Raw genomic sequence first — 71,769 nt, forward strand, 5'->3', positions numbered from 1 at the left:
TAATTATAATACTCTCGCCTCTGAGTCAGAAGGCAGTGGGTTCAACCCCCAAATCAGGACTCTGAGCTCACAATCCAGGGTGATGCTCCAGTGGAGCCCTGGCATTGTCAGAGTTGCCGCCCTCCAGATGAGCTGTTAAACCTAGTACACGTGAAGTACACGTAAATGACCCCCTAGCTCAACTCGAAAAGGGATGGGAGTTTCTCTCTCCCAGTGTCCTGGCCAACAATTCCCCAAATAAATTGGTCATTCTCCTCATGGCTGTTTGTGGGACATTGCTGTAAGCAAATTGGTTGCTGGGTTTGCCTACACAATAACTACACATTACAAAAAAAACTCTGAAGCACTTTGAGACATTTCAACATGATAGGTCGTTATATCAAATTCAATTATCCCAACACTATTTGATTCAAACTGACTCAAAATGCCAACAACTACTTTGTACTTCAATCTGTTCAGTTTAATCATGAACCGAAGCATCTGAGAGAAGTGGCAGGTCGGTTAGGAAACTGTTTTGACTGGTGAGGAACTATGAGGTCCAAAATTAAAAACCCAGTCCAGAAGCACCTAATCCTTTTCAGATTTTCCAAATGATACTCTCATGCTGGCACACATCATCACAGAGCAAGAAATCACAGCAATCTTTCTATTGGTTTGAAGGGTATATATAATGACAGGAATTGTGTGCACAGGACCAGACTGTTATAGTGATAATGCACAACTACACAGTATAACAGTGAGGGAGATTTCAAAGTTCTACAGTTTGGGGCAGTTTGTTACTGATTGTTGAAACGCAGGGACAGAAACTTAACATTTAACGACTAAAGGTAAGAATTCAAACCTGTTCCAAAATTGTCTGACCAGGAGCCGCTTTTCTGAATGTCTAGGAAATGAAATACCAGAAGCAAAGGTTTGGTGTTGTAATAATCCTTGCATTTGATATAGCGTCTTATCACGTTGTTGACACGTCTCAAAGCGCTTCACAGAATATATTATTAAGTGAATTGACTGTATATTCTGTGGGTGAAACACAACAGCCTGTTGCGCACAGCAGTATCCCACAAACAGTTGTGGATTGAGTGACCAATTTGTTTTTTGAGGGATTACCCCCGGAAACCAATCCACTAATCGACTAACAACCGGGTTCCTACTTACTGCAAGGTAAACAGATGCGTATGGAGTAAGAAAACTTGTCTAAGGTTTCTCCTGCTCGGGAATCAAACCCGGGTACTCTCGCTTGTGAGGCGAGTGCTCTAACCACTGTACCACGGGACTCCACTAGCTGAAATGGTTTTGAAGTAGATCTGAGATTGAGGTTAGATGTTCGACCTGAAAGCGTACACCCCGTCTATTAATACACATTCTTTTGGCAACACAAAATCTACTGATTGTTCCAAATATAGGAATAGGTCAAATACATCATGTTTACTCAATGAAGTTCCTCTGGCTTCAGGCAGGGAGGGTTATTCAAAGCTCTGACCTACATTAGAGTTACAGCTAAGAGCTGACTTTGTCTTGCTTGTAGGTTCATAACACACAATGTGGCAAAAAAAACCCACCCCTTTGAAGTCACTTTTCTCTGTTACGTTAGTGTTGTAGTGAAGACCTGATCATTTCTAGAAGCATCTCTTTATTTCGATTCAGTTTTACCCAAATAAGAGCATTCGGAGACTGTTTGCGGTTATTGAAAAGGTAAGATATGACTGTGGAGGTCTGAGACCCTGTTTGGCATGAAGGGTGCTATATAAATGCAAGTTGTTGTTGTTGCGTACATAGGAACAGGAGTAGGCCATTCAGCCACTCAAGCTCATAAGATCATTGCTAATCTGTACCTCAACTCCATTTACCCTCCTTTGCTCCATATCCCTTACCCGCACAATATTTATTGACATCAATCTTGAAAATTTCAATGGATTCAGCATCCACAGCCTTATGGGGAGAGAGTTCCAGATTTCCACTACCCGGTAGAGTGATTGGCTGTGAAGAGATTCACTGAGCTTTGCTGAGGGTTTTTGCTGAATCCACGTTTGAACAACAAGGATGAAGATGGAGATGTAGAGTGGTAGCATCTTACCAAAGATCTTGATTTACATCATCTCACCAGAGATAAACCAAGGCCCACTCTCCCAGTGTCAGCTATAAGTCGCCAAGCTGTGGTTCGCCAAGCCAGCCTGCTCCACATCCCCCACCCACCCCACCATCGACCAAGCTTTGAGCCACCCTCCTACTGCTACGTCCCTGCCCTCCATGCTCCTGAGCCCAACCCCCAGCTCGGGTCCAAATCCCTGACTGTCCAGTGACTTGGGACGTGCTTCTGATGTGAAAGGCGCTGTACAAATGTAATTTGTTTTTGTTGCTGATGATTTCCATCCACTGTTTCTAAGGGAAGATCAGTTGTGTTCTTGCATTCAAATCATTGGGAAACTCAGCACAATGAAAAAGCTGGCATTTACCCAATGCTTAATGCACCAGCATTAACACTTAAGGAATTATTGATGACTTGCAGTCACGTTATTTCTGAATGGAGAGCACTGGTCTCTTACTGGAAATGTCCTACTTCCTGTCTTCATCCTCTCCTCTGCCATTGCATAAGCTGTCCATCAAGAAAGTACTCGCAGGAACCGAAAGATCTAGAAATCTAAATTTAGCAGCAGAAACCAATTCGGCAGCAGCTCACTGAGAAACGCTTTATCCGGCAGTGTGTACGGTGGTGACTGAGGTATTGTGGCTGTCAGGATTTTTGCAGATCAAAAAGCATAGCAAAAAAAAATTCAGTCACAGATCAGCGGGTGCAGAATTGGCAGCAGGTAAGCATGGATCTTGAAAGCCTTAAAACAGGAGTTTTGGAAACCTATTTGCAAATGCTCTCATGTTGTCATTGCATTGATATTGCTGCTGTGCATCGGAGTGGGTATTTTAATACGTGTTATGGGAAGGCTAAGGGTGCTATTCCATTCTTTTTCCCTTCTTCACACAGCTAATTCGGCAGCCTTGTTCCTTTCAATCACTTGTGTTGCTTTCCTTGTAGATTTGGGCCCTTATTAGTTCAGCAGTTTGCTCATGAATAGGTCCCTGCAAATTACTGAGTCACCACACCAAGCGATGCTAATGTGAACAATGTTTATTAACGCCTCAGCCGGTGACTCTCCTCCTTGGGGGGAGGTAAGCGGAGCTGAACTGGCTCCAAGGTGATATGCTTGGCAACGGTATGTCAGAATCGAGCCAGCCCTCTGTGACGGTCTCTCGTCCGCTTCCCAAGCCAGGTGGGTCCGCAGTTTTCCAGGGCACTGCTGATGACAGCACAGCCCAGCCTGGCTCATCGGCAGGACTTGGAAGGCAAACCAGTCAGCCTGGGGGTAGGGAGTCATCCCACTCAGCTCCTGTTAACCCTGCAGCCAAAGCACTAACGGGTAAGGTGGTCCTAGCTGGACAAACAGCTGGAAAGCTTGCAAGACAGTGCTCTCAATGGCAAGTTATGAGGTTTCAGCTGGTTAGACTCCAGCAGTTACCCACTCCCCCCATCCCATAACCTGGTGCAATTCAGTCTTAACTTTGAGTTTCTTCAAAAAGCCAAAATAGGCTTGAAAATGTAAACTATTTAAGAATTTTCCCAAGTCTGGACCCTCCAAAATGCTGCCTAAATAGAGTGAATCTAGACTAAATTTTCCGGGGTTGGAGATTTCTTTGCTAAGGTTTAACATCAAAGTCGCTCACATTTATTTAATTACCCGGAAAATCCCTTTGAAAAATTAATACGATCAAAGAGAAAACATGGCTACTTGAGAGATCCTTCTGCCTCATTTCCAGCACATGGTCCCTGTAATTTGCGGTGAGATTCATCCGTGCGTGAAAGTGATTAATGAAAATTAATGCCGTAGTTAAAATTCACTGGGGACGATATCCATTTTATCTGGCCCAACATTCTGGGAATGTTTTATATAGAGAGAGAATAAAACCTACAACTAAATCTTTATTTGAAGACTGATTCCTGTTTCATTTTCATTCTTGCAGTTATTAATGCGTCATCATTTAAGATGGAGAGTTAGGCTGTTATATTTCTCTTGAGCCGAATATTCATTAAAATGTATGTACCGTAATAACATTAAATCATAACAAGATGCTTATAGAAATATTAAAGTCTACACTTGCAAACAATAACGTGCAAGAGTGAAGCTCGTTGGCACACATAACAACTGTTAAATCTTAATTTGTATGTCCTGAGAATTATCTATGCAAATATAATAATAATAATCCTTGCATTTGGTATAGTGCCTTTCACATCAGGAGGTAAATTTTAGCAATAATAAGTGTGTTTTGTTTCATGGTGATATGCTATGTTTTTCTCTCTCCCGCCCCCCCCCCCCCCTCACCCCAGCCATGAGGCCTGGATCAAAACTGATCTCCGTCGCCCAACTCCCAACGATTACAGAGGCCTACGAGGAGATGCTGCAAGATATCAGCAGCGCCTCACAGTGGCCAGGGAAATATTACATCCACTCGGAGGCTGCCTCGGCCGACGATTACCTGAGGTCCATCTGCCAGTTGGCAAATCCGGCGCTGGCCGCTGCCAGCAGCTCGTGTGACATTCAGCATATCAACAAGCTCAACCTCCTTGGCCAGGAACACGGCCTGGGACACGGCAAGGAACACGGCCAGGGACATGGCCTGGCCAAACTGCCCCGAGTCAACGGCCTCCCCTATAAAATACATTTAGAAAATAGCAGCCCCGACCGATTGAACATCTGCAGAGATGTCATACCCTTGGGCAGCATCACCTCCGTGTTTCACAAAACCAATGAGACCTCTTTACCTGCCAAGGCCAACCCATTGGAAGAACTTTATGGACAAGAAAATGGAGAGGGTCACCTGCATGTTTCTGTGAACAATTGCACGTACTCCCTTCACGCCAAAGCTATCGAGCAACTTGTGGTAGGTCGAGGGGCGACCACTGCGTCCGCAAAGCATGAGATGTTGATGAAGGAGGAGCATTATGTGGCCAGGGCCTGCCGCTTCCCGTGCCTCTCTCCCCCCAGATCATGGCGAGGGGAGAACGTTTGCTCCGAATCATCCTCACGCAAGTCAGATCCCAGTCAGGAGGGCGGCGACGTCCGTGCAAAAATACAACGGATCTCAAACGCCGGGGGTAACGATCGGAGGAATCTGGTGCCACTAAATGTATCGTGGTCTCAGCTCCCCATGGAAAAGGCGCCTAACGGCAATGCGCAGAGGTTCCTACAGAAAATTCAGACGAGGCCGCCAGCGGTGGTGGGAGATGTTAGAGGAGGGCAGTTGCCTGCTATGAGCCGCTTTGCTGACAGCCTGAGGAGCCTGGCCTATTCCCAGACCCGTAGAGCGAGTGGTGCTGCGGATAAGCAGGTCTCCATCAGCAGCTGGGTGTCCAAGTGCCGGAGTGCTTGGAAGGACACACAAAAGAGGGCCTGCCTGCTCCCCACCATCGCTGAGGCCTAACAACAAACGTCAACTCTCTACACTTCAACACAAATGTTCAAAATACAATAACAGACACCACCACCCCCACCCTCAACCCCCCTCACACCCCACCCCTGTGCTCCCCAGGCACTGCCCCCCCACTTCCAATCTGTCAGCTGCTTGTTTACCACATTTCAATGGTAATTGTTATCTTCCTGCTGCATGAAATTGTAACTTTTGGCATCAGGCTGCACATTTCAAGGTTTTTTCCCCCAAAATATCACTGAGTGAGAATTTGCATTGATGTTTCATCTTTTTGCTTTGGTGCTGTTCAGTATCGCAAATGTAACCTAAAGTATTGATCTCACAAATATTAATATATATATAACATAAATCGTTGCATTTGATATAGCGCCTTGGCACATCATTGAGACGTCTCAAAGCGCTTCACAGAAAATACTGTAAAGTGAATTGGCTGTATATTTTGTGGGCGAAACGCGGCAGCGAATTGCACACAGCAGCGTCCCACAAACAGTCGTGGATTGAGTGACCAAATTAAGGTCGATCCCTATTCCGTTGAGAAAATCCCCATCTCTTTAATTCTGCCATGGCACTTTATCGTATCAAAGACATAGTTACTGTTGTAATTTTTTAAAGAATAATCAATGTAAGTATTGTAGTGAATTAAGACATCAAAGCAGCACCACATACATTCACTCTCAAGAATATTTATAACCCTCTCATTTCATGTCGTGCCTATCAGATTGAGATGCCTCAAAGCGTTTCACGGGTAATTGCTGTTAAGTTTACTGACTGTGTATTTGTAGGCGAGCGCAGCAGCCAATTTGTGCAGGGCAACATCCTCCAAACAGTCATGTTTTAAACATTTGTCAATTACAGTGGAACTCTGATAATGCGTCACTCCAAGGGAAGTAGGTCAGATGACTACTTATCAGAGCTAACCAGTTATCCACAGTACAGTATCTCGAGAATACAAAGTACTTGAATAGCCAGGATATTGAGTGAGTAGTTATGTGGGATTGACTGCTTATCCCAGGGATGAGTTATTTGAGTTTCACTGTAGTTTTGATTTTCATAGTGCTGTACATTTTGTTCGTTTGTGCTCAGTATGTATTGCAGTAACAGAGGCATGTGTTACTCATGTAATTATGGGGCATTGTTGCTGTACTAGATATCACAGTATTGGTTGAAAAGTGTATGTGTGTGTGTCTAACTGGAGCCTGAATAAAATTGAACTGGAAACCACTTCTTTTTACAGGATCACTTTCTCAGCGTCGAGACCTCCTGTCTGCACAATCATCTTGCATTTCCAGTTTTTCTCAATACCTCTTTCACCATCTCTCTTGCCCACTGAAGTTTGCCCAACTAACACCAGAATTGCTCCATCTCTAACCCCTCCAGTGGATGCACGCAGTATTGCACAATATATAATCAAACAACACTGCAAAACCTGCAGCAAATACTGCACAGTTAGCTGATCCACTGAGAAAGTGGTTATACAAATCTAGAGAAAATCTAGGTTTATTTTTTAATTAATTTATTTCTGGAATGAAAGCTAAAATGATGACAGATTGCTTACACGCATTAAAAACTGGATTCACCTTTGTAAAATGTCTCTTTGCCTACAAAATGCAGTCACTCTACTTTGCACTATATCCTGTGAAGCGCTGTAGCAACGTCCTCTTGAATTGCAAGGTATCAAATGCAAAGAATATTTTATAAAATTTTTGGCCCATTTCATCTCATCCTCCCAAGTCCTCAGTATCCTGGTCAAGTCAAAATGGCTCGAACCAAAAGAAAAATCTAAATGGATTAAATAAAAACCGATTAAGACCGCAAAACCATTGTATTGGTTTACTCCAGAGACTTTTAATCAAGGTCATTGTTTAAAAAAATGGCATTTTTAATTCACCAACAAGGCCCAACATGCTATTTATTTTATCAAACCGAGTAAACTGGAATAATAGCTCACAGGCAATACATCAACACACGTGAAATAATTATAATAATAATCCTTGCATTTGAGATAGTGCCTTACTATGTCATTGAGATGACTCAAAGCACTTCACAGAATATATTGTAAAGTGTATATTTTGTGGATGAAATGCAGCAGCTAATGGCACACACCAGAGTTCCACAAACAGTTATGGATTGAGTGACCAAATCATAATTTTTTAAGGAATTATTGTCCCCGGAAAAGTGACCCGCCAATCGACTAACAACTGGGTTTCTACTTACTGCTAATAAACAGAGGTGTGTGGAGTAAGGAAACTTGCCCAAGGTTTCGCTCTGACTGGGAGTCGAACCCAGGTCTCTCGCTCGTGAGGCAAGTGCTCTAACCACTGAGCTACAGGAATAAATCTTCAGAACAGTTGTGAGAAACTTTAGCTTTTGATATCTTGTGTGTGCTGACATGACCCACGTGTGTGCTGACATGACCTGCGTGTGTGCTGACATGATCCGCATGTACGCTGACATGATCCGCGTGTGTGCTGACATGACCTGCGTGTGCTGACATGACCCGCGTGTGTGCTGACATGACCCGCGTGTGTGCTGACATCACCTGCCTGTGCGCTGACATCACCCGTGTGTGCTGATATCACATGCGAACCAAGACTGGGACAGACTGGGCACAGAACACAAACACAAACACTGAAACCAAACTCAAAAATTGAAGACAAGTTTTATTTTTCTTGAGCACAAATGCGATAGATTACAACACGGCTGAGCAAAGGCGGAGAGATCAGGTCATGCAGAAGGTCATTTCGGCGTTTGCAAACTTCAAGGAGAAATTTTTTTAAAAGACAGAAGAAATTTGAGAGTAAAGTGATAAAGTAATAGTAAGAAATTTGAACACGTGGAGATGGAATTTACAAAAAGGAAACGTTTGTCAGGGAATGAATTGTGAAGTGGATGATCCCACAATACGATTAAAGATATCTCTTTAAAATCATACATCTAAATAAGTGATCTGTTGCCGATTTTCATTTCCGACACATGCCACTTTCTGAGCCAATGCTTATTATCACCAGTTATACACAGCAATCATAAATAGAGATTTGTAGTCCCTTCAACCGTACACTTGTTAATTACAGCAAAATTGGAAAATGGCCACACTTAGGAACACAGGAACAGGAATAGGGTATTCAGCCCCTGGAGCCTGTTCCGCCATTCTATTGGATCATGATTCATGGCTGACCTGTATCTCAATTTTAAAAAATCCTTGCATCCTAAACATTGAAGATAATAATAATGAGATATAAGTGCTCCAAGTCGCTACCGCCATGAAGGACTCTATATAAATGCAAGTTGTTGAAATATTCAGCATTTTCTGCATTAATGTGAACATTTCACCTGCTTTGAGATGTCTCAACAACGAGATAATAATTATTATTATTCTTTGAGCTGGAACCACCCCTCCCCACCCCACTTCCCGCAGAAGTTTTAAAAGATTGTAATCGTTTTTTTGGTGGGTGGCTGGGTGGGTGGGAGGAGGGTATTCTTAATGGGGTGTTTCAGTAACCCTTCAGTTGAGAACCCTGCCTTACTGTCTGCACAATAATGAGAATAATCCTAATCCTTACATTTGTTATAGTGTCATGTCGTTGTGACGTCTTAAATCGCTTCACACAATATACTTTAAAGTGAATTGACTGTATATTTTTGTGGGCGAAACACGGCAGCCAATTGCACACAGCAGTGTCCCAAAACAGTCGTGGATTGAATGATCAAATTATTATTTATTTATTTTTGAAGGGGTTAATACCTCCTGGAAAGCGATTGGTGAAACGACTAATAACCGGGTTCCTACTTACTGCTAGGTAAACAGAGGCCTGTGAAGTAAGGAAACTTGCTTAAGGTTTCGCCCCACCTGGGAATCAAACCTGGGTCCTCTCGTTTAAAAGGCAGGTGCTCTAACCAATACACTACAAGACTCTACAATGCTAGCACTACCCAATTGAAACAATTGCCTTTAAGATTAAAGCTGCCATGTCTCAAAGTGAAATAAGCTCCAACCTGCGTTCCCCGGTTGAGGTGAAGTGACTCAACGGTCGAATTTACAATGAAGCCTCGTCCAGTTAACAGAGACACAAACAGGGAGAGATCATGCAAAAGATGCGTCAATAACAATATACAGCAAATCCAGAATCACAACACACACATTGATCTGTTAAAACAGACACTTCATAAACTATATGAAGTCTATAATCCAGAACTGGGAAACTCTTTCCAGAGCTTTTGCAATACAGAGACACATGCACACACACAAAACATAAAACAATGGGGAATATATTGCACCTCCATTGAATTTCACTGGCTCTTATAGGAAATGTACATTTTTCCACTGTACCATACAGGAGACATTGAGACATTAATTTGAGACATTAAACAATCATCTCACCCACAAATATACAGTCAATTCATTTTACATTATATTCTATGAAGCGCTTTGAGACGTCTCAAAGACGTGATAAGGCGCTATATCAAATGGAAGGATTATTATTATATCAAATACAAGGTTTATTACTATTAATCAAATACAATAAAATCTCAAGGCACTGCTTTTTGTCTGAATCAAATGCATTTCCAGGTTGGCAAATGTTATTTGGACCACAAAACGTTAAGATTTCAAGGCTGGTGGTGTTTGGCACCACACACACGCACACACAAAATAATTGAGATGCTTTCTGTCCATTTCAACTCGAATCCACCAAATTCAACAGGACATTCTGAAAATCGTACTTCTGTAACTGTAATTCTGTAACGTACAAGCACTAGATCTGATTTAGGACTTTGTTTGTTCTTTAAATAAAATCAAGTTTTTATTAAAGCATTAGTTACAAAAAAAATGACAGGGCTTGCACACGCTCCCAAATTCACATTTACCACAGAAGGTTATCAGGGAAGATCTCGACTCCACTGACTGACTGATGAGAGGACAGCCTCAAGCTGACTAGAAATGGCCTGTTAAATAGGCTGTACCAACCATTGAGATTGCCAGGTGGAAATCTAGCTTGGCATAACTGAGCCATATTCCCTGATGGCAGATGGTGCCGCTTATTCTTCATCCTCCCCCCACCCCATCAACTCCTCACCCTGCCTTCTACACACCCCTCTTCCCCTCTGCTCAACCATTGATGCCCATGCTTTCAGTCACAACCCGAATCTCCCTGGCTTAACCCCTCCCCGCCTGCCCCTTTCCCTCTCCTTGCCCATTTTCAGATCACACCTGAAAACTTTCCTTTTCAACTGTGTTACACTCACCTCATTTCCCCTCCCTCCCTGATTCAAGCTCCACCACTGTCAAGCGCTCCGAAGGGAAATATATAAATATACATGTTGTTGCTGCCCTTTCTTTTCGACCGCGCCTTTGGTCACCTTCCTCCCCCTCCCCCTGCCTCGGTCCCGAGATCTGTTACTGTAAAGCGCTCTGAGATGCCGTCCGGCGTGGAGGGCGCTATATAAATCCAAGTTGTTGTTGCTGTTATTTGTAGCACAAAGAATGCATGCATGGTTTAGTTAGCAGTTGGACGCATAGCGGTTAAAAAACCCCACTGACACACAGAATTGGTTCGAACACATTCAAATAGCGTAAGTTTCTCCTGGGACTGACACCCGGGGGCTGAGCCTGTGCCCATTCACCGAGACGGGTTCACAATATAATCTCTCCAGCCCGGGCTGCTGTTACATATGTGACATTTTCACAACATGTTTGGCCCATGCGGCATGAAGGAGTGCAGCACAGAACTTTCCGGAAGAATGGCTTTGCCGTCGTGAGATGTGGTCGCTCAGCCGCAGCGAGACAAAAAAAAAGGGAGCGATCGATGCAATTTCAGATTCAGCTGTGCCAAAGTGAAATTAAAGAATTGCATATTAATCGCACGTCACTGCGAATTTCCCTGGGAATATCTCTCACAGCTTAAAAAAAAACACCCAATTGGAGAGGCAAGGAGCAGCCCAACAATTGGAAAGTATTCAGTGCTTGAACTTTGAAACAAAACTATAAAATCTTGTGCAATTTGCTGAACTCACTTAAGTGCTTTAGGAGATCCTCCCGACATGAAAGGCCCTTCACGATATAAATGTAAATTTTTATTGTACTGTACCATTAATCTCTGCAATATGTTTTTTTTGGCTCTCTGCAATGCACCAGACCCCCTTCTGCTAAACACAGACATCTGTTTCTCCACAATTAAGCCAAGTTCACATTAACATATTTATTATATATAACAACATCTATCGTGATTTGCATTTATAATACATTTAAGACTGATTATTTACATCAGAATGAGTTGTGCTGGCCGGAGGGGATAGATGGCTGGAATGAATGAGAAATAGACAGGCTCGCAGTATGAGACACTGACATCAGAAACTATGACAAAGGAAGTTTGGGTGTTTTTTTTCTAACGATCATTTTGTTTGGTCAGCCAGGTGTCTGACACATTGCCATGCTTCCCTTAAGAGTATCCAAACCAAACTGAGAATTCCATGCATCCCTCCTACACATGGAAATTCCAGAGTTAAGATTGTATTAGGCGCAGGTTGGCAAGAGCCAAGGCTTGAGGACCCCAAGGTGTGTGGTGGAGTAACTGAAGGAGTTTAACCAGCTGAAACTGCATAGCTTGCCATTGAGATCACTGTCTGGCACGCTTTCCCACTGCTTGTCCAGCTAGGACCACCCTACCCGACAACAATAACAACTTGATTTATATAGCGCCCTTCACATAGGGTAGTGTCGTGGAGAGCTTGACAGTGGCGGAGTCTGATGCCGAGCCTGGGGGCTTTGGCTTGCAGGGAACCCTATCCATTCGGGATTTGGCTTGCAGCGCTAACAGGAGCTGAGTGGGAGGATTCCCTGCCTTTAGTGGTTATCTAAATCCCAGAGAAGATTACAGCTGTGAAACCACTGCTGAACTATCCTCTTGTTTTAGACCACAAAGACCTCCCGGCCCCTTGTGAAGGCAAAAACAAACAAACCTGAATCTTTTTCTCATAAACATTTCTACTTCTTTTTGTACCACTTTAAAGGATTTCTGTCCTAAAATCCATGAACTTTAGTGCTTGATTCATCAGAGCTCTTTGCTAGTACTGACCCACCCAAGACTAAGAACCCTTTGAATATGATTAGGTTCCTGAAAGATTTTGAAGATCGAGTTAATATGTTAAAAGAGTAATTAAATTAACAAACACAAGCAAAAAAACCCAAACACACCACCGTTCTTCGTGCGACAAAACAGCAGCTTGTATGGCGAGGCTATGTTGCAATGCAATGCCCAACTCATTGGAATCCCGATAAGAAAGTGGAAGATTTTCATTGTTCGAATGGAATGAGTGGTTCTACAATACAAACCAGTCTGCGTGTGGGTCAAACACATTCCCTACACGTCCACCAGGTTTCTTTCCCTCCCCACTTCTCCCCGGTCCCCAGGATCAATGAATTTGGTTCCACTTTTCATGCTACCTTGTAGTAAACTCGTCCATTCCGGTGGAGTACACTGCGTCTTGCCTACGCCTTGGCTCCTAGGTGGCATTCAGGAGTCCAAGCAGAGCACCCACTGCCCCAAAGTAACCCTGTGGTTAGGAGTGAAAGCAGCGAACACGTTGTAAGTGAGAGGGTGAACCTTTCTGCAAAACACCTAGAGCACTGAAAGTATCAAACTATTTAACAGTGGAATCACACATTGACGCTGCGCATGAACCTCGGGGCTTCGTATCACCCCCATCTTCGCCCAACTCCACTGGCTTCCCATCACACAGAGGATAAACAAGCAGCAAATGGGCTTTGCTCCACTCGGAGGCCCTGCTGTTGTGATTGTCTGTGTGGGAGTCTCTCGCCCTCTCTGTTTGTGAGTGTGTGTGTGTGTGTCTCTGTTTGTGAGTGTCTGTGTGAATGTCTCTCTCTCTCTGAGTTATCCTCACTCTAGTGTTTAAATCCCTTCACCCCCCCATCTCTCCAACCTGCTCTCTCCTCACAGCACTACCCGCTACCTCAGCTCTACTGGCTCTGGCCTCTTCTTTGTCCCTCGTATCCTCCACTCCACCATCAACTGCCGTGCCTTAAACCACTATACCCCAAAGCTATGGGTCGCTCTCCCTCCCTTTGCCTTGCCCTCCATTTCCCCATTTTCAGGTTGCGCCTGAAGTCCTTCCTCTTTGACCGTGCCTATGGTCACCTTCCCCCTCCCCCTGGCTCATCATCGGGCTCCACCAGTGTAAGGCGCTCTGGGTCGCTGCCCGGGGTGGAGAGCACTATATAGATGCAAGTTATTGTTGTGTTTATGAGTGTCTGTGTGAGTCTCTCTCTCTATGTGTTTGAGTGTCTGTGTGAGTGTCTCTCTCCTCTGTATGTATGTTTGTGAGTGTCTATGCCTCTTCTATATGTGTGTGTGTGTATTTATGTGTATCTCTGTGTGAATGTGTATGCATGTCTCTCTCTCCTCTGTCTGTGTGCGTATGTGTGTCTATGAATGTGTGTGTCACTCTCTCTGAGTATGTGCATCTCTCTGTGTCTGTGAGCGTGTGTGTCTCCCTCTGTGTCTGTGAGTGTGTGTCTCTCTTGTGTCTGTGGGTTTGTCTCACCATGCCTGAGTGTGTGTGTTTCTCCGTGTCTGTGAGTGTGTGTGTCTCTCTCTGCATCTGTGTGTCTCTCTCTTCATCTGTGAGTATGTGTGTCTCATTGTGTCTGTGAATCTCTATGTGTCTGTGTTTCCCTCTCCCTCTGGGTCTCTGTCTCTGTCTGCGGTGCTGGCCCAGAGAGGCAGGAGGTGGTGAGCTCCTGTAGCCTGTGCTGGTGTCACCCCCACCATCCCCACCCNAAAAAAATGTCCCATCCAGTTTTTGTTAAAGAAGCAATTCACAACAATCTAATATGTGCTATTTCCTTATGTTTTAGCTTTTATCAATAAAATGAAAAATGTAGGTTAGCAGTAAAATGTACCCAAACACACACCAACACACACACCAACACACACACACATACACCAACACACACACACCAACACACACACACATGCGCCGACACACACACCTGTCGACACACACACACACGCCCTGACACACACACATGCCCCGACAAACACACGCATGCGCTGACACACACATGCCCCGACACACATGCGGCCCGACACACACACACACGCCCCGACACACATGCACTGACACACACACACGCCCCGACACACACGCGCCCTGACACACACGCGCCCTGACACACACACACACGCTCCGACACACACACACACCCCGACACACACGAGCGCCGACACACACACATACCCCAACACACACACACACATGCCCCGACACTCACCGGCACACACATCAATACACACAAACACCGACACACGTACCTCGTGCTCAAGAAACAGTGCCTTCAGCTGGCCTCTCGACCAATAATCCAGTGCATACGCCAGGAGCTTCATTGACAGCGTGTTGACACGCAGGAAGTTGCCGACAAACACAACCCGGTTTATCTTCTACAGAAAGTCACAAAAAATAAACAAGCTGGTTAGCACCACAATCGGTCCCAGGCAGTGGAACAGAATGCTAGACTTCTATGGTTATATAGGCTGAGTGGAGCTGAGCGAGGATGGTGATGATGGGCTCTCAGATCCTGGGGCAGGAGAAAGCAGTATTGGGGTTGTGAAACCCTCTATAGCTAGACCCTCACTGTGAAAGGTTATATATGAAGGACACAGGCTACAAAGGAGAGGAAATTTACCGAAATCAAACAGAACGTTGCAATGGCCTGTTTATGGAGACATTTACTGTGCCTGTCTTAGGGAACAGCCAATAATACAACACTGGTCAGACTGATTTAAGGAGGGAAGCTGTGCATCTCATTGACAATAATGCTTTGAAATCGCCTTTCATCACTGCACACAGTGTAAAGCTGGACCTTCTTCCAATCCCATATGGCACAAAGTTTTAAAACTGTACTGCCAACAACTCCAGTCTCCTTATCTCCAACTCGGATCTGAAGTAAGGAGTCAAGTCAGGGTACAGTTGTTCTGTGGGCACGTCTAAGTACTGCCCCCTTTCAAGCCCACCGTGCGATGTCAAGCCTCTGTGCCTTCATAGCCCTGTACAATGCTGCTTGATCTTCACGTCACAAGGCAGCACTGTAAAGAAGCCGAAGGCACGGAGAACCACTGTGCTTTCTTGCTCGAACGGCAGCAGAAACAGTACAGACGTCATGAAGGCACAGCGATTGGTTTGACTGATTTTTCCTCAGGATAAGTCGCAAATAAAAACAGAACGAAGAATTCCCTGGAACACAAGCCCCCACCCTGCCCGCCCAGCCCCCGCTACTCCCTCTCCACTTTTGTTGTAAGGTAGCAGAGAGAAGAATTAGCCAGCAATGTGACCTACGACCCCCAGTAATAAAATATAATCCTTATCACGTCTTTGTTGAGTCGTCTCAAAGCGCTTCACAGAATATACTGTAAAGTGAATTAACTGTATATTTTTGGGGCAAAAATCGGCAGCCAATTGCATATAGTAGTGTCTCACAAACAGTAAGGCCTCGCTGGGAAGATGATAATAATAATAATAATAATCCTTGCATTTGATATAGTGCTTTTCACGTCGGGAGGACGTCCCAAAGCGCTTCACAGAACACACTGTAAAGTGAATTGACTGTATATTTGTTTGGGCGAACGCGGCAGCCAATTGCGCACAGCAATGTCCCACAAACAATCGTAGATTGAAAATGACCAATTTATTATTGTTTTTGGTTTTTGAGGGATTATTATTAGGCTCTGTGTGGTGTAAGGAAACTTGCCCAAGGGTTCGCCCTGCCTGGAATTGAACTCAGGTCTCTCGCTTGCAAAGCGAGTGCTCTAACCACTGAGCTACAGGACTCCACGATGTGTCACTTCAGTGGACGTAGTAGAAATTACCCAACATTAACCCACGTGGAGCAACCACGAGAGAGAGTGCAGACAAGGTTACAAAACGGAGGCCTCGAAATAAACAGCATAGAACATCTCACACTCAACACTGGGCTGCAGCACCATGAGCCCACACGCTTTGGAGGAAAATAATCGGTGGTTGCTGTACCTCATTGAGGGCACACATCTTTGCAATTGATCCTATATTGTTTGTGATGGTGACTAAGGTGGCTCGAGCCAGGTCCTCTCTGCTGACAGACTCCCGCTTCTCCCTGCAGATCATGTTGCCGAAGCTGCAGAACAGACAGAAGGGAACAGAGGCTGTGAGTATCATGTCAATAAGGCCCCCTAACCTTTAAACATCGCCATTCTCCTTCACAATGTATGCTGTTCCCAGACTTCAAAAAAACATCAAAACCCACCAAACTTTCGAGTTTGTTTTTCGGGTTTTTCCTTGTTTTTCTCTTAGATTAATAGTGAAGCTGATCTTATAGAATTTCTAAGTGGAATCGTTAATGCATCTTATAATGTAGTCTACTGACTGTGCATTTGTAAGCAAACATGGCAGCCAATTTGCACACATCAACAACAACAACTTGCTCTTATATAGCACCCTCCACGAAGGGTAGCGTGTCAGAGCGTTTAACAGTGGCGGAGCCTGACTCTGAGCCGGTGGAAGGGGGGAGGTGTCCATAAGCAAGGTTGAACAGATAAGTCTTCAGGGGGGATTTGAAAGAGGGAGGAGAGGGGGCAAGGCGCCCTATTGAGGGAGGGAGAGTGTTCCAGAGTTTTGGGGCATAGTGGCTGAAAGCACGACCTCCGATGGTGAGGCGGAGGGTGCGAGGGACGAGCAGGAGGCCGGTGCCAGTCGAGCAGAGGCGCCAGGTGGTGGACTGGGGAGTGAGGATGTCGGAGAAGTAGGGCAGGTGCCAGAGAGTGAATGGATTTGAACACGAGAGGAGCTTGAAGTCGAGTCGTTCAGTGATGGGGAGCCATCGGAGCCTGGCAAGAATTGGTAAGATGTAGACATCGATGTCGGATGAACAGCCACAAAGTGAACAACCGATTTTATTTAAAGCAGGGTGGTCCAACTGGTGGCCCGTGGGCTGATTTCTTCTGGCCCATCCCTCTTCCTCCATGTAATCCGGCCCACCCACTCCCTCCATAACCCACAAATGTTATGTTTCTGGAAGGGAAACGCAGAAATATTGGTTATATGGCCCGTGGACGTTTCTCAAATAGGGCATCTGGCCCTCAGCAATCAAAAGGTTGGGCCACCCTGATTTAAAGGATTGTTAGCCAGGACGCCTTGCGTGTGTGTCAATCGAATGTTCCTACCTAGATGCCACTGCCCATCCTGGCAAGCCAAAGCGCTCATAGTCTCCCCCATAGATATCCCGCACCAATTTGTCAGCATTGGTGCTGTCGCCTTTAGACGCCATTTCCAGAGCTTCGTCAAACGTCTCGCAGCCAGTCAGCAAACAGCACAGGCCCAGAAAGGTCCCGCCTCCTAAACTGAAAACACAAACATTACAATAACAACAGCAACAACAACATGTATTCTAATAGCATCGAATAGGAAGGTCTTCAGGCGCGACCTGTAGATGGGGAAGGAGGGGGCAAGGTAGATGGTTAGAACAAGAGTGTTGCAATATGTTGGGGCATAGTGGCTGAAAGCATGGCCACCGATGGCGGAGCAGAGGGCACAAGGGACATGCAGGTGGCCAGAGCAATCGAGTGGAGGCAGCGGGCAGTGGGTTGGGGGATAACCAGGTTGGCGAGGTAGAGAGATGCCAGGGCATGAAGGGAGTTGAAGAATTAGTGCAGAAACTGAGGCTGGATGAGGAAATCCTCGAGGTTAAATTGAAACCAATCAGTATTACCTGGTCCCAGTGACTCTCTTGTAATGGTCCTTGGAGTACACTGCTAATATGCTAACTCCTGAGCCAATGTTCACCACAAGCAGAGGGTATGGGTCGTCAAGATTGAACGGCATCTTCTGGCATTTCTCGGGGTCAGACGCATTCTCAAAGTAGTAGCACTCTGCCTGGCCATTGAAACTCAGAGAGTCGATATGCAAAAGGCCATTGACCAGACAGTCCAGTTCATCCAGTTTGTGTAACTGCAGATTGACGATCTGAAACCAATACAGTGCCATTAGTCTCATCGCAAGTCCCGTGCACGTGGTTAACAGACAAAACTTGGATTTATACAGTGACCCCCCACACAGGGTAGCATCCCAGAGCTTAGCTGACTCCTGAGCCAATATTCACCACAAGCAGAGGGTAAGATCATTAAGATTGAAAGGCATTATCTTGAATTTCTCAGGGTAACAATCCTTGCATTTGATATAGCGCCTTATCACGTCGTCCGGACGTCTCAAAGCGCTTCACAGGATATACCGTAAAGTACAGTGTATTTTGTGGGCGATGCAAGAGAGGTGAATGCGATTACTGCCACAAACAGCAAGTCAACTTTACACTGAAAAGAAACTGGGAGAGAAATCCCACTGCATTAAACATGATCGTGTGTTAATGTGTCAAGTCGTACTACAACAACAACTTGCCAATGCACACAGTCAGGAAGCCAGTCAGCTCCAGCGGCCTGATCTGACCTCTTTTTGTTTTGACCTTGTTACAACACAGGGTCTAATTTTATGCATCTGATTGTGTTATAAAGGGGATGCTGTGTGTGTGTGTGGAGTGGGGGCCTACATTTTGGCATCACGCTTCACTTGAAATAGCTTCAACTTTATTTTTCCAATGGTGAGTGAGGTTAGGCCTGCTCATCCCCATTTACTGAATTAGACCAAATCCATTTCACTTAAGGAACGCGGGTTGTCCCCGCAGACAAGCCCCAAACCCCCGCCCCCCAACTCTCCTAGGCCCTAAATTGTCAAGGACAATGCGGGCCTGAACCATGTCTTCATGACCACTTGAGCAGGTCAGGTGAGTGGATCTCCTCTCCTGAGCCTAGTGACCAGGTAAATAATAATAATCCTTGCATTTGATATAGAGCTTTATTGTTGAGACATCTCAAAGCGCTTCACTGGATATATTGTAAATCGGATTGACTTGTGTATTTTGTGGGCAATACGTGGCAGCCAATTGTGCACAGCAGTGTCCCTCAAACAGTACTGCACTGAGTGACCACTTTTTCTTTCTCAAGTGAGCTCTGCATTCCAGTCTCAGAGAGGAAGTACTGCAATACTGATCCCACCAACAGAGGGACGAAAGAGATTCAACTGAGCCAAGACAAGAGATCATTTCCATCATACACGCTAAGGGGGCTGCACTGCGTTGCCTCGCCAAACAATCTCTAGCCCCCTAGCCCGGTTACAGTGCGCCACATTAGTTTATCACTGCGATCTTACTGTGCGGAATTCCTCTTCAAACTTATAGGCGCCTCCTCCGGTGGCACAGAGCACGGTGTGGAGCGTGGAAAAGTTCTTATCTCTCCCCATCTGAATAAACGTGGGCAGGTCGTGGGTGGGGAAGCGGATAAAGTGCAAGTTCCCTTTGCGTCCAAAAAGGCTGAGGTTCTTCAGCTCAAGATGTACGTCTCGGATTCCTGTGGAGCCATAGGCTACATTGGAGACCAAGTATTTGCGGATGCTTTTCAGGCTCTCCACCTCCTCCTCTTCCTCCTCGGCGCTGATGTCGATTGGCTCGAAGTAAGTCAGCTTAACCAGCGTCCCTCCGATGTCCATCCCGAACCAGGGGAAAGCTGTCAGGAAAGGCAAATGGGTTAAACCACAGAACAGTTACTCTGAGAGTCGCCCACATTTTTTAAGTTAAAAAAACATATTTTTTAAAAAAATGTTAAAGATTGACACACCATCGTGTTTAATGCAGCGGTATTTCTCACTCTGTTTCTTTTCAGTGTTAAATTGAGTGGAAGCGAGAGAATCTGGATTTGATTCCCGGGCGGGCGAAACCTTAGTTAAGTTTCCTTACTCCACACACCTCTGTTGACCCAGCGGTAAGTGGGAACCCAGCTGTCAGTCAATTGGCTGATTGCTTTCCGGGGGATAATAATCCCTCAAAAAAAAATTGGGGTCACTCAATCCATAACTGTTTGTGGGACATTGCTGTGCACAATTGGCTGCCAAATTTCACGCACAAAATACAGTCAATTCACTTTACAATATAGTCTGTGAAGCTCTTTGAGACATCGCAACGTGATATGGTGCTATATCAAATGCAAGGATTTATTATTATTTAAGCTGGCGACATTGCGTGTCACAATACAACAACTTGCATTTATATAGCGCCCTTCACATGGGCAATGTTCCGGAGCGCTTGACAGTGGCGGAGTCTGACACCGAGCCATTGAGAGAGGGAGGTGACTGTAAGCATGATCAAAAAGGAAGATCTTCAGGGAGGATTTGAAGATGAGGAGGAAGGGAGGGGGCAAGGCGGAGGGATTGAGGGAGAGAGTTCTAGAGTTTCGGGACACAGTGACTGAAGCGATGGTGGAGCGGAGAGCACAAGGGACAAACGGGAGGCTGGAGCCAACTGAGCGGAGACAGTGAGTGGTGGAGTGGGTAAACAGATCAGATAGGTGGGAAGGTGCAAGGACATGAAGGGATTTGAAAACGAGTGAGAGGATCTTCAAATTGATCATTTGGGTAACTCTGACCAGTGGAGCCTGGCAAGGACTGGTGCGATTGAGGTACAGAGTTTTGTGTGAGTGAGCATCTGGGTGGCAGAGTTTGAATTAATTGGATTTTGTGTATGGTGGAGCTGGGGAGATCAGTGTGGAGGGCATTGGAATAGTCCAGCCGGGAAGTGACAAAGGGATGGACAAGGGTTTTGTCTGCATTGGTCTCAAGCATTATTACGACACATTCATTCAAAAAATGTTAGCTTTGGACCCTGAAAAATCTCAGAACAGGTTATTTCAGAAATTATCACAATCACTGACCCAATTCTGTCTTACAGTCAATAGTTCGGAAGCATTAAGTTAATCCTCCAGAAGTGTGCGCTGTGCATTTCTGACCAAACACTAAGTTTGGAATTAGGAATTGGTAAATTCAGAGTCTTTAAACAGTGCCTGTACTCATGCTGAGGAAATGGATTAGAGAGAGCAGAAATCTACTTATTAAGGCTTCCGAGTTTGGAATTTTTGTTTGTGGCTTTAATTACTGCTCATTGCAGGGAGTGTACAAAGTGCACATCAACCAGCTAGCACACAGTGATACTGGACAAGTAAGTAATCCAGACTTTGGTAAACAAAGTACAGTACAATACAGTACGTAGCACAGGCAACTCAAACAAAAAAAGGCTTGTGCAATTTGTCACATTGTTCATCGCCTTTATTGAGCATTTCATAGGTCTTAAGAGCAAAGTGCAATGTGAGTACCAAGCAGTGAGGCCCATTAAACCATTAAGTTTGCTGGATTCAACAACCGTGACAATAACAACATTTCTTACATTTGATACAGCGCCTTTCACATCAGGAGGACGTCTCAAAGCGCTTCATGACATACTGTGAAATAGAACGACCATGTGCGTTGTGGACAAACACGGGAGCCAATTGCACACAGCAGTGGACCACAAACAAATTTTTTTTTGTGAGGGATTATTACCCCTGGAAAGCGATCCGTCAATCGACTAACAACCGGTCCCTGCTTACCGCTAAGTAAACAGAAGCATGCAGAGTAAGGAAACTTGTTTAAGGTTTCGCTCTGCTGGGAATCGAACCCAGGTCCTCTTGCTCGCAGGGCGAGCGCTCTAACCCCTGAGCTACAGGACTCCTATTTGCAGGCAGGTTGGGGCAACAACTGCATATGACTGAAAAGTGAACAACTAATGCAAAAGTTTGCAGCAGAGTACAAAGTCTGGGTTACGTTTAACAGCAATTCTACTAATCGTAGGCAATAAGGGCACAGGAATGGGAATAAGTCAGGCAGTGGCTGAACCTGTTCCGTAGGCTTGATAGGCTGAATGGTCTGTTATCATCAGATTTCGGACCCAACCTTACACATTGAATTCACAGTAAACTTGAAGTATTAAATAACCATTATGAAATTGAGTACATACACTGCAATTGCGTAGAGTACAGTATGTGCAATTAAACAAGATTTGGAACAAAACCGAGGCCCATAACGTACTACGATTTGCATGGAATTTTTAGGTGTTAAAATAATTACAATAATTAATAATTCTTACACTTGGTATAGCGCCTTATCATGCCGTTGAGATGTCTTAAAAAGTACTTCACAGAGTATATTGTAAAATAGACTGACTGTGTATTTTGTGATCATAAGGAGTATTAAAAAAGAATGCCGTAACGAAGTACTTTGGACTTGTATACTCTTTGGGCTGGGAACGGAACACACCCATTTAATTACTGTTTGGTTAACAAATTCCACGACCTTTAACAATTATTGACAGTCTGTGCAGGAGGCTAATTACTGTTTTATTTTAAAAGCGTTGTTTCAGGATTGACAGTCAAACTGGACGCTGCCAAAGCCAGTCTTTGTAATACACAGCTAAATACAAATGTTTTGCACCTCAAGATATTCATATAAATCCATTCATCAGATAAGCCTTCTGTGCTGATTAATACTTTCGGAATCAGTAGATTAATATCTTTAGAGATTGCAAAGTTAAGTCCGAGAGCATTTATTTACAAACTGTAAAACCACACAATTGTGCCTTACGGACTACTTCATAGCACAAACTGAAAATTTCCTCCCCAAAATACAATAAACCTTGCATTTGATAGGGCGCCTTTCACGTCAGGAGGATGTCTCAAAGTACTTCACTGGATAAGTGCAGTGACTGTGTATTTTACGGGTGAACTCGGCAGCCAATTTGCGTACAGCAATGTCCCACAAACAGCCATGAAGTAAATTTCAGGGGATTGTCGGTCAGGACATTGGGAGAAACTCGCTTCTATTTTCGAGTAGTGTCACAGGATCTCTTAATGTCCACCTGAACAGGCAGAGACTGGCTCTCTGTTTAACATCTCATGTGAAGGATAGCACCTCTGTCAATGCAACACACCCTCAGCCCTGCAGTGGAACGTCAGACTAGATGATGAGATTCAAGGTACCCATGTGGGGCTTGGACCCACAAACTTTTGACTGAGCTGACAGCTGAGTTCAAGTGCTGTGCTGGTTTTAAGCACCTTTTGAGCCAGACTGAGATGCACATTCATGCCATGAACTCCAGAACACATCAGGCCAAAGACGAAAACAATGACTGGACGGAGGGAGGGAGGGTGGGTGAGGGTAACATTTTGTTGAAATCTAATGTTGCTTTGCTTCAGGGAAAAAATTATAAATTAGGTGTTTAAAACCAGCGCAGCACTTAAACTCATAGTAACAATGCAAACAAACAGCGAGTCAGCAGATTGAGCCAGACAGTAAATCCTACTAATACATATAATGCTTAATCTCATAATCCATTTAAAAGGGGCAACTCTGGATTGTTGAATTTTCTCCCATCACTCTCTGTAAATGCAAATGCGCTTCGTAAAACGGGGTGGGGGTGGGGGGGTTCGGTGTTGGAGGTTAAGCCACTTACATAGCAAATGCAAAAAATGTTGGCTTTGAACAAAACAAATCCTACCTACTTGATGATTTTCGATCTCCCGATTTCTTGAAACATCAGAATCAAGCCTCTCCCTTTTCTTTTGGTCAGCCAAGTGTCTGACTCATACAGAAACCCATCATACTCAAGAGTATCCAAACCAAACCAAACTGAGAATTCCATATGTTCCATCGACACATGGAAAGCCTATAGATAGACTGTTGGAATGGGATGCAGGCTCTTCTAATCTGACCTGCCTTATAATGTGAAAGGTATATCATATTATCCTATATAGAGGGGAATCTACTCCACTCAATTCACTTCTGTGATGTACTGTGAAGTGGAGCGGACATGTGCATTGTGGGCGATTTGTTTCATCATCAGACTTGGTGGGGAGTGTTTGGAGAGAGGGAGGGAAGGGTTAAAGACATTAAAGTTAAATCAATTTACAAGTGTGTTTCACTCCCTCGATATTCGCTTTAGTTTTCTGTCCCAAGGCTTCATTCAAAAATGCAGCCCGAACCGAGCTCCTGATATCTGATATACATTTCTTTTTCAGAGGCTGTCTGACAAGTTGTGGAATGCCACCAGTGCCGTTTGTATTTCAGCCCTCCAGCGCTTTTGTCCTCCCCACCTCTTTTATTTCAACAGAAACATGAATGCAAGTTTTTAAAACTTTCAAGCTCTCTGAGACCCTGCCCTGCGTGAGAGGTGCTTAAGTTGTTATTAAGAATAATCCTTGCATTTGGCGAGGGGAGGCATGGACTTTTCAAAGCGCTTGCAGGATTTATTGTGAAGCGTATTAACTGTGACTATTCCGTAGGCGAATGCAGCAGCCAATCTGCGCACGGCGATGTCCCCCAATTGTGATGCAAGGCATTTTTTAAAAAAAATCACAACCAGAATAATTTTACAAAGAACCTACAACACCAAAACAGGCAATTTTGGGCCCAGGTAATCAATGACAGTTTGTACACTCCTCATGAACCTCCATCCATTCTAATACTCCCACACACATATCTCTCTTATTCCACCTCATCTAATTAATTGCAGAACATGTTTTGTGTAACCTCAACAGCCCCAAGGGTTTATAATATATATTAGAGAGAGAGTGGAAGGAGAGAGAGAAGAGAGTCCTGTAGTATATTGGTTAGGGCACTCTCCTCGCAAGCGAGAGAACCTGGGTTTGATTTCCGGGCAGGACAAAACCTTAGGCAGGATTCCTTATTACACATGCCTCTGCCAGAAGGCATTCGATAAGGTGCCGCATAAAAGATTAGTCCAAAGGATAAGGGCCCATGGAATTGGGGGGAGCATATTAACATGGATTGGGGAATGGTTAACAGGTAGGAAACAAAGAGTAGGGATAAACGGGTCCTTTTCGGATTGGCGGGATGTGACTAGTGGAGTGCCACAAGGATCAGTCCTTGGGCCTCAGCTATTTACCATCGACATCAATGATCTTGATGAGAACATCGAAGCTAATATATCTAAATTCGCAGATGACACAAAACAAGGAGGAAGTGCCGACACAGAGGACGACATTAAAAAAATGTAGCGAGACAGATAGGTTAGGTGATTGGGCAGGTAGGTGGCAGATGAAGTATAATGTAGGGAAGTGCGAAGTCATCCACCTCGGTAGCAAAACCAGTAGAGCGGGTTATTTTTTAGAAGGGGAGAGATTGGAATGTGTTAGTTCCAGAGGGACTTGGGTGTCCTTGTACACCAATCACAGAAAGTTAGTCTGCAGGTGCAGCAGCAATTAGGAAGGTGAACGGTATGTTAGCATTCATTATGAAAGGATTAGAGTATAAGAGTAGGGAAGTCTTGCTGCAACTGTATAGGGCCCTGGTGAGACCACACCTGGAATACTGCGTCCAGTTTTGCTCTCCTTATTTAAGGAAGGATGTACTTCCTTGGAGGGGGTGCAGCGTAGATTTACTAGGTTAGTGCCAGGGATGAAGGGGGTGAGTTACGAGGATAGGCTGACCAATTTGGGCCTATATTCTCTAGAATATAGAAGAATTAGAGGGGATCTTATAGAAACCTGTAAGATCATCAAAGGGCATGATAGAGTAGATAGTGGGAGATTGTTTCCCCGGTTGGAGAAACTAAAACCAGGGGTCACAACCTTAAAATCAGAGGCAGCCCTTTCGCACTGAGTTGAGGAAGAACTTCTTCACTCAAAGGGCAGTGAATGTATGGAACTCACTACCCCAAAGGGCTGTTGACGCTCAGTCCTTGAACATATTCAAGACTGACATAGATAGATTTCTTATTGCAAAAGGTATTAAGGGATATGGGGATAAGGCAGTGTCAGGTTATTAGCTGGAGTTTGATTAGAAGATCAGCCATGATTGAATGGCGGGGCAGGCTCGAAGGGCCGGATGGCCTCCTCCTGCTCCTACATGTTATGTTATATGTTTACCTAGCAGTAATTAGGAACCCGGTCGTTAGTCAAATCGCTTTACCAGGGGTAATAATCCCTTCCCCCAAAAATAAAATATTGTCACTTCAATCCATGACTGTGTGTGGGTCGCTGCTGTGCGCAATTGGCTGCTGTGTGTTGCCCATCAAATATAGTCAATTCACTTTACAGTATATATATTGTGTGAAGTGCTTTGAGACGTCTCGAAGATGTGACCAGGCACTGTATCAAATGCAAGGATTATTATTATGGCAGAGTGGGGGTGTGGTGGGGGGAGAGAGAGCGAGAGAGAGAGAGAAAAGGATGGAATAAAACGCAATTGGGTGTGTGTGTACATCAGTTAGTGAACAGTAACCGCAACTGAACACCGAGCCGGTGAGAGGCAGCAATGGCCAAAAAGAATGACTGTTTCAGTCGCGGCCATAGCACTGTTTCCAACACACACTCACACTCACTCACTCACTCACTCACACTCACTCACTCACTCACTCACACACACACACTCACACTCACTCACTCACTCACACACACACTCACACTCTCTCACTCACACTCTCAGACACACTCACTCACACTCACTCACTCACACTCACACTCTCACACACACACTCTCACACACACACACTCTCACACTCACTCACACACACACACTCACACTCACTCACACACAAGAGGAATCTCGGGGGTCGGATCTGTGCCCAAACCAGTGACCAGATAGTGGACTGTGTCCATTTCACCATCTCCCGCCCTGTGAGCACAGAGAGAGAGAGAGAGAGAGAGACACAGAGGGGACACAGTAATCCGCACCTCCTGAACCCGGTGACCAGGAGACGCGGTGCAGATTAAAGGGTATTTGAGAGCTGAAGGATTGGACCGTTTCGCCATCTCCTGTCCCTCAATGTGGTCAGTAACCCCGAGACCGCGGAGCGCAGCGCTCTGCACTGCGAGTGGACGGAGCGGTGGAGTCGGGAGGAACTTACACGGTTTTTTGGCGTCTTTCATCTTCATCTTCCTGCAGCCCCGGGGCTCCTCTCCTCCTCCTCCTCCCTCTCTCTCTCTCTCTCTCTCTCTCTCTCTTTCCTCCTCTCTCTCTCTCTCTCTCTCACTCTTTCCTCCTCTCTCTCTCTCTCTCACTCTTTCCTCCTCTCTCTCTCTCTCTCACTCTTTCCTCCTCTCTCTCTCTCTCACTCTTTCCTCCTCTCTCTCTCTCTCACTCTTTCCTCCTCTCTCTCTCTCACTCTTTCCTCCTCTCTCTCTCTCTCTCCTCTCTTTCCTTCTCTCTCTCTTTCCTTCTCTCTCTCTTTCCTCTCTCTCTTTCTTTCTCTCTCTCTCTCTTTCACTGTTTCCTTATCTCTCTCTCTCTCTCTCTCACTCTTTCCTTCTCTCTCTCTCTTTTTCGTCCTCTTTCCCTTTCTCTCTCTCTTTCCTCCTCTCTGTGTGTCTCTTTCTTCCCCTCTCTCTCCTCTCTCTCTCTCTCCCTCTCCTCTCTCTCTCTCCCTCTCCCTCCCTCTCTCCCCCTCTCTCCCCCACACAGGAGTGATGTGTTCGGCTTCTTCCTGGACCTCAGTTTGGCCTTTTCTCTCTCTCACACCCAACAAAAATGGTGCAGCGATCAGCTGAGCGGAGGCGGCGCTGCGCCCCGACACCGTGTGTGTGAGGGAAAGGAGGGATTCCCTCCCAGGCCCGGGGGCCAGGGCAGGGGCCCGGGGGCCAGGGCAGGGGCCAGGGGGCCAGTGCCCGGGGGGCAGGGCAGGGGGGCAGTGCCCGGGAACCAGTGCCTGGGGGCCAGGGCGCAGTGCCCGGGGGGCAGGGCAGGGGGGCAGTGCCCGGGGACCAGTGCCAGGGGGGGCAGTGCCCGGGGGCCAGTGCCAGGGGGTAGTGCCCGGGGGGCAGTGCCTGGGGGCCAGGGGGCAGTGCCCGGGGGCAGTGCCCGGGGGCAGTGCCTGGGGGCCAGGGGGCAGTGCCCGGGGGCCAGTGCCTGGGGGCCAGGGGGCCAGTGCCCGGGGGCAGGGCCCGGGGAGTCAGGGCAGCCTGAGCCTGGGTTAGTGCAGACCTGATTTGGATTAAATCGGGGTTGAGGTCAATGTGTATAGAACTGGGGTTACTCTGGAATTAGTCTCTGTTAGTCCAGTTCAGTCTCAATAAGGGTTGGTTTACACTGGGTTTGTGCTGTGGTCGAGATGGGTTAGTCTGAGTTAAACCTGGATTAGGGCGGGTTAGACTGTCTGAGGTACTCTGAAACGCTACACAAGTGCAAGTTGTTGTTAGAGCTATTTAGTCTGGGTTTGGGCTGTGTTAGAACTGGTTTAGTCTGGGGTAGGTGAGAGCTGGGTTAGTCGGGTTTAGGTCAGAGCTGGTTTAGGTCAGAGCTGGTTAGTCTGGGTTAGGTTAGTCTGGGTTGGGTTAGAGCTGGTTAGTCTGGGTTAGGTTAGTCTGGGTTGGGTTAGTCTGGGTTGGGTTAGTCTGGGTTGGGTTAGGTGAGAGCTGGTTAGTCTGGGTTAGGTTAGAGCTGGTTAGTCTGGGTTGGGTTAGAGCTGGTTAGTCTGGGTTAGGTTAGAGCTGGTTAGTCTGGGTTAGGTGAGAGCTGGTTAGTCTGGGTTGGGTTAGTCTGGGTTAGGTTAGTCTGGGTTAGGTGAGAGCTGGTTAGTCTGGGTTAGGTTAGAGCTGGTTAGTCTGGGTTGGGTTAGTCTGGGTTAGGTTAGAGCTGGTTAGTCTGGGTTGGGTTAGTCTGGGTTGGGTTAGTCTGGGTTAGGTTAGAGCTGGTTAGTCTGGGTTAGGTTAGAGCTGGTTAGTCTGGGTTGGGTTAGTCTGGGTTAGGTGAGAGCTGGTTAGTCTGGGTTAGGTGAGAGCTGGTTAGTCTGGGTTAGGTGAGAGCTGGTTAGTCTGGGTTAGGTGAGAGCTGGTTAGTCTGGGTTAGGTGAGAGCTGGTTAGTCTGGGTTGGGTTAGTCTGGGTTTGGGCCTCTGGACACATTGCGCGGCGCGCGCTCATTGTTGCAATGAGCTGGAAGATTGCAGCATTCCACTTGACGTCACCGCCTGCCACTGCAGCCCCCGCACTGCACCCTGGGAGATGTAGTTCCGCCTCCCGCGTGCGGCTGCGCAGTGAGGGAGCCTTGGAACTACAACTGCTCCCAGCATGCGCTGCGTGGGGCATTTGATTGACAGAGGGCGGTGTCGCCACAGGGAAGGGAGTGGAACTGGTAACAAAGGGATGGAGACCAGAGCAGATCAGGAGGACGTCCCAAAGCGCTTCACAGAACACACTGTAAAGTGAATTGACTGTATATTTGTGGGTGAACGCGGCAGTCAATTGCGCACGAGCAATGTCCCAAAACAGTCGTAGATTGAAAATGACCAATTTATTATTGTTTTTGGTTTTGGAGGATTATTATTAGGCTCTGTGTGGAGTAAGGAAACTTGCCCAAGGTTTCGCCCTCTGCCTGGAATTGAACTCAGGTCTCTCACTTGCAAAGCGAGTGCTCTAACCACTGAGCTACAGGACTCCACGAGGAGCTTTCTCTCCCAATCCCAATGGTCTCCCCTTTCTCTCCTGAAGCCATCATCTGATTCATTTTTTTCTTATTGCAACAACAACAAATTGCATTTGTTTTGTTTTTTAATTTTTTAAAAAATATGCAAATACAATTTGTGTAAAAAATGCAAAATACAAAATGCAAATAAGAACATAAGAATTTGCTCCGCGCAAGAAGACCAAGATCCATCTAGTCCATCCATCCAAGGATACAGCGTCCACTTTACTAAGTCAGACCGGAAACTTGGCATCTTATTTGACCCTCAACTATCCTTTCTAGCTGACATCCGTGCCATGACTCACTCTGCCTTCCCCCACCTCCGCAATTTCGCCATTGTCTCACACCGCAGGCTGCCGAAACCCTCATACAGGCATCCTAACATCCAGGCTTGACTATGCAAACTCCCTGCTTGTCGGCCAATCCCAACTCCTCCTTCCGTAGGCTGCAGATCATCCAGAACGTTGCAGCCCGTATCGTCTCCCGCATCAGACTCCCCGACCCTTATCACCCCCACTATCGCCCAACTCCACTGGCTTCCCATTACACAGAATACAATTTTAGATGCTGCTCACCTTCAAAGCCCTCCATGGCCTCACTACCTCCTACCTCTGTGACCTGCTAACCCCCTACCATCCTGCCCACTCCCTCTGCTCAGCGGGCTCCGGCCTGCTTCACCTCCCCCACTTCGCCCGCCCCACCATTGGCAAGTGGGCCTTATGTCACTCTGCCACCACCGTCTGGAACTCCATCCTGCAATTGCTCCACTTTCCCTCCTCCCTTGCCACCTTCAAGACCCATCACAAGACCCTCCTCTTCAACCATGCTTTTGATTACCCTCCTTCCCCCCTGCCCTCTACCCTCCCCAATCCTGACACCCACCTCGGGTCTGAAATGCTGTACACTGTCCAGCGCCTTGGGATGTTCTCACGATGTGGAAGGCGCTATACAAATGTATCTTGTTGTTGTTGTCCTCCTGACGTGAAAGGCGCTATACAAATGGAATTTTGTTGTAGTTCACCTTCCACCATCCTGGCAGTTGCTTGACATGTTGAGTCCCAAACTATATACTGTATCCTAAGATAATGTTTTCTAGTAGAAATCTATCTAATTTATTCTTGAAACAAATGGTATTTTCTGCGTCTGCCGTCTCCCTAGGGAGCCTGTTTGATAAGTTTACTACTCGCTCACTGAAATAGTGTTTCCGCAGATTTGTTCTGAATTTAACCCCCTTCAATCTCAAGCCAAATGCAAGCCATTATTCTTAATTTTCCCCTTTGCAGGGCTGAGGTTCACGGCTGAACCTGATCCTGTCATGCATACCTTCTGAGATGGCCTCCCCAATGCTAGTCCAGGGGCTCTGATGTCAATCTTAGCCCTCAAATATTGCTTTGTCTGAGCCTAAAGACTGAGCCAGCTCAGTAAGAATGAACCTGTGGGATGAGCTCAGTCAATAAACCCGGGCAAAATACACAGTCACTACATTTTACAGTACTGTATATCCTGTGAGATGTCCTCTTGACATCTCAAGACATACAATTACAAACCAGTGCATGTGTCAGACCAGCGCCTGGTCCTGAGAAATGGACTGTAGTTTTGGTTAGTCTTTTGTTTTCCATTGTTAAAGCTGTCAGGGATGTTACCCTGCAAGTTGTTGTTGGAACTGGTACCAAATATAACTGAAAATACACCAAATCCAAAGTCCCTTTGAAACCCTAAAATCATAAATACTAATATCTGAGTCCCTTTCGAAATAAAGTACGTTGGTGAGAGCTATAATTAATTTCCTCTTTTCTAGGCTATTTGCAAATATTTAAAGCAATAATTTTGCAACTTGCAGTAATCCAGCAATGTCACTTAGTGCCATCAACCTCGTTTGGGGAAGTTGATCAGGAGACATTATTAAGTCATACAGTGTGGGGAAGTTGAATTAATCCACAGGTATAAGAATGACAAGATCCAGAGTGTGTTGGATCAACGCCAGGAGTTGTTAATTCAGCTCCCTCATCCTAACGGACCTGATAATCTGGGCCAATAAAAAGTGTGAAAATATTTCCCAAAAATTGCGGGGAAATATGCCACAATTTTCAAAATGAATTTCTTCTTTAACAAAATTTTGTGGGAATGGGAAACACTAACGCAGGCCCAAAGGGCCTGGAGATCCACAAAAAAGCAGACGGGGCTACAGGAGCTCACCACCTCCTGCCTCTCAGAGCCAGAGACAGAGAGACAGACACAGAGAGAAACACAAACATACACACTCAGATACACACACACTCACAGACAGAGATACACACATAAACACACACAGACTCATAGAAGAGACACACACAGACAAACACATACATATAGAGGAGAGCCTCTTGGCTGGCTCTGGCCTCCTGTTCATCCCTCGTTCCCTCTGCCCCACCATCAGTGGCCGTATCTTCATCCACGATGTCCTGAAACTCTGGAACTCTCTCCCTCAGTCCCTCCACCTTGCCCTCTCCCTCCCCACTTTCAAATCCCGCCTAAAGACATTCCTTTTTGATTATGTTTATGGTCACCTCTCCCCTCCTTCTCCCCATGCTCAGGCTCAGACTCCACCACTGTCAAGCGCTCTGAGACGCTGCCCTGTGTGAAGGGCGCTATACACATGCAAGTTGTTGTTGTTGAGAGAGGGACACAGATATACACAGAGACATTCACGAACAGACACATATACAGAGGAGAGAGCCACACAGACACACTCACACACTCACAAACACACACAGAGAGAGACACACTTACATAGAGACACTCGCATACACATAGAGAGAGAGACACACACTGAGAATCACAACAGTGAGGCCTCCGATGGAGCGAAGCCCATTTCCATTTCCCTACGACTGCGCGTCCAGAGCCGCTCCACTGACAGCGAAAGAGGCCCGGAGCCAGAAACCTCATTGTTTAGTGGGTTTATTGTGGAGTTTGTGGGTTATAGTGGAGGGTGCGGGTTATAGTGGAGGGTGCGGGTTATAGTGGAGTGTGCGGGTTATAGTGGAGGGTGCGGGTTATAGTGGAGGGTGCGGGTTATAGTGGAGGGTGCGGGTTATAGTGGAGGGTGCGGGTTATAGTGGAGGGTGCGGGTTATAGTGGAGGGGTTATAGTGGAGGGAGCGGGTTATAGTGGAGGGAGCGGGTTATAGTGGAGGGAGCGGGTTATAGTGGAGGGAGCGGGTTATAGTGGAGGGAGCGGGTTATAGTGGAGGATGCTGTTTATGGCGGAAGGTGTGGGTTATAGTGGAGGGTGCTGTTTATAGCGGAGAGTGCAGTTTATAGTGGAGGGTGCGGGTTATAGTGGAGGGTGCAGTTTACAGTGGAGGGTGCGGGTTATAGTGGAGGGTGCAGTTTACAGTGGAGGGTGCGGGTTATAGTGGAGGGTGTGGGTTATAGTGGAGGGTGTGGGTTATAGTGGAGGGTGCGGGTTATAGTGGAGAGTGTGGGTTACAGTGGAGGGTGCTGTTTATGGCGGAAGGTGTGGGTTACAGTGGAGGGTGCTGTTTATAGCGAAGGGTGCTGTTTGTGGTGGAGGCACTCGCCTTGCAAGTGAGAGACTTGGGTTTGATTCCTGGCAGGGCGAAACGTTGGGTACGTTTCATTATTCCACATACCTCTGTTTTCCTAGCAGGAAGTCGGAACCCAGTTAGTCGATTGGTGGATCGGGGTAATAATTCCTTAAAAAAAGAAGAATTTGATTACTCAACCACGACTGTTTGTGGGACATTGCTGTGCACAATTGGCTGCCGCGTTCGCCCACAAATATACAGTCAATTCACTTTACAGTGTGTTCTGTGAAGCGCTTTGGGACGTCCTCCCGACGTGAAAAGCGCTATATCAAATGCAAGGATTATTATTATTATTATTATTAAATGTGATCATAAGATCACAGAGATTGCTTCGGATGAAGAAGGTTCCTTGGCTCATTTCAATGTGCATCAGAGCATTACATCTAGCGCCCGGGAGTATTGAGACTGTCAGAACAAATAATAATACTATAATAATTTGATACCTTGCGATGTGCTCCTGATGCAAAAGGCTATACTGTAAAGTGCAATGACTATGCAGTTTGTAAGTGAACAAGTTAGATTGATGAGTTTTTATTTTAACACACTGAACAAGAAGTTTATCTCAATCCCTGATTGTCCAGTGCCTTGGGACATCCTACTTACGTGAAAGGTGTAAATGTAATTTGTTGTTGTTGCACAGGAACTGGCTATTTGGGCCTTCAAGTCTGCACGGGTATTTTTCTCCACATTAACTACTGAATGTATTGTGACTTTACTCACTCTCTCTATCGTGGGTGTTGTGTACACAAGCAAGATATGATGCAAGAGGAAAGTTCAGAGGAGCGATAACTGGATTATAAACAAAGGAGAGATTATAATCTCAGTAAACAACAACAACAAAATTACATTTGTAAAGCGTCTTTCACATTGGGAGGACGTCCCAAGGCGCTGAACAGACAGGACCCGAGCGTGGGAGGGCGCAGAGTTGGGATGAGAGAGGGCAGAGAGGTAGAAGGGCGGCTGAAGGCACGGTCGAAAAAGAGGTTTGTTCCTTGAAGGAGGCAAGGGAGGGAGCAAGACGAAGGGATTGTGGGATGAAGTTCCAAAGGGTGGGGGCAGAGAGCCTGAAAGCCTGGCCGTCGATGGTAGAGACACGGAGCAGGCCAGAGCCTGCTGAATGGAGGAAGTGGACAGGTTAATAGGGGTTCAGCAGGTCAGAGAGGCAGGAGGGGGCAAGGCTGCGGAGGGCCTTGAAAGTGAGGGATGGGGAGCCAGTGGAGCCGGGCGGCGGTGCGGGTGATGGGTCATGGAGCCTGGTGCGGGCAAGGACGTGAGCTGCAGAGTTCTGGATGATCTACAGCTTGTGGAGGGAAGAGTTTAGGAAGTTAACAAGGAGGGAGTTTCCATAGTTGAGCCTTGAGGTGACAAATAATAATAATAATCCTTGCATCTTGATATAGAGCTTTTCACATCTCCTAGACATTTCAAAGCACTTCACAGAATATACTGTAAAGTGAAATGATTGTGCGTTTGTGGGCAAAACACGGCAGCCAATTGTGCACAGCAGTGTCCCACAAACAATCATGGATTGAAGTGACCAATTTTATTATTGTTTTTTTATTGAGGGATTATTATCAGGCATGTGGAGTAATGAAACTTGCCCAAGATTTTGTGTGTATGAGGGCTTCGGCGGCCTGAGGGGTGAGGCAGTGGCGGAATCGGGCAATGTTGTGGAGGTGGGGGAAGCAGAGCAGGTCATGGCATGGATATGGGGGAGAAAGGACAGTTGAGGGTTGAACAAGATGCCCATGTTCCTGACTGGCTTGGTGAGGTGGAGTGTGCATCAGTGGAGGCTGATGCTGCCAGTGCCTGAGATGCAGAGACGCTGGCACAAGTCAATCAGGAGAGCCTCAGTCTTGCTGACATTCAACTGCAGAAAGTTGGCTCTCATCCAGGACTTGATATCGGACAGACAGTCTGTCAGGACGTCAGTTTTCCTGGAATCGAGGATGGAGGCAGAGAGATAAAGTTGGATATCATCCGCATGCATGTGGAAATTGACCCCATGTCTGCAGATAAAGACTAATCAGAGAGTTATTGTTCTAAGAAGTATGGGTGCAGGTGCTAGATAAGAAGCCAGGCGTTCGTACATTTGCGAGTCTCCATAATGTGTGGAAAACATTCTCCTTCAGTGGAAATGCAATCTGTGCTGCTCTGACGACACTCTGCAGTTTCCCGAGATTGGCAAAAAAAGGATGTTTGATAGGGATTATTGAAGTTCAGATGGAATGTGCCAGTAGACAAAATTTAGTGAGATTGATTCCAAATAAAAAATGATCCTTACGTTTGATATAGCGCCTTATCACCTAGACGTTTCAAAGCACTTCACAGAACATACTGTAAATTAATTGACTGTATATTTTGTGGGCGAAACGTGGCAGCTTTTGTGGCACTTCTGTGAAGTACTTTGAGACGTCTCAATGATGTGATAAGATGCGATATCATAAGCAAAGATTTATTTTTTTTTAAACCTGAGGTGGGACAGAATTACAAAAGGTTCTTAAATTGAGCTGTAATTTGGAAGACGGTTTCTTTTCAAGGACTGCGGGGGAACGGCTATCAAATTAAGATTGAATTGAAGGATTTAGAAAACTGGGTGGAATTTGAGTCCCATAGTAGCTTCGCCTTTACTGCCAAGTCCAGAGTTCAGATGATGTTACTTTAGCACAGTACAGTACAGCACAGTTAATCTGTTACTAGATTGTATTTTAGAGTTCACTTTAGAAACAAACATACCCACTGTGTAATCTCAGTGTAGCCTTTTGAATCTGCTACTTTGTTAATTTGTTCCATCCCTCAACTTCTCTCTTGATGTACTTACCAATTACAGATTGATATAAACCAACAAATGGATGTAAGTGATGATATTCTTATATCTGTGGTGACTGATGTCACTTGTTGGGAAGTTCACAAGTCTGTAACTCTGCTTGTAACGCAGTGCAAAGCAGAAAATCCACAGTTAAATAAATAATATAAATAAAGGATGTGTACGATGCAGTTTCTTATCACTTAGAGGGAACTATAGGTAAATGATACTTACCATCGCCTTATTGTGAAACATCGGACTTTGAAACATTTAATAAGATAGTTCAAGCTCTTTACTATTTCCAAGGTTAAAGCTGCATTTCAAAATTAGCAACAAAGGGTTGGAAACAACTACTTGCACTGCTACCAAGACCAGGGTGGTCCAACCTTTTGGTTGCTGAAGGCCAGATACCCTATTTGAGAAATAATAATAATAATTCAAGACTGAGATAGATAGATTTCTTATCGCAAAAGGGATTAAGGGATGTGGGGATAAGGCAGGGTCAGGTTATTAGCTGGAGTTAGATTACAAGATCAGCCATGATTGAATGGCGGGGCAGGCTCGAAGGGCCGAATGGCCTCCTCCTACACTCACCCCCTCCTCGCTCCCTCCCTTCCCTCCCCTCACCCTGACCATTTCCCCCCTGCTCGGGTCCTGACCCAACTGTCCAGCGCCTTGGGACGTCCTCCTGACGTGAAAGGCGCTTTATAAATGGAATCTTGTTGTTGTTGTTATGTTATGTTAACAATAATCCTTGAATTTGATATAGCGCTTTTCACATCTTCTAGACATCTCAAAGTGCTTCACAGAATATACTGTAAAGTGAATTGACTGTATATTTCTGGGCAAAATGCAGCCAAATTGCATACAGCAGTGTCCCAAAAACAGTCGTGGATTGAAGTGACCAAATCTATTATTGTTCTTTTTTACTTGAGGGATTATTATTAGGCGTGTGGACTAAATGTGCCCAAGGTTTCGCCCTGCCGGGAATCGAACCCAGGTCTCTCGCTTGAGAGGCGAGCGCTCTAACCACTGAGCTACAGGACTCCACGTGTCCAGCATAAGCAATGTTTTTGTGTCCGATCTCCTCCCCTCTCCCCCTCCCTACCATCACTGTTGCCCTCAAAGTGGCAAACGCCAGCAGGAAGTTTCGCTGCTCAATGCGGCAGTACCCTGCAGGGTGAAAGAGGCTTTCCCCACGAGATTTACCATTGCTGAGATGTCTTTTCTTTTTCTTTCCCTCTCAGTGTTATCCCGATTGTGGTTAGTGATGCTCTTACAGTGAAATAATCCCACCTAGTGGCCTGTTCACAATCGCTAATTGCTCAGGAATTCAGGAATGACAGGGGATGATAATAATAATAATAACAATCCTTACATTTGATATAGTGCCTTACATGTCAGGAGGACATCCAGGACACCAGAAGAAAATTTCTTTTCTTTGCCAATAGCATCACGGGATCTTTAATGACCCCTTGAGGATTTCCATCCTTTAGGTTACACATTAAACCGAGATTCCATCTGCCTGTTTGGGTGGATGTTAAACACCCCATTGGCACTGTTGGCAAAGAGAAGGGAGATTTGCCCCGGTGTCTTGGCTAAAGATAAATTGATCATTCACCTCCTGGTCACTTGTTTGACATTACATTACACTTTGTGGCTGTTTGCGGGATGTCGCTGTGCGCATATTGGTTGCCATGTTGGCCTGCAAAATGCACAGACACTACATTTTACAGTTTATGCAATAAAGTGCTTTGAGACATGCTACCAATGGGAAAGGTGCTGTATCAAATATAAGGATTATTATTATTATCATCATAATAATTGCATTTGGTATTCGAGTTGACACTGAAGGAGGCAAGGGAGGGGCCGAGGCAGGGGGTCTGCGGGATGGAGATCCAGAGGGTGGGGGCAGAGTGGCAGAAGGCCCACCTGCCAATAGTGGGGCGAGCGAGGCAGGGGACGTGAAGCAGGCAAAAACCCGCTGAGCGGAGGGAGCAAGCAGGATGGTAGGGGGTTAGGATGTTGCAGAGGTAGAGGGGGGCAAGATCCTGGAGGGCTATGAAGGTGAGGACCAGGATCTTGAACTGTATCCTCTGTGTGATGGGAAGCCAGTGGAGTCGGGCGAGGATGGGTGTGATAGGGTCATGGAGCCTGGTGCGGGAGAGGACATGGGCTGCAGATTCACCTACGAAAACAGTTGTTTGACAGAAAAATCTCTGATATGCTTTGAGACGTATCAACATGATAAAGTGCTATTTCAAATGTGAGGATTATTATTATAAAGACAGGAAACGCTTAAAATGATTAATAACTTCAGCAATTCTCTTTCTAAGCAGCAGATGGCAATGTCTACTCACTAGATTGTGACGCGTGCCTCAAGCAAATGACTTATTATGACAGCCGGATAATAAAAACAGTTTAATATGTAGATATAACCATAAAATATAATGAAGTCTCACACAATTTACAATTTATTAAGCTTTTAACTTTATATTAGATACCATAAAAAGAGACCTTTTTCTAACTTGTCAGCACACATTTGGCCTTTGTAACATGTTTATTCCAAATTTATTTCGCTTGCTTTATTGTCATGTAGAATGACGTCTCGTTGTGCTTCACAACGGGTTTGGGCGCTGAGTAAGGGGAGGTGACCATAGGTGTGGTCAAAGAGGTCAATTTAAAGGCTGAATTTAAAGACAGATAGAAAGAAGGCAAGGTGGAAGGGTGAAGGTAGAGAGTTCCAGACGCATAGTGGCTTGGGCTCTGATGGCGGTGGTGGGGGTGAGCAAACCCGAGTTAGTGGAGTGGAGGAAGCAAGCAGAAGAGTGGCGCCCGGAGAAGATCAGAATTAGCAACTCAGCTGCTGGTCACTCTACTCCTCCTCCCCCCTTGCTGGCCGACACAGTCAACCAGTCTCTCTCCTCAGGCTCTCTGTTCCACTCCCCCTTAGTGGGACTGCACTCGCATGGTTCAAGTCTTACTTAACTAACTGCATCCATTTCATCTCGGCAAATGGTTTCTCCTCCCAACCCGCCCGGTCATCTGCGGGGTACCCAGGGCTCCATCCTTGGCACTCTTCTTTTCCTTATCTATATACTTATCAAGAACAACAACAACTTGCATTTATATAGTGCCCCTCACACACCCAGAGTGCTTAAATATAATATGGGGAGTAAGGAAACTTGCCTAAGGTTTTCCCTGCCCGGGAATCAAACCCAGGTCCTCTCACTTACGAGGCGAGTGCTCTAACCACTAAGCTACAGGATTCCAAAATGAATTGACTGTATATTTTGTGGGCGAAACGCAGTATAGAGCAACATCCAACAAACAGCCATGGATTGAGTGAACAAATTATTTTTTTTGAAGGGTTTATTAACCCTAGAAAGCGACCCCTCAATTGACTATCAACTGTGTTCCTATTTATTACTAGATAAATACAGGCCTGTGGAGTAAGGAAACTTGCCTAAGTTTACCCTTCCTGGGAACTGAACCCAGGTCCTCTTGCTTGCGAGGCGAGGTCTCTAACCAATACACTACAGGACTCTACTATAGGGAGATGTTTGATTGTGAAAGGATTTATAGGTGAAGGTGCAGCACCTTGAAGTCAATCATTTGGGAGTCAGTGCAGTGAAGGATGGACAATATGGAGTTTGGTGCGGGTGAGATACACCTGGACCAGTAGTGCTATGGTCTCAGGCCAGGCTGATATTTGTAGATGTTCTGCACCTGTTCTGCTCGACCTTAAAAAAACACACCGATTTACCTTCTTCTTGAAAGACCACAAAGTACTTTGAGCAATCCCACTAGGACTATCTTTCATCTTAATTCACAGACTTTATTAAAAAAATTATTAAAAGTTATTTCAGAATAATTATACAACTCAATACTTGCAGCATGTTGAACAATCTTTGATAAATCTCGCAGATAATTCTGTAAAAATTATTAATGTTTTATTAATGTTTTTTGTTTCGCAAATCTCGCTTGAAGGCAGTGGACCCGGCCTCATGAATTTTGCAGATATCAAAGTGCCTCAATGTTTGATGTTCTTTAACTTCTTTCAAAATCTTCCTCCTTCCTCTGCTGAACAACATTCTTCATTTGGGCTTTCTCTATCCTAGGGTTGTGGAGCATCCTTTACAATAACTACAAATTGCAATTATATAGCGCCTACGTGACTGTTTGTTGGGATGTTGCTGTGCGCAAGTTGGCTGCCACATTCTCCTACAAAATACACAGCCACGACACGTTAACAGTGGCGGAGTCTGACAACGAGCCAGTGGGAGCGTGATGGGGGAGGTGACCGTAAGCATGATCAATAAGAAAGGTCTTTAAGCGAGATTTGAATGTGGGGAGGGAGGGGCAAGGTGGAAGGATTGAGGGAAAGAGTTCCAGAGTTTCAGGTTGTAGTTGCTGAAGGCACGGCCTCTGATGGTGGAATGGAGAGGATGAGGGACAAATAGGAGGCCATAGCCAGCCGAGCGGAGGCAGCGAGTGGTAGAGTGGGGGGTAAACAGGCCGGATAGGTAGGGAGGTGCGAGGGAATTAAGTGATTTGAAAATGATTGAGAGGATATTGAAATTGACCCGTTCGGTGGTTGGGAGCCAGTGGAGCCTGGCAAGGACTGGCGTGATGGGGGTACGGAGTTCCATATGGGTGATTGTCCGGGTGGCAAAGTTTTGGATTAATTGGATTTTGTGTTTGGTGGAGCTGGGGAGACCAGCGAGGAGGGCATTAAATAGTCCAGCTGGTAAGTGATGAAGGCATGGACGAGGGTTTCAGCTGTGTCGGTTGTAAGGTATGGATGGAGGCGGGCAATATGGCGGAGGTAGAAAAAAGCTGTCCTGGTCAGGGAACGGATGTGGGTTAGAAAGGAAAGCTGGGGATTGAACCTGATGCCTAAATTGTGCACGGGTTCGGAGAGTCTGAGGAAGAGCCCGGGAAGGTTGAGGAGTTTAGACCCACAGGAGAGTAGATGTTGATAGGAGCCAAAGAGTATGGATTCCATCTTACCGACGTTGAGCTGCAAGAAATTTGCTCTCAGCCAGACCTTGATGTCTGTCAAAACAAACTGACAGGACATCAGTGGACTGGGAGTCGCAGCTGGCGGAGGAGAAGTAGGTTTAGGTGTCATTCGCATACATGTGGAAGTATGCGGACGACACCCAAATCTCCCTCTTGGCGATGTCATCCCACGTCTGTGGATGACATCATCGAGAGGGAGCTTGTAGTTGAGGAAAAGAAGGGGGCCAAGGATGGAGCCTTGGGGTATCCCGTAGGTGACCGGGCTGAGGCAGGAGGAAAAACCATTGTCCGAGGTGAAGTGCTGGTGGTTGGTAGGACCCCATCCATACGGGTGGGGTCCCACTAAAGTGGACGAAGGAGGTTAGGTGGTCGAGGTGGATGGTGTGGTCGACTGTATCAATCCAGGAGGACGAGGAGACAGAGGGAGCCCTGGTCCCATAGAGAAAGTGGATGTCAGTTGTTGCTTTGACACCTGGGCGACCCCCAAAAAATGTGTGTGTGTGGGCAGCGGGGGTGATGTGAATTTGTGTTTGTAACAGACTCCTTTCCTCTTCATATGTTGCTGTTCCTTTGCAGCTACAGAACTGCACAGACTAGGGCTGAGCAACATACTGTAGACGTTGAGGAAATAACATGCCATTCTTCAGATGAGACATTAAATCTCTGCCTGTTCAGGCACGGCCAAAGGAGAAGGGATTTTCTCTCTCCTGGCATCCTGGCCAACAATCCCCCAAATAAAATTGGTCACTGACTCCACTGAGCTGTTTGTGGGACATTGCATAAGCACATTTGGCTGCTGAGTTCACCCACAAAACACAGTCACTGGACTTTACAGTAAATCCTTTGAAGCTATGAGATGTCCCACTCGTGTGAAAGACATTGTATAAAATGTAAGGATTATGATTATTATTATTAGTCTTATTAAGGCACACAAAAGGAAACTAGCTGTCTTGTGCCTCCTCACGACCCTGGCTCGATGTGAGAGTGGAGCGATGTAATGTATATTTACTCTAATAGAGACAAGTCCCTGGGATGTAGAACAACAATGACAAACTACATTTGTGTAGATATAATGCCTTTCATGTGGGGAGGACGTTCCAAAGCACTGGACAGTCAGGGACTTAGAACCCATCTGGGGGTTGGGATCAGGAGGGGTAGAAGGTGGGGGTAGGATGATGGCTGAAGGGGCGGTCGAAGAGGAAGGTCTTAAGACCCTTAATGTTGAATTGTAGCAATGACCTACAGACGAGGAGGGAATGCTGGCAAACTGACCCACTGGAGCTCACCTTGTTGACCAAAGGCTTTAGCTATGGAACTCAGAGGATTTGAATTTTTCTCTGTAAGTCTATCTACCACCTTCAACCATTGAAACCTACTTATCCACAGCTTGACCTGATCTTTCCCAGTGTTAATTGGTTTGAATATTTCCTTGTCATCCTGACAGCACTGAGTGGCAAAGCAAAACTGCTGGAGGCAACAGCGAAAGGAAAGGTCTTTCAATGTGGCCTCAGGCAACAAGCAGTAATGGAAGGGTTCAGAAGTAAGACCAAGTGTAGCATTGCTGGAGGAAAAAGCTGAAAGCATAAGCAGGTTGCCTGAGGGAGCGGCAGAAGGATCTAGAAGGAGCCCTGAGGAGAGGCAGGAGGTTCAGTAAGATAGCTGTGGGGTCCATAGGTATGAACATCAGAGATAGCAGAAAGAGAGAAAGAGCACAAAGGAGAATTGAAAATGTATCTTGTGAATCATAGATTTTTTTTGCCCTGAAAATCCTCTGATATCTTCTCTCGCTGGTCTTTTTAACCCCTCTTTCCCCTCCATCCCCCAATCCTCCCTTTAATCTCACCCACAAAATACACAGTCAATCCACTTTACAGTATATGCTGTGAAGCACTTTGATAAGGCTCCATATCAAATGCAGGTTCTATATATAGGAACATAGAAACAGGAGTAGTCCATTCAGCCCCTCAAACCTTTTCCGCCATTCTATTAGATCATCGCTGATCTGTACTTCAACTCCATTTATTCTCCTTTGCTCCATATCCTGTGGAGTCCTGTAGCTCAGTGGTTAGAGCACTCGCTTTGCAAGCGAGAGACCTGAGTTCAATTCCAGGCAGAGGGCGAAACCTTGGGCAAGTTTCCTTACTCCACACAGAGCCTAATAATAATCCCTCCAAAACAAAAAACAATAATAAATTGGTTATTTTTAATCTACGACTGCTGTGCGCAATTGGCTGCCGCGTTCGCCCACAAATATGCAGTCAATTCACTTTACAGTGTGTTCTGTGAAGCGCTTTGGGATGTCCTCCCGACGTGAAAAGCGCTATATCAAATGCAAGGATTATTATTATTATTATAAGTAAGTTATTCCTCAAAAGGTTCCTGAATCCTACAGAGAACTAATAAAGAATATTAAGAACAAAATACTGCAGATGCTGAAAATCTGAAACAAAAACAGAGAGAGCTGGGAAAACTCAGCAGGTCAGGCAGCATCTATGGGACGTCCTCCCGACATGAAGAGCGCTATATCAAATGTAAAGATTATTATTATTATTATTATCCCTTGATACCTAACAAAAATCTATCCACCTCAGTCTTGAAAATTAGAATTTTCAACAAAAAATTAAAATGAAAGATTTTATTTTTGAAAAAAATTCCAAGTAACCTGTGTAAAATGTTTCTCATTAAAAAAAATTATCCCAACAACTTTAGCTTCTGAGAGAGAATTTTGTTTGAAATGTATGCACCATTGCACTCAATATCATTACATTAAAAAAGGCTAAAAATCAATACAACAGGAAGATTTAGACCCTGATATCCTGGCTAATGATTAGAGCAGCTGCATCATAATAATAAAAGAAAATATTTTCTTTTGATGGAGCACCTCATTACAGTGAAATGTCTCAACGTGCTTCACACAAATGACTTACAAGGCAATTTGAGGAGAATGGAAATAAGAATGTAATTAATATGCTTCCGTCAGCCGTTGCGATCGTCAATAGGAACCTGCAAAACACGAACACAAAGACGCCAGTTTCTCAGCTTTATCATAAATAACATTTAGAAGTGAAATCAGGAAGCATTTTCTCACACAAAAGCTAGCGGAAATCTGGAACTCTCTTCCCCAAAAGGCGGTGGATGCTGGATCCATTCAAATTTTCCAAGACTGAGGTGGATAGAATTTTGTTAGGTCAGGATATCAAGGGATATGGGGCAAAGGCAGGTAATTGGAGTTGAGGTACAGATCAGCCATGATTTTATAGAATGGTGGAACTGGCTGGAGGGGCTGAATGGCCTACTCCTGTTCCTATGTTGCTATAACCCTTGCACTTTTTTACTTGCATTTGCATTTGATATAGTACCTTTTCACATTGTCGAAATATATCAAAGTGCTTCATAGCATTTACTTTGGAGTGTCGTGACTGTTTTTTGTTGTAGGTGAATGTATACGGTCTGCCAGGGTGTATATTAGCCTGGCTCTGTTGGTAGCACTCTCAGCTCTGTCAGAAAGTTGTGGGTTGGAGTCCCGTGTCAGGATTTTGAGCTCATAATCTAGGTTGACACTCCAATACACTACTGGGGGACACGCTGCAGTTAGGGGAAGTGCTATCCTTTGTATGATGCATTAAACTGCCTGTTCGTATGGTCGTTAAAATTCCTGTGGCGCTATTTGAAAAGAGAAGGGAGTTTCTCCCGGTGTCCTGGCTATCAATCCCTCGGGAAACTTTTGTCACTCGCTCCATGACTGTTCGTGGTGCAATGCCAGGATCAGATTGGCTGCTGCATTCTCCTACAAAATATACAGTCGCAAACCTTTACAATAATCCTGTGAAGCTCCTTGAGACATCTTGATGGCGTGATAAGGCGCTATGTCGAATGCATGGATTATTATTATTAATGATGAAATGTGAAGGTTTGTTATAATTATTATAATAATAATATTCATTGCATTTGATATGGTGCCTTATCACGTCCTCGAGACGTCTCAAAGCCCTTTCAAATATACTGTAAAGTGAATCGATTGTATATTTTGTGTGGGCAAACTTATCTGCAGTAAAATAATTAAACATCTGACTAGTCTCCTTAATATCTCCCACCTGGATCTATTTTTATTTGTGAAGCCTTCCTGATGTACAAGAAGCCATTTCATTGAGTCTGCAGATAGCAAATTGGAAGTCTGGTGATTTAAGTTCAATAATAATAATAATCCTCACATTTGATATAACGCTTTATCATATCGTCGAGACTTCTCAAAGAGCTTCACAGAATATACTGTCAAGGGAATTGTATGTTTAGCGGGCGAAACTTCTTAAAGTTTTCAAAGAAAATTTAAATGACTTTTTAAAAACAAAACAATTTGAAAGCTTTTTTTTAATACTTATTAACGTCCTTCACAACAAAGATACAATACAAAAATTGCTAAAAAAATTGGAAGTCAATCATAATACTTAACAATTGATTAAAAATTAATAGTATTTACTGTATTTTACAAAATATTACAAGTGAATTGTAAATGAATACTAACACTGATAATAATGCTTGCAATTTAATAATTTAATTTCACGTCGGGAGGACGTCTCCAAGCATTTATAGTATTGACTATAGAGTGTAATGGAGTCAAAATCTGACTGCAAGGCAAATGATACCATTACAATTGTTCAATGAGATTTAAAGGCTTCTCTCTGTCTTAGTGACTAAAAATACTTTACTATTATTAAAGGCATTAAAATCCATTCTAGGCTGAATAATCTGTGACTGACGCTGGGTAACCTGTATGAGATGTTTTTCATTAAAAATTAATGTATTTGCGCCAAAATTGCCTCATATTTTGTGCTACCCCAAGACTCCTTTATGTTGCTCTTTGCTCTAATTTCTCTCTTTCTCTCTCTTTTGCTACGTTGTCCCTGTGGCTTTTCTCTCTCAGTCTCTCTCTGTGCTTCTGATTTCCTTTTACATTGGCTTCCCAAACTTTATCCCTGAAGCTTTTAGCATGTGCTGGGGGGATGAATTTTTGTTTCACTTATTAAGAATTTTCAATTATTTATTTCAAGTTTGTTCAAAGTCTCCAGGCATTCCAGTCTTCAATGCCACTATACCCTTTTCCGAAAACAGTTTCTATCTTTCCCCTGCATCCTTCTCTGTTTCATTCCAGCTTCCTCGTAATTTTTGCTCATACCTTTTCTCTTATAATAATAATAATCCTTGCATTTGATATTGCGCCTTATCATGTTGTTGAGAACAGTGCTTCACAGAATATACTGTAAAGTGGATTGACTGTATATTTTCTGGCCGAAACGCAGCAGCCGATTGCGCTCTGCAATATCCCACAAACAGTCGTGGATTGAGTGACTAAATTATTTATTTTTGAAGGGATTATTAACCACGAAAAGCGATCTGCCAAAAAAAATCGCCAGGTTGCTATTTACTGCTAGGTAAACAGAGTGTGTTGAGTAAGGAAGGTTTTGCCCTGCCTGGGAATAGAACCCAGAATAGAAGGCAAGTGCTCTAACCAATATGCTACAGAACTCAACAACAGGACACTTAAGAACACATCAATACATATTTACTTGGTGATACACTTCATAGTAAAATCTTGTGAAGTACTTTGAGACGCCTTGATTCCATGATCATAATAATTATTATAGCGCCTTATCATGGAATCAAGATCTCTCAAACTAATAGTAAGACTCCAGCTCGGGTCTGAAATGCTGTACTCTGTCCAGCGCCTTGGGACGTCGTCCTGACGTGAAAAACGCTATACAAATCTAATCTTGTTGTTGTTGTTATATCAAATGCAAGGATTATTTTTATTAATAATAAGAATAAGGTTATTTTTCTTCCTGGACAACGATTCTGTTCCCCCACAGATAAAATTGGCCACTCATTCAATGTTTGTGGGACATTGCTGTATGCAAATTGGCTGCCACATTTACCTACAAATACACAGTCGCAACACTTTAAAATGCTGTGAAGTGCATTGTGATATTTTGACGACATGCTACATCAAATGCAAGGAATATTACTGGTATACTATGATTAATAAAAGTATATTAAAATAAATAAAATAGTACTGCTCCCTGTATTTGTATTACTATTCACTTGCTCACAGCTCTTTGAGCTGCTCTGGGGGAAAAATAACAATATTTTAATACTGTTGCATATAATAATCCTTGCATTTTGTGATGCTCCTTATCACGTCTTCTGGAAGTCTCAAAGCAATTCAAATACTGTAAAGTGAATTGACTGTACATTTGTGGGCGAAATGCAGGAGCAAATTGCACATTGCAGTATCCCACAGTTGTGGATTGAGTGACCAAATATTTTTTTGAGGGATTATGTCTGCCAATTGTCAATCTGCCAATCGACTAATAACTGGGTTCCTACTTACTGCTAGGTAAACAGAAGCCTGTGGAGTAAGGAAACTTAGCCAACATTTCATCCTGCCGGGAATCGAACCCAGGTCCTCTCACTTGCCAGGCGAGTGCTCTAACCACTAAGCTACAGGACCCTATGCATCTGAGTACAAAAGTGAGCTCGGAAAATGGTCAGACACGTCAACATTGCTCCAAAGTGAAATTGAACGTTGGATTTGGAAGGCTTACCTCAGATGTTATTTGTGATATTGTAGAACTTATTTAAGGAGATCGGTAACTTAATTTAAAAAGATGTATTGGGCTCCCACTTTCAGTACGTTACAACAACAACAACAACAAGATTCCATTTATAAAGCGCCTTTCACGTCAGTAGGACGTCCCAAGGCGCTGCACAGTTGGGTCAGGACCCGAGCAGGGGGGAATGGTCAGGGTGAGGGGAGGGAAGGGAGGGAGCGAGGAGGGGGAAGAGAGTCGAGAGGGGAGCTGAAGGCACGGTCAAAGAGAAAGGTCTTGAGACCGGCCTTGAAGGAGGAGAGGGAGGAAGCGGTGAAGGCACTGGGGGATAGAGTTCCAGAGCCTAGGGGCTGAGAGGCTGAAGGCCCGACCACCGATGGTAGGGCGGTTGGGGCGGGGGACGTGGAGCAGACCGGAGCCGGAGGAACGGAGGGTACGGGCAGGTAGGTAGGGGGATAGTAGATCGGAGAGGTAAGAGGGAGCGAGGCCGTGAATGGCCTTGTAGGTGAGGATGAGGATCTTGAAATCAATCCTCTGGGGGATGGGGAGCCAGTGGAGGCGAGCGAGGGTGGGAGTGATGTGGTCCCGAAGCCTGGTGCGGGACAGTACACGAGCTGCAGAGTTCTGAATGACCTGCAGTGTGGAGGGAGGTGGCGGGAAGGCCGGCGAGGAGAGAGTTCCCATAGTCCAGCCTTGAGGTGACAAAGGCGTGAACCAGGGTTTCAGCGGCGTGAGGGGTGAGGTAGTGCCGTAGTCTGGCGATGTTCCGGAGGTGATGGAAGGCGGTGCCAGTTGTGGTGCGGATGTGAGGGAGAAAGGACAGCTCAGGGTCGAACAAAACGCCGAGGTTCCTGACTGGCTTTGAGAGGTGGAGGTTACAGAATAGACTTAATTAAAACGATTGCTACACCAGGAATGAATTACTTCTGATCAGCAATACCGTTGAAGATTCCTTCTGGGAATGCGGAGATGAGAATTGTTAGACTGTACTTAGGGGGAAATCATAAAAGTTCTTCAACAAACCAACTCTAAGCTCCAAAGGAAAGCTTGACGTGCAGCACCATATCTGGATTTTCGAGTTTTGCCTTTGAAATTAAAAATAATATTTGTTGCATTTGACATTGCGCAGTTCACCTTGGGAAGACATCTCAGAGTGACATCCTCCCGATGTGAAAGGCACTATATAAATGTAATTTTGTTGTTGTTGTTGTTGTTCACAGGCTATAATGTAAAGAAGGGCAGACCAGTCACTGGGGGGAGCAGGGAATCATCCCACTCAGCTCCTATTAACCCTGCAAACTGAACCCCTAACGGGAATGGTGGTCCTAGCTGGACAAGCAGTGGGAAAGTTTGCCAGACAGTGCTATCAATGGCAAACTATATGGTTTTATCTGGTTAGACTCCAGTAGTTACCCCAATACACACTCTGGGGTCCTAAAGCCTTGGCACTTTCGCATAATACTTTCCTGATTTAGGTAACCAGATGCGTCCCACTGGGGAGAGAGTGCACATTCCATTCCAGACACAGTTCTTGCGAATGTGGAACTCTCAGGTTTGGAGACTCTTAACCATGGCGATGGGTTTCCGAGCGTCTCTAGAGTATAAACATACAAGGCAGACAACGATAGTTAACTGGGAAGCATTTGGCGAAATCAATGCTGGAATGTTATACAATCAGTAAGAATTAGTTTGGGTTGAATACTCTCTTCAAGCAAACAAAAGTTAATTTCTTAAGACTTTTGAAGTCAACAGTTCAAAACCAATGTTCATCAACATAATGTTTAGCAGAGAGGTTCCGAGTTTTACAAGCAAGTGATAGATCACAAGATTGGTTTGGATGAAGAAGACCATATAATCTCCTCCTCCCAAAACACTCACTCACCCGACACTTTTATTCTTATGCAAAGTAAGATATGGATTAAAGATTATTATTATCGCTGTGTCCTTCATGATTTTTTTGTAAAATGTTTTAATTCAATTAGTTATTATGCAAATTAAAAGCTGGCCCTGAAATTAAAACCTGAGCTATCTTATTATCTCCTTCACTGGCTCAATTACTGGGAAACTCTCTGATCAATGCTGTGAAGTGGCTGCCGGGAGTTTAAAGTTAACAATTTCCAGTGTGACTGAATTGTTTTCGCGCCAACAAAGAGGTGACCTCTATTAGAACTTAGACCCGACGTTAAAATGAAGCACAAAAAATGTCCGCCTCCCGGGTGGTCAGGTCATTGCTGACATATTCCTGCAGGTGGCACCCGCGAGAAGCCCCGCTTAGGTCATGTCCTGCGTGCTGGCTCTGCACGCTAACCTCGCTTCCTGCACCCTCCGCATGCACATTGATGTCACTTCCTGTACGCCTCCTTCGCGAGGCGATGTCGATGGCAGCCTAGAATCCGTCTGTGATGCTCTCCCAGTACAACACTGGCCCACGGAATTCCCATACTAAGCAGAACCGTGTTAAACCAGACTGCTTTACAGCAGCGTGCGTGCCCCGGAATAGTATTGCGATGATGCGTAATGACCTTTTTCCAGCCCAATATGCTTTGTTTGCACATTGCTCTGTTGCTATGTCGCAGAACCATTCAGGGACAGACAAAGGAAGAGAAAGAGGCAGCGGGAGACCTAAATCTAGGTTAATGCCATCCGGAGGCATTTTGTTCCAGTGACTGTCTTGGCTTATGCTGGGGAAAGTCACAATTTACGTAACTACCATTATTTTTAGGGGGTGGGTGGCTTGTGATGCCTCTGATACGTAGTTTTGACATTGGGCAAAGACGCCCACAGCTCTATTTTGCCTTCAGCATTCACGGGGGCCAGTCAAGCCTGAAACAAGTGAAAGTGAAGGGGCAGAAAATAGGTTGTGCGTGCTTAACGCTGACATCCTTCTGGCCTGCCTGCGATTCATCGCAGTCATCCCCTGTTAGGAATTCTGCCTGAATTGTAGGTTCGCTCCGAAGATTTGTTCGCTTTATGAGTTGACGTTCTGGGCTTGCTCTCCTAGACACTACCCTGCAGTTTCTCAGTCAACAACAGCAACCTGCATTAATACAGCACGAGCGCTGTATTAATGTAGGATGCTGTTGTTGTTTGAGAAACTGCAGCAATTTTTGGGATGTTGTTGTTGTTGCGATATCGGCAAATTGACAACCAACTCTGTTGTTTTTAACCCTTAAGTTGCTGGTGATGGTAGAGAAATCAAGATGTGCCAATTCCCCACATTGTTGCCCTTGGTGGAGTAACCATGATAATTTTCCTCCTAAATTCCCCGCATTGTTTGAATCCTGGACAGGCGGATGGATTTGGTGACGGACTTTCTATCATACAAGAAAGATGAGGCAGGATGCTTGTCCTTCTGTTGATGTCTTGATTCCTCAAAGTAACATTTCTAGTTATAGTTTTAATTATTTATTCCTCCCACCAGTATATGCCTCCCTCTCTACTGCTGGTCTGGTCACCTTGCCCGGGGTGAAGGTCCGCAACCATTCTGTTATGCCATCCCCCACCCACCAAGTGCCCATGGGAGTGAGTGTTGACAACTGCAGAGGGCATAAGAACATAAATGCTAGATGAAAAAAGACAAAGAGCATCCAGTTCACTTTCAAACACCATGTCTATTTCACCCACAGAATATACAGTCAATTCACTTTACTGTGTTTTCCGTGAGGCGCTTTGAGATGTCTTGAAGATATGATATTAGGCGTTATTTCAAATGCAAGGATTATTACCACTATTATCATTATCCTTGCAGTTGCATGCACATGTCATGTCCCAACCTATATAAAATAAATCTATCTATTTTGCTTTTGAAAGAATCAACATTTTCTACACCCAGGCAGCCTATTAGTAATATCATTCATTCATTTACTACTTGCTCACTGAAGTAGTGTTTTCATAGATTTGTTTTGAATTTACCCCCCTTCAATCGCAGGCCGTGACCTTTGGTTCTACTGCTCTGGGCAAGATAAAACAGCTTATCATGGTCTACATTAGTCCCTTTAGAATCTTGAAGATTGCAATCAAATCGGCCCTCAACCCTCTCTTCCCCAAGCATGAACTTTTAAAAACTCTTAACAATGATTTGTCGCACCCATTCAACACCAACCTCACCTAATAAAACAAGCTGTAACATTTACCTGAGTATTAGCCCAAACTAATAACATTCTAGTGCTTCAGTCTGTGTTTCAGCATTAAGAGACACAGAGCTGACGAGTGTATACGTTTGTAATACTAGTCAGCATACCTCTGTAGTTAATAATCCTTGCATTTGATACAGCACCTCATCACATCGTTGAGATGTTTCAGAGTGCTCAAAGAGCTAAGTGGATTGACTGTATATTTTGTGGGCAAAATGCGGCAGCTAAACATTCGTGGATTGAGTGATCAAATTATTCTTATTCTTCCCCCTTCCCTCCTCCCCCTCTTTCTGTTACCAGAAGAGTTATCTTCTGTTATCATTACAATCATCACCCCAGATGCTCTTTGTCTCTTTCTGGTGTGTTGCCTGTTCTGCGCTATTAAAACCTCTTCTCCCCAGTTTTGTTTCAACCCAACCCCCCTTTTGTTGTACAACCCCCCTTTTGTTTTACGCCACTATAATAATATAATAATAATCCTTGCATTTGATATAGCGCTTTTCACGTATTATCGACATCTCAAAGCGCTTCACCGGATAGACTGTAAAGTGAATTGACCGTATATTTGTGGGCGAAATACCTTTATCACCTCTTTAACCCATCAACTAACACATTCACTCCTTTGTCTTCTTTTTTGTCTTCTTTGTCTTCCTTGTCCTGCCTCCCCCCCTCAACTTGTCCTTAACATGCCCCAGTTCTGACGAAGAGTCGTGGACCTAAAATGTTGACTCACTTTCCTTTCTCCATAGATGCTGCCTGACCTGCTGAGTTTTCCCAGCTCTCTCTGTTTTTGTTTCAGATTTTCAGCATCTGCAGTATTTTGTTCTTATTATTCTTTATTAGTTCTCTGTAGGATTCAGGAACCTTTTGAGGAATAACTTACTTATAATAATAATAATCCTTGCATTTGATATAGCGCTTTTCACGTCAGGAGGACGTCCCAAAGCGCTTCACAGAACACACTGTAAAGTGAATTGACTGTATATTTGTGGGCGGACGCGGCAGCCAATTGCGCATAGCAATGTCCCACAAACAGTCGTAGATTGAAAATGACCAATTTATTATTGTTTTTGGTTTTGGAGGGATTATTATTAGGCTCTGTGTGGAGTAAGGAAACTTGCCCAAGGTTTCGCCCTCTGCCTGGAATTGAACTCAGGTCTCTCACTTGCAAAGCGAGTGCTCTAACCACTGAGCTACAGGACTCCACACCTCTTTCATCCATCATGCCCTGTCCTCTACCCCCATTTCCTCCTTTGTCTTCCTTGCCCAGACTCCCCGCTCTCTGTTAGCCCTTAAAAGTCTCTCCCTCCCAATATGCCCCAGTTCTGACCAAAGGTTGTGAACCCGAAATGTTGACTCACTTTCCTTTCTCCATAGATGCTGTCTGACGTGCTGAGTGTTCCCAGCGATTTCTGTTTTTGTTTCACTTTACAGTATATTCTGTGAAGTGCTTTGGGATGCCTCGAGAACTTGATAAGGAGCTATATTAAATGAAAGGATTATTATTTTCACCTTTGATGTACCATGGGACATTTGCTGTGCATAAATCGACTACCTGCAAAATTCATAGTGACTACAGTTCACAGTAAATCCTGTGAAATGCTTTAATAATAATAATAATAATAATCCTTGCATTTGATATAGCGCCTTATCACGTCTTCTAGACGTCTCAAAGCGCTTCACAGAATATACTGTAAAGTGAATTAACTGTATATTTGTGGGCGAAACACGGCAGCCAATTGCGCACAGCAGTGTCCCACAAACAGTCGTGGATTGAAGTGACCAATATATTATTGTTTTTTTTTTCTTGAGGGTTATTATTGGAGTAAGCAAACTTGGCCAAGGTTTCGCCCTGCCGAGAACTGAACCCAGGTCTCTCATTTGAGAGGCAAGTGCTGTAACCACTGAGCTACAGGACTCCACAATTGCTCTCAGAGACATGTTAAGCATTTCTCACACAAGGCAAAAAGGTTTCGAGATATGAAATGTAATTAAAAGAGAAAAAAATGTTTTAAATAAACAAAATCAATTTTGCAGTTTGCTGTCTGCATATTCTTTCAAGCCCAACTTTTTTTATATACCCAACAAAACCAAAAAATACTCTACTAAAAATATAATGAGATGGGTATGTTTTTTGTAGTTACAGAGAGAAACCTACAATGTAGACAGGAGCCGGTGAGTTATATTTCCCTGTAACAACAACAACAAACTATATTTACACAGTGCCTTTCACGTCGGGAGGATGTCCCAAGGGGTTGGACAGTCAGGGATTTGGACCCGAGCAGGGGGTTCGGATCGGAGGAATGGAGGGGAGGGAGGGTAAGGGTAGGAGGGTGGCCGAAGGCACGGTCAAAGAGGAGCTCTTAAGACATGCCTGGAAGGAAGGAAGGAAGCGAGGGAGCAAGGCGAAGGAACTGTGGGTGTAATCCCAAAGGGTGGGGCCCCGATGATGGGGCGGGCCGGGCGGGTAATATGGAGCAGGCCAGAGTCTGCTGAGCAAAGGAAACGGACAGGTTGATATGGGGTTAGCAGGTCACAGAGATAGGAAGGAGCAAGGCCATGGAGGGCCTTGAAGGCAAGGACGAAGATTTTGAACTCTGTCTTCTTGTGGATTGCGTTTAAAATAGAGTCCAGTGAAGCCGGGCAAGGGTAGGTAGGTGCTCTCATTTGTACAGCACTTTTCACATCTGGGGGATGTCCCAAGGCACTGGACAATCAGTATTGATTGAAGGTGGGATGATAGGGTATTAGGTTAGGATACGAGCTGTAGAGTTCTGAATAATCTGCAGCTCGTGGAGGAAAGTGTCGGGAAGGCTGACAAGCAGGGAGTTGGCGTAGTTGAGTCTAGATGTGATAATTGCATGGATGATGGTTTCAGTGGCCTGAGGGGTGAGGCTCAGTTGGAGCCGGGCGATGTTGCAGAGGTGGGGAATGGCCGAGTGGGTCATGGCACGGATGTGGGGTAGAAAGAATGGGTGAGGGTCGAACAAGAACCCAAGGTTCCGGACTGGCTTAGCAAGGTGGAGTGTCCAACCATGGATGGTGATGCTGTCAACGCCTGAGGTGAGGAGGCGCTGACGGGAGCCAATCAGGAAGGCCTCAGTCTTGTTGACGTTCAATTGGAGAAAGTTAGCTCTCATCCTGGACTTGATGTCTAACAGACATTCTGTCAGGACAGCAGTGGTCCTGGAGTCAAGTGTGGAGGCAGAGAGGTATAGTTGGGTATCATCCGTATACATGTGGAAGTTGACCCCATGTATTCGGATGATGTCACCAAAAGGGAGCATGTAGATGTTGAAATGGAGAGGACCAAGGACAGAGCCCTGAGGAACGCTGCACGAGACGGTGCGGGGGCTAGAGGAGAAGCCATTTATGGAGGCAAAGTAGGAACGGTGTAAAAGGTAGGATCTGAACTAGTCAAGGACAGAAACATGAAGGTTGAGGTGAGAGGAGAGGCGGTGGAGGAGGATAAAGTGATCAACGGTGTCAAAGGCAGCAGAGCAGTCAGCTTTCACTTCCAATTTACTGTGAGATCAATTAAGGTCTGTCTGTTTGCTCAATACAGGAGTGATATTTTAAACTTTAAATAATTCGACATGTAGTGGTAAGAGTACAGAGTTTATTCCATAAAATGAAACATAAGGTTTAACAATCTGTAATCAAATTATACTTCATATAACAACACAATAACAATGTAACACATCTATTTGAGCAAAACATTTACCACACAGCATGCACACAGGGGTTTCTCAGTACTCCAGACAAACAACACAACTCAAAATACACAGCAGAGATTAGCCCCTGAAAAACCCTCAGGAACAACTGATTCTGGTAATACATACACTAAACAGGGTCCGGTAAACTCTAGGACCCAAACAGTTATACATAACAACAGTAGTTCTGACGATACAGGGACGACAACACATATCCAGGCACTGTTTCGTACTCCAGACTAAACAGTAGACCTGGGATCACACCTTGACATGCACTGGAGAGCTCACAGAACTATCATTCTGAGTCACAGACAGTGGCTCCTGGAAACCCAACAGAAACAATCAGCTCTTAGCCCAGCACCTCACTCGTACTGTCTAACTTCTGTGTTTCAAACGGACCAACCACTACTACTGTTACTACTTCTATGCCTAGCAAACAGAACCAAAAACATAGTACCCACTATTCCTCTTTCACTTTGCATGGTCACTTTCTTACTGGAGGTACATTCCCTCACCCCTGTACATATACATAGATACAGTAGAATCGATATCGATTCCACTGGGAAGTGTGCTGACCTTCTACACAACTCCACTATTTCAAAGTTATATCTTTCTTTTATGTGTTTCTAACTCCATATTCCCTGTCACAGAGATAGCCCCCACCCTTCGCAGGTTGCTAGCGATCTTTGAGCAGGCTCTTTTCACATGGGAAAATATCAGATAAGGAGAAAGATATGGACAACTTCTGGGCAACCTTCCAAAGCCTGCTTGTTTCTCAGCCTTGGGATAGGCAGGTGTCTGAGGCTGCAGCCTTTTCTTTCTGTGGTCCATTTGTGCTCAAGGACTTGATTGCTCATTATCTCAGAGGAGTGAACATCTTCCCAGGAAAATATGAAATGTAATCAGAAGCTAACCTCAACCCGTCCAGTAAAGCTATGTTTAACCCCTGCTAAGCTAGTCATTCTATGAAACAAACCTTATTAAAGAATTATGGGCAGGTTACATTCTAAATGCATATAAAGATTAATTAAAAACCTTAAAAAAAATTAAAAATCACAAATATAATCTTACAGGCTGGTGAAACCCAAATTAAACTTACTTTCATTTACACAGTGATTGTCCCTGTGTCAATGGGTTTCAATAATAATAATCCTTGTGTTTGGTATAGTGCCTTATCACATTAGAAGAATGTCTTTGAGTGCTCCACAGGATTTTACTGTGAAACAGAGTAACTGCATTTGTAGGCAAACACAGCGTCAATACACATCGGGAGGGCATCTCCTAACACAGGATTTTACCATGAAGTGTAGTGACTGTGTATGTTGTAACTAAAAATACAGGGATTTCTAAATTAATGGTAAACTTAAGTGTTTCAATTAGATTACCGTGGTCAGTGAGGTGCAGACTTTCTTTGATAAATACCTTGGTTTATAATGTTTGACTTTGATACCAGCCAGTGTTACTGATACTAATTTGGGTTTCAGCAAGCCAGCCGTGCCAAGGTAAAAGTGTCAACTCTTCACTTTTGTATTATTGGAGTCCTGTAGCTCAAGTGGTTAGAGCACTCGCTTTGCAAGCGAGAGACCTGAGTTCAATTCCAGGCAGGGCGAAACCTTGGGCAAGTTTCCTTACTCCACACAGTGCCTAATAATAATCCCTCCAAAACAAAAAAACAATATTAAATTGGTCATTTTCAATCTACGACTGTTTGTGGGACATTGCTGTGCGCAATTGGCTGACGCGTTCGCCCACAAATATACAGTCAATTCACTTTACAGTGTGTTCTGTGAAGCGCTTTGGGACGTCCTCCCGATGTGAAAAGCGCTATATCAAATGCAAGGATTATTATTATTATTAATGATGCAAAACAAAAGGGGGCGAAATTGCAATAAAATAGGCAGAACAGAGAGAGAAAAGGTGTGTCTGCCTCCCCCCTCTCTGATAGCCCTTAAAAGCCTCTCCCTTCCAATATGCCCCAGTTCTAATGAAGGGTTGTGAACCCAAAACGTTAACTCACTTTCCTTTCCCAATAGACACTGCCTGACCTGCTGAGTGTTCCCAGTGGCTTTTGTTTTTGTTTCAGATTTCCAGCACCTGCAGTATTTTGTGTTTTGTTTATACCGTAAAGTGAATTGACTGTATATTTTGTGGGCAAAACACAGCAGCCAATTGCGCACAGCAGTGCTCCACAATCAGTCGTGGATTGAGTGACCAATTCATTGTTAGATGCAAAATGTTGAAATGAAAACACTGTGGCAGTTCTTCACCCAGGGTGTAGAGTATATATAGACAGTACAGGAGTCCACCGTTTTAGTGGTTAATGGATGTTGCAGTCCCAGCTGTGTGGTAACATTGCCTGGATTAGTGACCATGAAACGACATGGGGTGAAGTATGGTTCAGTAATGCTGGTAGGCGGACAGCAGGCACAGAGGAGCAGGCATGGGGAACAGCTTAAAGAGCAGTTAACACTGCAACGTGCCAAGTCCCAACAGCTGGTGGACTGATTCTGCTGTCAGCACCCAGTCCACCACTGAGACATCTCAGCTGCCTGTGGCATTGGGCTGGAAACAGTGGAATAGTTAAACCGTTCCACTGTTTCACGTTATCTCATTATCCTGACGGTGCCACAGTGCATGGCTAATAAGAGCAGGCTTTATGCTATCCTTAAGAGAATGCTTATTTTGTAAAGAAAATGCAAACTATCTGCTAGATTAAGCAAACATCTGCCGCTTTGTTTCACATGAATGCAGGTCCTTATCGATCGCTGCATGTCATTTTGGAATTACATTTAATATCTTTTTAAGGCCCTCCACGGCCTTGCTCCTCCTGACCTCTGTGACCTCCTAACCCCCTACAACAACAGCAACTTGTATTTATATAGCGCCCTCCACGCTGGACGGCATCTCAGAGCGCTTCACAGTACCGGATCTCGGGGCCGAGCCAGGGAGAAGGGGAGGAAGGTGACCAAAGGCACGGTCGAAAAGAAAGATCTTCAGCCGAGACCTGAATATAGGAAGAGAGAGGGTGAGATGAAGGGAGTAAGGAAGGGAGTTCCAGAGCCTCGGGGCGTAGTGGCTGAAGGCACGGCCACTGATGGTAGAGCGGCGGATTCAGAGGACAATGAAGAGGCCAGACCCGGTGGAGCGAAGGCAACGGGCACTGTTAAGAGGAGAGAGGTCAGAGAGGTAGGGGGGTGCAGAGGAGTAGAGGGATTTGAAGACAAGGTTGAGGATCCTAAAGTCGATCCTCTCTGGAACAGGCAGCCAGTGCAGTCTGGCAAGGACTGGGGTAATCAGGGAACGGAATTTTGTGCGGGTAAGAATGCAGGCGGCAGAGTTTTGGATGACCTGGATTTTGTGAATGTCCGCTCCCTCCGGTCAGCGGGCTCCAGCCTGTTTCACGTCCCCCACCTCACCTGTCCCATCATTGGCGGTCGGGTCTTCAGCTTCTCTGCTTCTCCCTCTGGAACTCCATCCCACAGTCCCTCTGCATAACCCCTCCCTTGGCTTCTTCAAGATCCATCTCAAGACCCTCCTCTTTAACCGAGCCTTTGGTCAGCCTCCTAGCCCTCCCCTCCCTCTACGCCTCTTGATCCCAACTGCCAACTCAGGTGCGGATCCCTGATTGTCCAGCGCCTTGGGATGTTCTCCTGACGTGAAAGGTGCTGTACAAATGTAATCTGTTATTGTTTTCAGTTTTTACTCCCATCCCAGAATGAGTGAAGAGCTTTTCAAATCACACAATCACCAGATTGGTTTAGATAAAGAAGGCCCGTTGGCCCATCTGATCTCATTCTCCTAAAACACCCGGCCTACCACCCCCCCACCACAGCACCGAGCTGTTTCTTAAATGAGACCCAGCGTTCTAGCCTTAAACATCCTTCCTGGCAACCCTGTTCCAGGCATTAATTATCCTCTGGGTAAAGAAATACTTCCTGTTTTTTGTCCTGAAATTGTCCCTTTGCAACTCTAAACTGGTGACTTCTTGTTCTACTAACTTGGCATAACAAACAATTAGATAGAAAAATATTTAGCACAAAAGACTGAATTGTTAAAAAAAAATAAAAAATTCACTTTCCTCTTGAAAACCCCCACCCATGACAGAAAAAGGAACACAAAAAAATACTCTTCCGTCCCGTTACAATCCGCAATAGCCCCATCCTCTTGTTTCCCAAGCAACCATATAATTATTATATAAACAATAGAAAAGACAGTCCATTCAAACCAGTCATAGATGCCCAAAAGGCTCACAATCAATCATCGTCAGTCAGATCAAAAGACTGAATGGCGTAATGATTCTCAATCAACAACACTGATGTATTAAGTAACTTTTCAAATTTGGGTTCCCTACCTAGGATCCTTTTTTACTTCCTGCTTCCATTTCATTGGCTCATTCTTAATTTCTATTTAATAAAATAATAATTTTAATTTAGCTTCTTGATTTAAAGCAGTATCCTACGGATGTGCTGAGGAGTGTCAGACTGTTTAGAGCAATTACAAGTGGGGATCAATTTAAGTTCATTACCAAAGGGGGAGGTTAGGAGTAATTTATTTTTACCTGAGAGTTGTTAGTTAGGATGTGGAATGTCCTGGTGTTTTGGGAGGTGGAGGCAAAATATCTTTCAAGAGGGAATGAGATAGATATATTCCTCTAAAGAGGAATAACTCCCAGGGGGAAAAGGCAGGTAAATGGGACTGAAAGAATTCCTCTTTCAAAGAGCCAGCACAAGCCTAATGGCTTTCTTCCACTTTGTAAGTTTCTGTGGTCTGAAGGCATTTCAGCTGCAGTTGAAAGGGGGTTATTACCACCAGAAAAGCAATCCTACAATCGACTAACAACCTGGTTCCTACTTACTCCTAGGTAAACAGAGGCATGTGGATTAAGAAAATTGCCAAACTTTTTGCCCTGCCAGGAATTGAACCCAGTTCTTCTTGTGTGTGAAGTGAGTGTTCCAACCAATACGCTATAGGACTCTACAATACTTTAGTACTTTGATGAGAGTGTGAAAGGCACATCTCTCCAGTGACTTATGTAGGTTATTTGGGATAGTGAGAGAGTGGTGTATCGGTGATTACCAGTGCACTTGGTTTGCTCCGGCTGCTCACTCGGAACTGATGTTGGATGGCATCAGACCAATGGCAGAACCTTTGAGGTTGAGCAAGCTTCTGCCGAGCACTATCAATCAGTTGGAACGTTTCAAAACAGCAGGAGCACTCTGGCTCATCCCTAGCCCGAGGCAAACCCAGACTGCCTTATGTTAAAGTTAAAGCTCAAGTGGGTAGATAACTCTTTTAGAGCTTGTTCAAGTGTGAGTGACATGAAGTGGATTTCAAAGAGGGGGTTTCACTTGATAAATGCACAGGAAGAAGCTGAGCTGCGCACAGTCCTGCTTCACGCTCGGTAGGTGGTGCAGTCACAATAGAGAATGTTGCTTCCTCTCACTTGATCTCAGTTCAGGTTATTAAATTGTTATTCCAACCACAGAGCAAACACTTGCATTACTGAGGCTCTGCATGTGGGAATGGGCGTTATTAAATATGTTGTCATGTTGTACATTGAAAGTTGTGGGTTCGAAATGCTTCGCAAGGTGAAAGTATGATGACTGTGTATTTATGGGTGAACACTGCTTTGAAATCCGAAAATAAATTTTGGAAGACGCGTTTCAATTACATTTATTTAGACAGCGATGGACCCGCCAGATATAGCGAATGTAGCAGAGTCTGAAACGTTTCACAGAAAGAGTGGAATAAACCCACAGTAATCTTTAATGAGCTTTTGCACCAAAGTGATTTGCCTCGCAAGCCAAGTTGACCTGGGTTCGATTCCCGGGCAGGGCCAAACTTTAGGCAAATTTCCTTACTCCATACGTCTCTGTTTACCTAGCAGTGAGTAGAAACCCAGTTGTTAAGTTGATTGGCAGAATGGGCAAGTTTCCTTACTCCACACAGAGCCTAATAATAATCCCTCCAAAACCAAAAACAATAATAAAATGGTCATTTTCAATCTACGACTGTTTGTGGGACATTGCTGTGTGCAATTGGCTGCCGCGTTCTCTCACAAATATACAGTCAATTTACTTTACAGTGTGTTCTGTGAAGCGCTTTGGGACGTCCTCCTGACGTGAAAAGCGCTATATCAAATGCAAGGATTATTATTATTATTATAATGCTTTTCCAGAGGTGATAATCCCTCCCCCAAAAAATAATATGGTCACTTAATCCACGACTGTTTGTGGGACCCTGCTGAGTGCAATTGGCTGCCGTGTTTCGTCCCCAAAATGAACAGTCATTTCACTTTAAAATATATTCTGTGACGCACTTTAAGACGTCTCGAAAATGTGATAAGGCGCTATATCAAATGCAAGATTATTATTATTACTGCTATTGCTTAATGGTTATTAATGAGGGGAGAGCTCTCCCCTATCCCACCATTTGAAGAGAGAATGTTTATCGTCAGCAACATTGAAAATAAATATTCACCACGGCTTTAACTGAAGCGTCCAGACAGGACAACCTTGAATCTATTTTCCTCCCCCCTCAATCCCTCTGTCAATTGGATCTATTAGTCTTTTGGTGTTGCAGGAAGCGTTGATATATTAGGTTGCCATGGAAACCGTGCACTCCGTCGTTCAGTTCTTCTGCCCTTGCTCTGAAGAAATCAATTGCACAGAGCATGAGTGGGCACTCAGACGTTAGACTGTAGTCACAGTTCCCACCCTTAACACTGTCTCAGTCAGGGCTGCACAAAATTTATTAATTACACTTGCTGTGGGTAGAGTGACAGAGGGAGCGAGCAGAAAACTCTCTAAACAGGGGTCAACCATTGCACTTTCCTCTAAGATAAGAGGCCTCTTATAAAGGCCAGGTTATAAGCCCGGTTTCATGTCTCTCCTATTCATACGCTTGCCAGCAGCAAGGGAGTCAGCGTTTGTCTCGCCAGTCAGCTGCTCGCTTCTCATCCATGTACTCTGCTTGCTGTGATGCCTGATTTATAATAATCATCCTTGCATTTGATATACTTTACTTCCAAGGATATACTTTAAGCGCTCTGGGATGCCACCCGGGTGAAGGCTGATATATAAATGCAAGTTGTTGTTGTTGTAAAGTGGGTTGACCGTATTTTTTGTGGACGAAACGCAGCAGTCAGTTTGCGCACAGCAACATCCCACAAACAACAATGAAATAGAGTGACCAATTTTATTTTGGGAGATTGTCGGCCAGAACACCGGAGAGAGAAACCTCCCTTCTCTTTTCAAATAGTGCCATAGAATCTTTAATTGTTGAACACTGTTGACCATTCTATCCTCCTCCACCGCCTCTCCTCTCAGCTCAACCTTCACAGACCTACCCTTACCTGATTGAAATCCTACGTCTCTCACTGTCTCTATGTTGTCTCCACTAACGGTTTCTCCTCCAGCCCCTGCACTGTCATATGTGGCGTCCCTCAGGGATCTGTCAATGGTCCCCTCCTTTTCAACATCTACATGCTCCTCCTTGGTGACATCATCCGTAGACATGGGGTCAACTTCCACATTTACGCAGATGGCACCCAACTTTACCTCTCCACCTCCACCCTCGATTCCAGGATTACTGCTGTCCTCACAGACTGCCTGTCACTCACCAAGTCCTGGATGAGAGTTAACTTTCCCCAGCTGAATGTCAACAAGACCAAGGCCCTCCTGTTTGGCTCCCATCAGGGCCTCCATACCTCGGGAGCTGACAGCATCACGCTTCATGGGTGCACTCTCCACCTCACGGTAAATATAGGATCTCGACGTCCTGTTCAACCCTCAACTGTCCTTCATTTCCCACATCCCTCCTCTTCGACTGTGCATTTGGTCACCCTTCTATCCCTACCCTCTCCACCCCTCCTGACCCTAACCACCAGCTCGGGTGTGGATCCTAACTGTCCAGCTCCTTGGGACATCCTGCTGACATGAAAGGCGCTGTACAAATGTAATTTGTTGTTGTGTTTAACCTCCACCTAAGCAGGCAAATGGAACCTTGGTTTAACGCCTCATCCAAAGGACGGATATTAACAATAAAAAAAACTTGCCTTTGATGTAGGACCTTATCTCAGTAGTGCTTCATCCTCTACGATGCCTAACGTTTGAAGTCTCATGACTGCTTTATCATCAACCGGGTCCTTGATAACTGAAAACATTTAATCTGTTTTGAGGCTGAGTGATGACCATCAGGCAGGGCTGTGATGTCCCCCCACACATTGCTGTAGTGGCTGAACTGAAGGGACAGCACCTCCAACAATGCAGCACTCCCTCAGGCACCGTGGTGACAGCCCAGATTATAAACTTAAACCCTGGGACAGGGTTCTTAACATCGCAATTATCTGCTCCAGAAGTAAAAGCTGAACCAAACTAACAAGAGGAATGAAGGATGACAACTGGCACCTGTGTAAGTCACTAGGGAAGAGAACGAGGACGTTTTCAGCAAATATCTTCACAAATCCTTTCCAATGATCCCCCTCATCAGTCCTGAAGCAATCATTTGATACAAGCCTCTCACATCAGGAACATATCTCAAAGCGTCTCACATGGTACTGTATTACTCAAAAGTGTAGTGGCCGTGAATTTTGTAGGTGATATCTGTTTGTTTGTTCCAAACAAAATAGTTTATACCAAAACAACTGGTATTTGCATCACATCCTTCACATAGAGTAATGACTCACAGTACAACAACAACTTGCATTTTTAATTACGCCCTCCATAAAGGGTAGCATCTCGGAGAGCTTTGGACCCTTAGTTTACAGGTTTGAACAAGAAGTGGTGAATGACGAGATGATGGTGGAAATACAGTGCGATTTCTGTTGACACTAATCATGTAGTTAAGTACTATTAACAATAAAGAGAAGTTAAAAATGATCTGTAATCATTTGACTAGAAGCCGAGAAAGCGTGCGTGAAGAATACCTTTGCGACACAAGGGTTATGGGGATATGGAATGAATTGCCAAGAGTGTCTTTTGGAGTCAGTTGGGGCAAAGAGACAGCCAAACATGGAGGAAGGAGATTAGAGGGCGCGAGGAACAGAGCAGGGACTTGGCATGGAAGTACATGGATTCCCTAAAGGATAGTAGCTAACACAATGGGTTGAATGGCCTCCTGCTGTGTTGTAGAATTAAGATGATTATGATTTTGAGGCAGTAACATTTTGATTTGATTTGGCACTTAGCTTTGAATTTGCATTTACATCGAATCCTTAAATGGACCCATTCAAGGACGTTTTGCAAGTCTTGGTAATGGTCCCAGTCGGCAAGCGATGAAACGTAGATGGAATTTCTCATCGTAAAGAGTTGAGGAAAATCGCATTACATTAGGGAGCCAGCACTGTCACACATGGGGAGTATGTTATAAAAATCAGTCTCCATTAAGACGTCAGTTCTGATGGGATATTGCAAAAGTCTACAGAAAAACAGCACATCTATGTGGAAAATCATGGAAAAGGTTTATTTGTTATAATCAGAATAGTATTTTGCCATTTAAACATCCCCAGAGCAAGCTAGCAGTGGAAATTGCACGATGATTGACTGTGTAAGATTAACGATATGAACAAGCCTGATATTTAATTCCATCCCTAAGTCCCTTCAACCCGCCTCTTCCAACATCTCCTTTAAAGCTCGCCTCAAGACCTTCCTCCTTGACCAACTTTTGGCCATGTTCCTCCTACTCGTAGAATATTTACTCTCCCTTGAGAGCTACATCCTGATTATCTAATTCTAAAGAGAATTAGGTGCAAGTTCACAGGAGCCAAGGCTTGGGGACCTCAAGTGTGATGTGTGTTGAGATAATTGCTAGAGTTTAACCAGCTATAAACACACAGCCTGCCATCGAGACCACTGCCTGGCAAGCTTCCCATTACTTGTCCAACTAGGACCATCCTACCCATTAGTGCTATGGCTTGCAGAATTAACAAGAGCCTAGTGGTAAACATTTCTGCTCCCAGTATGTATGATCAGCTCTGTACTTGATAGAGTGGATTTAATTAACATTTGGGAACGTTTGTTACATTTTAAAAGCAGCGGCCCCTCGATTAGTGATCTGCAAAATTCATGCAGATATATAAATCCCACAGCTCTGAGAAATATTGACGCCATTTAACTTGATTACATTTTAATTTTGAGTTCCAAAATCAATCCGAACAAGTAATTTCTTCAGTATAATTTTGCATTTTCCAGGGATGAACAGTGATGTTGTGCTGAGGGACTTCAAGTTGAATTGCAGTCTATCACTAACTTTTGAAGATATGACCTTGTAGATATGTCACACTGGGAATGTTTAACACTGAAGATGAATGGAGCACGAGGCTGGATCTTTGAAATTTCTCAAAAGGATTTAAAATGGATTCCTGTAGATTAGTGGTTAGAGCGTTCACCTTGAAAGTGAGAGGACCTGGGTTCGATTCCAGGACAGGGCGAAACCTTAGGCATGTTTGCTTACTCCACACGTCTCTGTTTATCTAGCAGTACGTAGGAACCTGGTTGTTAGTCGATTGGGTGATCACTTTCCTGATAATAATACCTTAAAATTTTTTAAAAATTGGTCACTCAATCCATGACTGTTTGTGGGACCCTGCTGTGCACAATCGACTGTCATGTTTCATCCACAAAAAATACAGTCAATCCATATATGCTGTGAAGCGCTTTGAGACGTTTCGAAGATGTGATAAGGCGCTATATCAAATACAAGGATTATTATTGTAGGCTCCAGCAGTTACCCCAACACACACTTTGGGATCCCCAAACCTTGGCTCCTGCCAACCTGCACCTGATACTTTCTGGAATTATGTAACCACAATGTGTCCCTCGAGGGAGATAGTGCGCATTCCATTCCAACAAATTATCTCTGGAGCTTCCATGTGTAGGTGGGATGTATGGAATCCTCAGTTTGGTTTGGATACTCTTAAGCACGGTGATGGGTTTCCGCATGTGCCAGACACTCAGTTGACCCAAACAAAATTCAGCAAGAGAGTTATATTCAGGTCACCAGCCAAAATACTTCCACTAAACATCATGTTTCCTGAGATCCAGTCTGATTGTACATGCATTGTGACTTAACAGTTGTAGCTGTTGTTTTATTAGGGGTAAGTAAAGTGCTATATTGCAAATTATTTGATGGTTTAATTGAATCTGTTGTGAAACATTGGATTGTTCACCCTTATCTAACATTTCCTGGGATTGGTGTCTGAGGCTGTTGATTTTACTAGCTGTCTCATTTCAATTTGTAACATATAAGGAAACAATATATAAATAATAATAATCCTTGCATTTAATACAGCACCTTTCATGCCAGGAGGACATCTCATAGGACTTTGCAGGATTTACTTGGAAGTATAGTGACTGTATTTTGTAGGCAGATTGTGATCTAGAGCATTGAGATTTAGATGACTGATTACCCACCGTTGTTAATTAAGCGAGGAAATCTCCCGACCTGTTACTCTATAGGCAAACAGCTGTTCCCTGGAATGAACCATCATAAAGAAAAGGAATTGAGAGTTGACAAGTTGTAGATGTGCTGAAATCTGTAATAGAGAGATATTTCCTTTGTGGAAAGTGCTTTTAATACAGCACCTTTCATGCCAGAAGGCCATCTCATAGAACTTTGCAGGACTTACTGTGAAGTATAGTGACTGTCAGTCAGGTAGATAGCATTGAACTTGCTTCTGATTCCAGATATGCTAGTTTTGGTGTTATAATATTACCTTGAGAGCTGTGGTTTCAACCCTAAGCTGCCTATCTCCATTGCACATTGATCTGTTTTGTCCACAAAATACACAGTCAGTTTACTTTACAGTATATACAGTATATACAGTGAAGCGTTTTGAGATGTCTCAGGTGGATGTTAAAGATCCCATGGCATTATTCAAAAAGAGCAGCGAGTTCCTGTTATCTCTCCCAGATAAAATTGATCACTCACTCCATGGCTGTTTGTTGTACGCATTTTGCACACAGTCACTAAGCTTATAATAAATATAATATTAATATAATAATCCTTGCTGTTCACATAGTGCCTTATCACGTCGTTGAGGCGTCTCAAAGCGCTTCATAGGATATAAAATGTAAAGTGGATTGACTGTGTGTGTTATGGGCGAAAAAGAGTCTCAAAGTGCTTTACAAAGTAATTCCTGTCAAGAATCTCAAAGCACTTCACAGAATAAAGTGCATTGACTGTGTACTTTGTGAGCGAAATGCCAGTGAAGTGCTTTCAGATGTCTCCACAAGGCCTGTAGCTCAGTGGTTGGAACACTCGCTTCGCAAGCAAGTTTGATTCCTGGCAGGGCAAAAAGTGTCTCCACATGGCTCTGTTTACCCAGCAGTGAGTAGAAACCCAGTTGTTAGTCGATTAGTGGATTGCTTTCCGGGGTAATAATTCCTTCCAAAAAGAAAATAATAAGAATAAATTGGTCACTCAATCCATGGCTGTTTGTGGGATACTGCTGGACACAATTGACTGCCCCCCACAAGTATTTTTGCCCACAAAAAAATAGTCAATTCACTTTACAGTATATTCTGTGAAGCACTTTGAGATACCTCGAAGATGTGATAAGTTGCAATATCAAATGCAAGGATTATTATTATTATTATAAGCATCAGGCTACTAAAGCACATTGTAGTCTCACTGGCAATTTGCTGTTCAATCATGACTTCAAACCACTGATATTCTGCAGTGTAGCATTCGATGCTGTGAATCAAATAGTAAGACAGTTCTAAATGTCACTCAAACACTCTCGAGCCCCGAAGTTTGCCCAGGGGCTGGTTCACTGCCACTCAACATCGCTGTGCTGGCGTTTTGCCAAATGAGCATTTTCTCGGTTCTGGTGCAATGGATTTATCTCGGCAACAAATCTCCCTGATCACTCAATAACTTGTCAGTTCGGGAGCTTTATTGACACAGTTCCACCAGCTGCTTTCTGTCTTGCATGCTGACAAACAAACAAATAAGTGTGTATTTATGGTTGTGCCCACTTGCAGTGCACATACATCACCTTGGGTAAACTGGTCATTTCCTCTGTGAGGAATAGGTTGGGGGCTCTGCATAGATTCTCGTGTGAAATATTATTTGACACAGACAAAGATTACTAATAATATTCCTTGCGTTTGATACAGCGCCTTGTCACTCAGTGTCAGTCTGGCTCGAAAGGTAGCGCTCTCGCCTTTGAGTCAGAAGTTTGGGTGTTGGAGACCCACGTTGGGCCTTTGAACTCACAGTTTAGATGGCTGCTCCGTTACAGGATGACTAAGGGAGCCCTGAATTGTTGGGAGTGCCATCTATTGGATGTAACATTAAACCAAAGTTTTTTGAAAAGAGAAAGGAAATTTTTCCGTGTTTCCTGGCTGACAATTCCCCAGTAAATCCTGTGAAGCCCTTTGAGAGGTCTCGACGATGGGATAAGGCTCTATATCAAATGCAAGGATTTTGACAATTATCATCATCTATTGAAATGTTTCAAGATTTTCCTATAAAGTGTAGTGCCTGTGCACTTGTAAGCGAACGCCGCAACCAATCTGCGCACAACAAATCCCCACAAACAGCCATAAAATTAATGACTACTTTTATTTGGGGGGGGTAGGTGGGGTGAAATATTGTCTGTCAGGACACCAGGAAAAACATTGATTGGAGTCCAGTAGCTCAGTGGTTAGAGGTAGAGCGAGAGACCTTGGTTTGATTCCCGGCAGGGTGAAACGTTGGGCAAGTTACCTTACTCCTCTGTTTACCTAGCAATGGGTAGGTATTGTTAGTCAATTGGTGGATTGCTTTTTGGGGATATTAATTCCTTCAAAAAATAATAATAATACTAAATTGGTCACTCAATCCACGACTGTTTGTGTGACACTGCTGTGTGCAAATGTCTGCTGCTTTTTGCCCACAACATATACAGTCAATTTACAGTATATTCTGTGAAGCGCTTTGAGACGTCTCGAAGATGTGATAAGGCGCTGTATCAAATGCAAGGATTATTATCATTATTGAGCCAAGTTGTATTTTATAATTTATATCAAGAGAGCTCTGCTCCAAAAGCAGTGTGAATGGCCGAGTGACAGAAGGGAATGAAATTGACGCAGAGCATTGCACAAAATGTTTATATGCTAGCGCTATGCGGTTTTAGCTGGTTAGGCTCTAGCAGTTGCCCTAAGCACACTCTGGGGTCCCTAAACCTTGGCTCTTGCCAACCTGCGCCTAACACTTTCCAGAATTAGGTAAGCAGGATGCGTCCCTCCAGGGAGAGAGAACGCATTCCATTCCAACAATCTATCTCTGGAATTTCCCATGTGTAGATGGGATGGATGGAATTCTCAGTTTGTTTGGATACTCTTTAGCACGGTGAAGGGTTTCCGCTTGTGTCAGACATCCGGCTGATCCAGAAAAAACTGCTCTGAAAGCAATGTCCTATAGCTCAGTGGTTAGAGCACTCGCTTTGCAAGTGAGAGACCTGAGTTCAATTCCAGGCAGAGGGCGAGACCTTGGGCAAGTTTCCTTACTCCACACAGAGCCTAATAATAATCCCTCCAAAACCAAAAACAATAATAAAATTGGTCATTTTCAATCTACGACTGTTTGTGGGACATTGCTGTGCGCAATTGGCTGCTGCGTTCGCCCACAAATATACAGTCAATTCACTTTACAGTGTGTTCTGTGAAGCGCTTTGGGACGTCCTCCCGACGTGAAAAGCGCTATATCAAATGCAAGGATTATTATTATTATTATTATAATGTCATTTACGAGCACTGATGTGAAAAAAAATTCAAAGTTAATGAGCTGAGATCTTTGTGTGAAAATGGTGTGAATTATTTTATTTGAAGATACTGTATATTAATGCTGATGTGTGCTGCACTGATCAGTCATGTTGATGTCACCAGGAAAAACACAAGTGTTTCAATCTTTCCTGCTCATTCCCTGAAACAAACATTGAATGAGCACAGACGGGTTTTTAACGCAGGTTGATTTGAGGCAAAGAACATGGCATGCATTCTGCTGGAGACAATTATTCACTGTCAATGAGAAAGTTTTATCACGTATACAGTCACAAATGCAAACACGTGCACATGGCCCAATATGGAATCCCGTAGTGCAGTGGTTAGTGCCAATTTTTTTTGAGAGATTATTACCCCTGGAAAGTGATCGGCCAATTGACTAACAAGCTAGTTCCTACTTACTGCTAGGCATGTGGCGTGTGAGTAAGGAAACTTGCTTAAGGTTTCGCCCTGCTCGGGAATTGATCCCGAGCCTCTCGTTTGCCAGCCGAGTGCGTTAACCAGGATGCTATGCGACTCCACAATATTTATTGAAATCCATTGCCGTGTAAAGATATCCATTATTTACAGTCTGAAATGTTTTACTTGGATTAACTTCTGATGTGTAGGATGATGTTCAGTTATTGAGGCAAGAGATTAACTTAGTTTGAAATGAGTTTGCTAATTTGGCTTCACTGGGATCGGAGGCATCCATTGCGAGCCTGCTCAGATTTGACTATAACGCACTGGAGTCCTGCAGTGTATTGGTTAGAGCCTCGCAAGTTCGATTTCCAGCCACAGCTAAACCTTAGGCAAGTTTCCTTACTCCACACGCCTCTGTTTACCAAGATCTAAATAGGAAGCTGGTTGTTAGTTGATTAGTGTATCGCTTTCCAGGGGTAATAATCCCTTCATAAAAAAAAATGCTAATAATTTGGTCACTTAACCCAAGACTGTTTCACGTCTTCTAGACATGATAAGGTGCTATATCAAATACAAGGATTATTATTATTAAAACCTTCCCCTTGAGCTCAATTGTATCAAAACCCTGAATCAATAACAACAAAGCAGCTTTGTTGACTGGAATATTAATATGATCTGCTAAAATTATTAGCATGTTTGCAGATGAATTATACAATCAATTTGCAGCCAGTTGAATTAAACCATTAATTTGTGCTATGAAACTGCTTGCAGAGGGAGCTTATAGAAAAAAATAATGGAGTGAACCAGACAAATGAATGTTCACATTGAAGTTTGTGTCAGACTCAATATTTTGGTGAATGGGGCACTGTTTTATGACTGAGAAAATGAGTG

General features: G+C 44.5%; 2 protein-coding genes, 1 long non-coding RNA gene and 3 other non-coding genes across 8 annotated transcripts; 2 read left to right on the forward strand and 4 right to left on the reverse strand.

The window, feature by feature from the left end:
- The first annotated feature begins 565 nt into the window (after positions 1-565).
- LOC103186477 lies at positions 566-5,823 on the forward strand. 2 transcript variants are annotated; one of them, XM_007905544.2, is made up of 2 exons: positions 566-827; positions 4,376-5,823. In XM_007905544.2, the coding sequence occupies exon 2, from the start codon at positions 4,378-4,380 to the stop codon at positions 5,467-5,469; it is 1,092 nt and encodes a 363-aa protein (XP_007903735.1). In that variant the 5' UTR covers positions 566-827; positions 4,376-4,377; the 3' UTR covers positions 5,470-5,823. The 2 variants fall into 2 exon arrangements, with proteins under 2 accessions (XP_007903735.1, XP_007903734.1); XM_007905543.2 differs by lacking the exon at positions 566-827 and adding an exon at positions 2,509-2,807.
- Positions 5,824-12,263: 6,440 nt separating this feature from the next.
- On the reverse strand, positions 12,264-27,372 carry LOC103186478 (pantothenate kinase 3). The gene is made up of 7 exons (XM_042340132.1): positions 27,293-27,372; positions 19,717-20,069; positions 18,227-18,480; positions 17,682-17,858; positions 16,513-16,636; positions 14,802-14,927; positions 12,264-13,023 (listed from the first exon to the last, which is right to left on the reverse strand). The coding sequence occupies exons 1-7, from the start codon at positions 27,318-27,320 to the stop codon at positions 12,973-12,975; spliced, it is 1,113 nt and encodes a 370-aa protein (XP_042196066.1). The 5' UTR covers positions 27,321-27,372; the 3' UTR covers positions 12,264-12,972.
- Positions 27,373-28,318: 946 nt separating this feature from the next.
- LOC103186479 lies at positions 28,319-29,375 on the forward strand. Of its 2 annotated transcripts, XR_006085451.1 has the most exons (4): positions 28,319-28,739; positions 28,790-28,914; positions 28,945-29,034; positions 29,065-29,375. It is a non-coding gene; the product is annotated as an uncharacterized LOC103186479 (long non-coding RNA). The 2 variants fall into 2 exon arrangements; XR_006085450.1 differs by having other exon boundaries at positions 28,790-29,034.
- Positions 29,376-37,210: 7,835 nt separating this feature from the next.
- On the reverse strand, positions 37,211-37,282 carry trnae-cuc. Its single transcript has one exon. It is a non-coding gene; the product is annotated as a tRNA-Glu (tRNA).
- A 2,149-nt stretch (positions 37,283-39,431) lies between these two features.
- Positions 39,432-39,503, reverse strand: trnat-cgu. The gene has a single exon. It is a non-coding gene; the product is annotated as a tRNA-Thr (tRNA).
- An 8,189-nt stretch (positions 39,504-47,692) lies between these two features.
- trnaa-ggc lies at positions 47,693-47,765 on the reverse strand. The gene has a single exon. It is a non-coding gene; the product is annotated as a tRNA-Ala (tRNA).
- Positions 47,766-71,769: the final 24,004 nt, after the last annotated feature.

Source organism: Callorhinchus milii, unplaced genomic scaffold (genome assembly GCF_018977255.1).
Source record: "Callorhinchus milii isolate IMCB2004 unplaced genomic scaffold, IMCB_Cmil_1.0 Scaffold13, whole genome shotgun sequence".
NCBI lineage: Eukaryota > Metazoa > Chordata > Chondrichthyes > Chimaeriformes > Callorhinchidae > Callorhinchus > Callorhinchus milii.

What these genes read in the sequence shown, in the direction of transcription:
- LOC103186478 (XM_042340132.1), bottom strand. Translation starts at nt 27,320, where the DNA reads ATGAAGATGAAAGACGCCAAAAAACCGT. An exon ending in GAAAGACGCCAAAAAACCGT is followed by an intron (nt 20,070 to 27,292) that starts GTAAGTTCCTCC and finishes CTTTCCTGACAG; the next exon opens with CTTTCCCCTGGTTCGGGATG. An exon ending in TTGAAGAGGAATTCCGCACA is followed by an intron (nt 18,481 to 19,716) that starts GTAAGATCGCAG and finishes TATTGGTTTCAG; the next exon opens with ATCGTCAATCTGCAGTTACA.
- LOC103186477 (XM_007905544.2), top strand. Translation starts at nt 4,378, where the DNA reads ATGAGGCCTGGATCAAAACTGATCTCCGTCGCCCAACTCCCAACGATT.